Here is a 70,055-nt window from a genome sequence, read left to right as displayed (position 1 = left end):
AGTGTGAAAACAGCATTATGTCACACTTGAGATGATTTCCCCAAACCACTTTTCAGTGGTCTCCAAAGCCTGCCAGTTTTGAGTACCTGTGGCCTTGCCACTCAAAACATCACCTGGCAGATCTCAGTGTTGGCCTTGCCCATGGTAAGAATGGATGGCAAGTCCTGGAGGACTCAACAAGAATCTTAATTATATTGACTTTACACCAAAAAATCTTTCTGGTTCACCTTATCATGGACATTACACTATTAGATCTGAAATTCAGAAGTACCCAGTACTCTGGAACACCTATGGCCAGTATGCAGGAGGTAACCACAGAAGTCTACGACTGCAGAAGAAGTTCATACATTTGCCCATAGAAAATTTATAACTTGGTAACCAGTTCCAAGCATGTTGCTGAGACTAAGAGAGACTGAATCCTAATCATGAAACATCAAGTATGGGTTTAGAACTTCCCGTTATGAGTTAGATGCTGTAAGGCCAAAAAGCATAAGGTCAAGTGGGCACCACCAGGGTTAAGCAGGTGGTAGTGTGTGCAGCAGGTACCAAGCAAATCTAAGGGCATGTTTAAGTTACAAATGACTCCACACCCCCGTCATCCCGTACCTCTGCTGCACTGATACCTCTTGGCTCACCCCTGTGACCCCATAGAGAACCAGGCGACCCAGAGGGAAAAGCAAAGCCCTGGTTCATAGACGCGTTCATCCAATACATAACAATGAATTGTTAGTGGACTGGTACCATCCCATGAATCCTTAGAGGACACCCTAAAAGACAGAGGGAAAATTCTCCCAGTGGGCTATGTTCAATCAGTACATTTGGATCACTTATGAAATGAGAGGGTCCAAGAAGAGTATTCAGAATAGCATGCATCAGCAGATGAGTTGGCTGGCCGCTCAGGATCCTGGAAGCAGCATAATTAGAGACAAGGTGGTCTGAGGAAGAGGCCATGTAGAAGGACCTATAGGAATATACACAGCCTAAGTTGGTTTTCTTTTTTAATTACAGGACAGTGATTCATCACAGAAGAGATTCTCAGCAAGTGGACTGGATGACCTGTCTAGAAGTCAGCCAGCTGCAGTTCTCAGTACCCAAGTGCTTGCAAAATAGGGCAACGCGTTCTGTGGGTCCAGCATCAGGTGTGTGTGATGCAGCCCTGGAAGACCTCACCAGCACATCCCTGGCTTTCCCCACCTCTACGTCAGCATGTTTGCCTGACTCCATTTTTTAAGTACCACGGGAGCTTCCTCAGCCACAAACTAGAAACCGCAAGGGAGCTAATGCCCTTGAGGGTGCCCACCTCCCAGTCAATATGGGAGAGAGAATCACTGAGTGTCAACCACCGCACCATGTGGGAGTGTCACCAGGAGCACGCTATGCAGAACCATACAGAGGCTCCCCCGTGGCACTGAGCCCCCGATTCCCGTGATTGTGAACTCATTCTAACACAACCTTGACTTTCTCTTGCCCTCGTCCTGCTTTCCTCACTGTTCACCCATGCTTCCTGGAATCACCTGCCAGGTGAACTACCTGAGCCCGAATCCCTCGTCTCACGGTTGGCTCTCTGGGAAAGCCCAACTGAAATGTCTGATGCTTGTGGGCGTTATGGTCAGGTTGGAAATGAAGGTTTATGCCCCCTGCCACCAAATTCATGTTGAAGCACTAATGCCAATATGAAAGTCTTAGGAGGTGGGGCTTTTGGAAAGTAATTTGGTTTAAGTGAAGTCATACGGTAGACTCCATGATGGGATTAGTAACCTTAAGAGGAAAGAGACCTTCCCAAGTGGCTCAGTGGTAAAGAACCCATCTGCCAACGCAGGAGATGTGGGTTCCATCTCTGGGTTCGCAAGATCCCCTGGAAGAAGAAATGGCAACCCACGCCAGTATTCCTGCCTGGAAAGTTCCATGGACAAAGGACCCTGGTGGGATACAGTCTACAGGGTCACAGAGAGATGACTGAAGGGACTGCACACATACACACACACACACACACGAGGGAGGAGACCGGAGCTCCTTTGCTTTCTACCTTATTGAAACAAGACAGTCGTCTGTAAGCCAGGAGACCAGCCTCTCACCAGGAACCCAATTCTTGGCACGTTAACCTCGGGCTTCCCAGCCTCCTCACTCCTTCAGGCCCAGCAGTTCTATGGCTTTTCAACCTCCATGCCCATCCCAAGAGTGTATTTCAGCTACACTCCCCAGTGGTGTTTCCAGATTCACATCTCTGCTTCTCTGGGAGCAGTTTAGCTCTCAGTGCTGGCAGCTATGGAACAAGGGTGGAGGTCACACAGAGGGAGCATGTGGCCTCAGGCTGCCTGGCCCTGACCAGCGCTGTCATAGGCCTGTCCCCAGGTCCTTCCTGTTCCTCCCAGGCTGGTGCAGGAGGCTCCCCTTCAAAGTATGCATCTGAGATAGCAGATCCCTGGTCTCCCCATCAGCACACCAAAAGACAAAGAAAAACTTCTGCGTTCCCAGAAGGAACACCAGCGAAGCCAAGCGCGACAGGAGAAGAAAGATAACATTTTGAGAGGTAAGGGGGATGGTATTAACTACAGGGTGAGCAGTGTAATGTTTTGTAAAGATCTTATGAGTCCTTTTTTTTCCTGCTTGTTCTCTGTACATCTCTTTAGTAGGTCAAGACGACAGAGTCTGCCCTTACATTTCTGCCAGTAATGTGCTTGGAGTGCCCTTAGGCCATCAACGAAACAGCAAGTTGTTTGCTGAGTTCTTGGAATAAGCACTCGTCCCTCAGATTCCTAGCCAGGCCTGATGTATGGAATTTCCACCTGGGCACCTGGGGCTGGACTTTCAATCCTGGTTTTCATATCGGGAGAAATCTTCCTCCTAGAGAAAGCACCTGCCTGGCAAGTTGGACCATCAGCTTAGAAAATTCAGCTCAAACGGTAGAGAAACCTAGGAAGGAAGACAGGTTTTCCTGAAAACCTAGCAATTGAAAAATAGTTGTGGACTACTGGGCATGTTAACTGGTGTTTGATATATAACGTATATTTCAGTCAAAGCTTTAGACTCTGCTAGGATCATGACAGATAGCTGCTGCATATCTTTGAGTCATGAAGTTAGAATTTTATGCTTTACCCCTAATACCTTGAATACTCAAAATGTCAAAGATTTAGATGTCTAGTAAGACATGGCCAACTGCTACCTCACATTACTGTGACTTGTCATGCTAGGCTTTTTAAATTTGTAGGAAAAGACTAACTACTTGCTTCTTATATCCTTTGACAATTTCTGGTGCCTTTGCCAAGTTCAATTTTAAAATCATGTTTCCAAAATGAGATTTCTGGCTTAATGTTAACATTTTAAATAAGAATGTCTCATTAAAGATGATAATTTATACCCGAGGCCACGTGAAATGACATCATAAGGTGTTCACTATCTAAAGGATTCTGAGAAGAAATTTATTTACTTGCTTTAGCTTAGGAACCTGGGTCTGGGAGACCAGAGTCCAGGCTCTCCAGCAGGAATGGAATCAATTACGTTTCAAAATGTAGGTGAGCTTGGTGTAGGGTGAGGCAATTCAACACAGGATCAAGGTTCCTCTGAAGGAATATAAGGCAGAAAGCAAAGATGGTCAAGGCGGAGGACATTCCCCACTGATGTCCTCAAAACCCTAGTTTCCCACCTGGCAGCTGCCGGAGGGGTGTCCTTTGGCACCACCTGGTGGCCAGAGGGCATAACAACCGACTTAGGAGATGCCCGAGGAAGCTTGATAGATGCTGCGGCTGCTAAGTCGCTTCACTCGTGTCCGACTGTGTGTGACCCCATAGACGGCAGCCCACCAGGCTCCCCCGTCCCCGGGATTCTCCAGGCAAGAACACTGGAGTGGGTTGCCATTTCCTTCTCCAATGCGTGAAAGTGAAGTCACTCAGTCGTGTCCGACTCTTAGTGACCCCATGGACTGCAGCCCACCAGGCTCCTCCGCCCATGGGATTTTCCAGGCAGTAAGAGAATAAAGTCATTTCTATGGCTCATTCTTTTCCTCAGCAGTAGGAATAAAGGGTCAGAAAGAGGGGAGCACAGTGGCATTTATATTTTCCCTTCTGAGCCATGGAAAAGGATAGTCTAGTTTGGAAGCCCATAGCACAGCCCAAATTGACAAAGCTGACAGGCGCTTTCCAAGGATGGCTTCAGGGTAATTTTTTGATACTAAAAAATATACCCACATTACAAGAAGAGCAAAACTGAATGGCCTAACAAGCCAGGTAAAGTGGTGATTTTGCCAAATCCACTCACTGCGACTTGTCAGAAGTGATAAATTTCAGTCTATTATAGACAAAAAGATCCTTAAAGTCCTTGTTATATATAAGTCCACCAAAGGGCTTCCTGTAAATTAACTTTACTCTTCAGTCACAAAGCGATTTCAGACCAAAGAGATGGTAACTCCTTGGAGACTCTCTAGACTCGGAGGGGCACAAGCCCAGGGGTTATAAGGATGCCCCCACGTTCAGTGCCAGGGTGGAGAGGGCGAGCCACCAAGCAGTGCCCACCCTGCCCAGTCTGCATGGCCACGTGGGTGAGCACAGCTTGCTCTTGAGGCTGACCCTCAAAAGAGAGGACTTGGGACACCAACGTCTCAACCAGCAGGTGCCTGACAGTTGCATCATCAAAAAATGCCTCCATGGCTCACACAGCTGTTTCTGGAAACTTCTCTCACCAGGAAAGACAGGTGCAGCCAGATGACCACGTGGACTCCATCACTCCAGGTGGTGGAAGGCAGGACACCACCCCACCCAGGGTAGCTTCAGATCTTGTCTGCGTGCTTCACTTCAGTTCAAATTTTTTTAAAAAACTGAAGATTTGTTCCAACTCTGCCATCAGCACTGCTTCCCAACATGTGCTCACTATGTGTCTGTCACAATTCGTGATTCTCACAATATTTCAAACTCTTCATTACTGTATTTGGTATGGTGACCAGGGATGCCATGAATTGCACCACAGAGATGTGTTCCGATGGCTCCAACTGGCCATTTCATATCTCCCCCTTTTACTTTCTGCCTCTGTGTCCTGAGGATGAAATATTGAAGTTAGGCCAGTGAATAAGCTACAAAGTCCACTCAACAATCAAGTGAAAGGAGAGTTGCCCGTCTCACTTTATATCAAAAGCGAGAAATTACTAAGCTTAGTGAGGGAGGCACAACAAAAGCTAAGACAGGCTGAAAGGTAGCCCTCTTGTGCTGGACAGTCAAGTCGTGAACGCCAAGGGAGTTTTTGAAGGAAACGAAAGTGCTACTCCAGTGAACACACAAAGAAAGCTCAGCCTCATTGCTGACATGGAGAAAAAAGTTTTACTGGTCTTGCTAGAACAGACGAGCCACAACATTCCCTTAAGCCAAAGCCTAGTCCAGAACAAGGCCCTAACTCTTTGATGCAATGTCAGGGAGGTGAGGAAGTAGCAGAAATTTAAACAGGCAGAGTTCAGTTCAGGAGGTTTAAGTAAGTCGTCTCCTTAACTTCGAAGCCACAAGGGCTGATGTAGGACCTGCAGCAAGTTATCCCAAAGATCTAGCTCAGATCACTCGTGAATTGGCTACACCAAGCCAGTATTTTTAAATGCAGAAAAGCAGCCTCATGCTGGAGAATCTCATAGCTGAAGAGAAGTCAATACCTGGCTTCAAACTTTCAAAGGCCCAGTTGACTTGTTCGGGGCTCATCCAGCTGGGGACTTAAGTGGAAGCCAATGTTCACTTGCAATTTCAAATTCACAGGGCCCTTAATTATGCTAGATGGTGCCATTTACAGAGCACAGGCAGAGTCAAAGTCTGAGTGACAGCACATTCTGTTAACATGGTTTCCTGAGTATGTTTACTGTTGAGATCTACTGCTCAGGAAGAAATTCCAAGTATTATTGCCACTGACAATGCACCTGGCCACCCAAGAGCGCTCTGATGATGATGCAGTGCGACTGTGTTGTTACATATGCTTGTTAACATCTGTTCCGCTGCTGTGGATCGAGAAGTCATACTGACTTTCCCGTCTAAGTACACCTCATAAGGCTATAGCTGCCATAAATAGTGATTCCTCTGGATCTGGGCAAAGTAAATTGAAAACCTTCTGGAAAGGATTCACCATCCTACATGCCATGAAGAACAGTTGTCATTCACGGCAAGAGGTCAAAATAAACGTTCACAGGAGTTAGGAAGAAATCGATTCCAACCCTCATGGCTGGCTGAGGGCTTCAAAACTTCAGTAGAGAAGTAGCTAGAGAGGTGACAGAACCAGCAAGAGGACTCGAATGAGAGGTGGAGCCTGAAGACGCAACTAGATTGCTGCAGTCCTACGATAATTTAATGGATGAGCAGTTGCTTCTTATGGAGAGACAAGGTATCTAACCTGGTGAAGAACCTGTGAAGACTGTTGAAATGACAGGATTCGGAGAGTTCCAGCAACTTAGTCAAAAGCAGCAGTGGGGTTTGAGAGGACTGACTCACGATCTGAAAGTTCTGTGGGTAAAATGCCAGACAGTATTGCACACCACAGAGAAATCATGAAGGAAGAGTCAGTGGTCAAGCTCCGTTGTTCTGAGACATTACCATAGCTACTACCCCCAACTTTCAGCAACCACACTGGTAAGTTAACGGCCATCAACATTGAGGTGAGACCCTCCACCAGCAAGATTCCAACTCACTGAAGGTCCAGGTGGCTAGCAGCTTTCAGCAGTAAATTAATGTACATGTAGAAATGCTATTGCACACTTGACTATAAACTATCTGCATTGGGAAACAAAATTTGTGCAACACTGATATGCGCTTTTTTGTGGTCGGGAACTGAACCTGTAGTATCTCCAGGTAAGCCCGTCATGCACAGCACTAGCTCCCTTTCGGAATTTTTATAAGAACAAACTTAATAGCTGGTCAGTCCAAATAACTTCTAAGAGTGATAGAAGCTCTCTTCTATCTTGATTCAAGAATCAAGAATTCATTCTTGATTCTGAAAGATTAAGCCTTTAATATCTCTATTCTTATTCTTAGATCACTAAACAGACCTCTGCCTCCAAGTATTGAGGACAAGACCTCGCAAGATCTCCACAAATCAAAGGGTAAACATTATGGTGAACCACTCAAGGCTCAAAGCCTGCTGCCCAAGGGAAGTTGGGCACATTCCTAAGTGTCATAGGGCACAGCAGGAAATTGAGACAGAAACAAGAGGCTACTGAGATGCAACACGGTTTCTGTTCTGCCATCTGGTAAGGATGTTCAGTTCAGTCACGTCCGACTCTCTGCCACCCCATGAACCACAGCACACCAGGCCTCCCTGTCCATTACCAACTCCCAGAGTTTACGCAAACTCATGTCCATTGAGCTGGTGATGTCATCTAGCAGGGGGTCTTATTCCAAAAGGAACTTAGGACTTCAGGTCTTCCACCTAGAACCACCTCCAGAACCAATTCATTGTTTTGACAGTTCTTCAAAGTTCTAAACACAGGGTCACCATTTGACCCAGTCATTCTTGTTAAATAGAATTGAAAACATAGATTTAAGCAGTTTTATCTGTACCCTGATGTTCACTGCAACATTCACAAGAGCCAAGATGTGGAAACAGCTCTGTTATCCATCAACAGGTGAAGAGAAGTAAATTGCGGTATATCCAGGAAATGGATCCTTATTCAGACCCAAGAATTGAATTTCTGACACATTGTTACAACATGGACAGAATTTGAAGTTCTTCTAAATGAAATAAGCCATATAGAAGGACAAATGCTCTATGATCAAAGGGCAAAAACAGAATAAGCAAGTTACACTCAAGAAAGTAGACTAGAGGTTGTCAAGGGCTTCCTAGGTGGCGCTGGTGATAAAGAACCCACCTGCCAATGCAGGAAACGTAAGAGACGTGGGTTTAATCTCTGGGTCAGGAAGATCCCCCGGAAAAGGAAATGGCAACCCACTGTAGTATTCTTGCCTGGAAAATCCCACAGACAGAGGAGCCTGGTGGGCTATGGGGTCACACCGAGTTGGCCACGACTGAAGCAACTTAGCATACATGCAAGCCACACAAGGGCTAGGGAAGGGTCGGGGGTGAGAGCCCTTGCTTAGTTGTTGCAGAGTTTTTGTGGGGCGATTGACAGGTTACACTAACAATATTGTATGACCATCACTAGTGATTGCCAATTGTACACTTAGGATGTTTCAAAAGGCAAATTTTATGCTGTGTGCATTTTAACACAAAAGATGTCTTCAGGAAAAAAAACAGCTCATTTGCTTTAGGGGATGAGATGAAACAGCTAAGAGCTCAGCTTTTATAGACAATGTTTCTATCCTCCTTAAACTTCATACATTCAAGCCATAACCCTCAGTGTGATAGTATCTGGAGGTGGGGGCCAGGAGAGGTGTTCGGCTTTGATGAGATCATGAAGGTAGAGTCCCATCATGAAGCCAGTATCCTTTCAAGGAGAGGAAGAGACTGGAGTGCTTGCAGGCTGCTGTGTACAAGTGAGAGAAAGGGCTCTCAAACACCCAGTCTGCTAACACCTAAGATCCTGGACTTCCCAGCCTCCAGAACAAAGAAACAGAGGTCTTCTAGCCATCTGGTCTGTTTTGTTAGAACATAAAGAAGGGCATGAAAGCAGGCACTCCAGCCCTCCTCTTGCCCCAGAGCTCAGAGGCAGCTCCACTGTTTGGTAGGTTGAGAAAGGGGGCTGAGGAACACTTCATCCTCCCAGAGTCAGCATGCATGAGTTTATAGAGATCAAATACCCAGTTCAGTCCTGCCCAGCTCCTCCCTTCCCTGTGCGTTCAGTCCCTTTCACTCCTGTCCAGAGACAACGCTGTTATAGAGGAGTGAGAAGGCTGATCCAGGAAAACAGATCTTTCTCACTCTTGCTGAAGGCAGCCAATGAGCTGCAAAAAGCATCCTGCTCTGCAATCTAGAAGCTACCAGATTCAGAGACAGTAGAAACCAAGAGATAGCAATGGGAGATGCCACTTCCTGGGAGGACAGTCCTTTACAGCTTTTACTTAAAGCCTGAAGCGCTCCTTGCAGAATCCATTGTGAGATCCCTCCAGCAGTCCTGGACCACGTGCTGGGTGTTGTGAACACGTACTGAAAGAGCCTGAGGATGTAGCAAAGAATTGAGATGAATACAAAAGCCACAATTGAGTGAACTAAACTTCAATCCCAAATGAAGATCTTGCCTATATAGTAGCAGTCTTAATTTACCTTATTAGAAAAATAAAAAGGTCAACCATTCAGATGGCCAGTGGGTGAAGATTCATCAGCACCAAATCTGAGATCAAGGTTTGATAGGCCAAATTTTTTGAGAATTCATACATAACTTGCAGAAGTACTTATCTCTGAAGTGTCTTAAATCTTAAGAGCAGAGACCCTGAAGTGTTTGAGGTAAGAAAGGGGCTTGACAGTCTAGGTGGAGGGGGTCTTCTTGATCTGGATGTTGAAGCTGAAATGACCTTACCACCCAGCATTGAATTTCAAGCATGAAACCAAAAGCAGTGGATTCTCTCATCTATTCAGGAATTTTAGTCCAAGAGGATCACAGAAAGGTTTTCCATCGACCCACCTACAAAAATAGTTGACAGTTTAGCAGTTCCTCGAAACACTATAGAATTAGCATTTGGTGATGCCCCTTTGGACGTTCAAACTACCGTACACTCATTTCACATGCAAGCAAGGCTATGCACAAAATCCTTCAAGCTAGGTATCAGTAGTACATGAACCAAGAACTTCCATATGTACAAAAGTTGGGTTTCAAAGAGGCAGAGGAACCAAAAGTCAAATTGCCAACATTCATTGGATCGTGGAGAAAGCAAGGGAATTCCAGAAAAACATCTACTTCCCCTTCATTGACTGTGTGTAAATCCCCTTCGTTGACTGACTGTAAATCTCTCAGCATTTGGCTTGCGGGGCATCAGGCTAAGGATCCCAGTTTGGTGACCCTCAGGCATCAGGGCAGCATCCACATTTGACAGACGCTCTCCCTTATTCTCAGTAACTTGGACATCCTTCACCTCCACTTAAAGGGGCAACACTCCCTACAAGAAGTACCTGGACACGGGAAAGCTGAAGAAACGGAACCCTAAAGAAACGCAGCTCTTGCAGACAGTAAGCAAGCATTTCCGGCACACAGGACAGCCCCTGGGGTCCAGCAGGCAGGTCCTGCCCTGCCCGGCACATCTTTCACCTCCTCATGCAGTAGTGCAGGCTGTCCTGCCTGAGCAGCTCAGGTTTGGTGGCACCAATACCTGCTAGGAACTAAAGGAGTTAAAGGAGCCAAAGAAAGCTTGCTTGCCAGTTCTTGGTGAGCTCAAACGAGACAGCAGAGAGGACTGTGATCCTGAAGCAATAGGACCTACAGATCCCCCAAGCTGGATCACATCAGAGGCCACACCCAAGCACTCAACACCCTGGAGCTGGACATTCGTATACGTGAAGCTCCAAGGAAACTGCACGCTTGAGCCCCAGAAACACCCCTATAGTCAAACACCTTCCCTGCCCTCGGAGTTTCCCATCTGACAGAGACAATAACTGAGATGGTTCGGCTTTGACATCAGTTGACAGGCACCAGCAAGCCCTTAAGTTTCACCATCACAATATTCAAAAGCACAGTGGAGCACCGGCTCCGAGGAAGGCCCCAACATCCACAGGGCAGCCCCCCAGAAGTACCCCTCTGGATCCTGGCTGCAGTTCACACTGCCAGCCTCTCCCCCAGGTTTGCTTAGTATACAAGTCTGGCAAAGTTATATATACATACAATTCAGAATAGCTAAAACTAAGGTCATTTGGTACCATGCAAATGGCAACTAGGAGGCAGGGGCATTGAGAAGGACATGATCCAGGCTCCCAGGTTATGGCCTTGCATCCTGTTACCAGGCTCATCTCCCAAGGCAGGCATCCCTCGGCCTCCTGGTGTGTGGTCTTTTGTGGACGGTAGGAAATGACAGACCCACTTGGAACTGCCCGAGATGGTCTCCAAGCACAGCAAGCTGCTTTCCACGCCTCTCAGGAAAGAGGCTGACCCAGCCTGGACCACGAGGAGGAATGTCCCTTGTGAGGCCCCTGACATCTGCACATGCAGGGCCAACTTCCTGGGTTTAAAAAATCCTCCGAATCAGGAAGGTTCTTTGTCCTGCTCTGACTGCAAGCTCCAAGGTGCCTCGCACTTGTGAAGACATGTGGGAAGAATTCCACATCCACTTGAGTGACAGCCTCCCCCAAAACCACCTCCCAGTCACCCAGCACCCCCGCCCCTAAGTCGGGCCTGCCACACACCAGGGCACATCAGGCATTACCCAAAACTCAACTTTCTCATCCCCGATATTTTTTCTCAGCGACCCAGGAAGCCCATCGGACTGTAGCCTGTTCTAGGCCCCAGAGTGCAGCCATCAGAACTCAGCGGGCAGCGGGTTAGGATGCCCTCCTTTTGTGTGTTTAGAGGCTGAGCTGTATGTCCTTGGGGAGCTGAGCACCCAGCAGAGGACACTGCTTATCCTCTATCCCAGTGTGTGAACTGTGGATGTTGTCCTGGGATAAGGTTCCCAAATATATGCACGTGAGAAAATCAAGGATGGGAGAGGTCATTCCCAAGTCTTCTCCCCCATTTTCAGCTAGTTACTTTTGAAGTCAGCGGGGTCCTACCACACTCACTGATGACATCCCCTTCACTGTTTTAGGGGAAACACAACAACGCCAAGTCTCAACGAAGCAAACTCAGTACCGATTTGTTGAGTCTCGCCCACCCACCACACAAACCCCAGCCCCTGCACCTCATCCCCTGTGGGTGGCCTTTCCTAGCCCTCAGCACCACCCGCCAGGGCCCCTGGACCCACCTGCCTCAAGTCAGAACACTGTCATCCAGTTTCACAGGAGGATTAAAGTTTTTAAAATTAGATTATGTTCCCTGGCAGTTCCAGACGTGTTTTCTGGGTGAGGCCTGTGAGAGAACAACTTGATTTGAGTTCAAGTTCAGAGATTCGTCATTCCCGGGGGAGGGGGGACTTGGTACAGGATCTGCCTTGACACCTTTGGATTCCAGGCAGTCAGGATTGGATGGGTGTGGCGGGAGGGAGCCACTTGCAAAGGCCTTGCTGGGAGAAGCAGCCGGTGCCCTTCTCCCTGGTCCTAGCCAGTTGACCCTCCTCTCCCAGGATTCAGTCTGATCCTCCCTATCCATCCCTCCATTGTCCAGATTTAGGTGCTGCCAGGGGGAGGGGCTGGGGAGCCCACCTCATTTTGGGGAGGTCTCATGAGGCTGGACGACAAGAGCTAAAGCCATCTCTGCAGTTTGACCCTCACAACAGAGCTCTTGTGGCCATAAGACGGGAAAAAGGTCAATCTTCATCCCAAGAAGGGCAGTACTAAAGAATGTTCAAACTACAGGACAGTTGCACTCATCTCCCACACTAGTAAGGTCATGCTCAAAGATCCAGCAAGGCTCTTGTCTTTGAATTCCACAGCCAGGCCCCACCATTAGCCTATTGGTTCTTATCACTAGCCTAGAAGACCCTGCGTGACACAGGGTTCTGGAAGAGGCTTGGAACCTGTAAGGGACAAACAGCTGCTACTCTGACACACCCGAGTCAGCTCCCCAGGTACTCAGGGGACAAGAGTCAAGTCCTGGGCCAGGGAGGCCAAGATTTAAGGGTGGGGCCTTGAAGCTGCTAGATCTGCTCACCTGCTCTAGCAGAGAGCAGTCTGTGAAAGTCTGCAACACATCCCCACGCAGTTTCCTCTGGATGAATGGTAGCTCAACCCCTGGAGGGCTCTGTCAGAGCCCACTATGCCACACTCCTTCCATCCCACACTAAGTCCAAGTTTTCCCACTGAGCATGGCCCCAGCAAGAGGGGCCCAAGGCATCAGGGAAACCCATCCAGTACACAGCAGCTAGCTCGGCTCCTCCTGGGCCACAAGCTCTGATACCTTGTTCTTCTGCCACTGCCTGCTTTCAAGCCTCTTTAGACCCCTCTTTTTCCTTGAAAAAGTCTGCTCAAGTCCTGACCTCTACTTAGACTGAGGTTGCAAACATATGCCTCAAGTGAGTCAGATAAACCCCTTGTTTTAAACCCAGCTAAAGCCTCCCAACACCTCAGGACTGCAATCAAGGCCACGTTTGATACTCCAGCTGTTCCAAGTCCACACGGCCATACAGATTTAGTCTCACCATTAAGAGACTAAACTTCGGCCAACACCGGCACAGAGCCATCCCTTCTACACACACAGCCTGTGTCTACACCCAGGAGCATACAGAGCAGCGAGTGTGCCTTTCTCCAGACACCAGGAAACCCTCTTTTCCAGGTGAGATTAACTAAAATGATGCACTTGGCGGGAAGTTAACTGCGTACCAGTGCAGAGTCTGAGCCAAATTCTCCCCACCAAGCTCTAACCACTGCAAAAGGGGCTCATCTATATGCTATTAGTTCCTTCAGAGCACTGCCTTCTAGAAACCTCAAGAGAAACGTCGGGTTGTGGCATGTAGGAGAATCCCGGATTGGGCGAGCTTACAGGAGAAGTGTACTGCAGGGACTTTGTAGTCATGGATCCAACACAAGAGCTGGAGCCAGCAGCCAGGTCCTCAAGCAGGAGTCTGAGGATTTCCAGGCAAAAAAAAACTCCTAAAGCTGGCCTCAATTTGCATTCCGTAATCCCTAAAGTGACACTCCCAAGCCGCTTCCAAGTCTTTACAGATGTAAGAGGTAGAATTCAGACTCTTCCAGTGGTTAGACTTCCCCTCAGTTCCTCCACCGGTAATCCACTTATTTGCAGTTTGATTAAAAACCCTTGCCAGGGCAGAGTCCATCTCCAACACCAGGCCCTAGCAGTCCTACAGAGCCTAGGAGAATTGCCGTTTTAGCTGAGAAAAGCTGGCTCAACACTCAAAAAACTAAGATGATGGTATCCCGTCTCATCGCTTCATGCAAATAGGGGAAGAAGTGAAAATGGTGACAGATTTTATTTTCTTGGGCTCCAAATGCAGCTATGACATTAAGAGACGCTTGCTCCTTGGAAGGAAAGCTATAACAAACCTAGAGCAGAGTATTAAGCAAAGACGCTCTGCTGACAAAGGTCCAGCTATGAAAGCTGGAGTTTCTCCAGCCGTCATGTATGGATGTGAGAGCTGGACCAAAAAGGCCGATGAGTGCCGAAAAACTGATGCTTCCACATCGTGGTGCTGAAGACACTTGCGAGTCCCTTGGACTGCAAGATCACACCTGTCAGTCCTAAAGGAAATCAGTCCTGAATATTCATCGGAAGGGCTGATGCTGAAGCTGAAACTCCAATACTTTGGCCACCTGATGTGAAGAGCCAACTCACTGGAAAAGACCCTGATACTGGAAAAGATAGAGGGCAGGAGGAGAAGGGGACAACATACTACAGTCCATGGGGTCACAAAGTGTCAGACACGACTGGAAAACCACCCCCAAGCTGTTCTATCTACTCCTCCCCAGCAGCACAAGCTTACCACTGCAAAGCGTGCAGTCAGATCATCCATTTGATGGCCTAGCTTAAGTGACCAGATCACCCACCACACCCCAGTTGTCCAAGCTAAAAACCAAGCGTCACTGGGCTCCTTCCTTCACCCTTAACTCCCACTGCCTGCACAGCTCAAGTTTATCTACTCCCTGTTCCCACACACTGTAAGCTAAATTCAAAATTTACTGTAGCCTTAAGGCAGAGGACAATGAGTTAGCAATTTGTTAGCAGTAGCCACAGAGTGGACAATGGACCAACCTGGTGAATGTAGTGATAGTCCCCCATCCGGTGGACTTTTTTGGCATTTCTGAAACAGCCCTTCCCGAAGACTCACCCGGTCAACTCCCAGGTAAAATAAAAAATGTATTATAGAGGAAATATCTAGAGAACTCAAAAATGCCACCAGAACGTGTAGAGTCTGCTCCTCCAGGGGAAAGTGAAACACGGTGTATTTGTAATAGATGTTACATTGACCTGCAAGTTTTAAAAGCCTTAGTAAGACACGTACAAGAATTTCAAGTGAAGTGCAAAAGTAGTCGTTGATATTAACCCAAAAACATAGGTGTTTCAACATTCACTTATGTAACAAATTGGCCACCACAGGCATCAGTTTCTACAAAACTTCCCTGGTCAATCATGTGTTAAGGTCTTTTCTCCCAGAAGACATTCTCATGCCTTAGGAAAATAAGGAACCTCATATGCCCCATGTCTCTGTAGCACCTCCAGCTCCCTGGCACCCAACATGCCTTTCCTCCAAGTTATGCACTTCTAATAACTATGTGAGCAAGACTATGCTGCTTTCCCATGATGAACTCAAGGTTTTACAAAGGGATAGAAAACCTGGGGTGCACCAGCCCCCGGAATACTTTCCCATTTGTGTCTAACTTTTCAGAGCCCATCATTAACGCAATGGATCTTTCAACAAGCATGAGCCCATGAGTTGCCATAGGCCAAGATTTTGTTTTGAAATATTCAGATAGGTTTGCTTGATTCCACTCCCTCTCCCCCCAGTCAAGGGTTATAACTCAAGTATCAGTATTTTGGCACTGGATAGTGGAATGGTCGGGGGTGGGCAACCCGAGGGAGGGGAAATAAGTTTTGTGAACCAGTCCTAAACTACTGTGACACAAACTGACACCCATCCAATGGCTGACTCCACACGCACTCTGCCTGGGAGTAAGCACTTAAATTCCAAGTTCTAGACATTCCCAAGGGCACCACTTTAAACATTTCTCTCAATCCTAGCACTCTTAGAATTAAGTGACCTCTTCCCACTGGTTTCTAGTGGTTCTGTAACTGAGGATCACTTCAAACACCCACATCATGCCAGGCAGACACCAGGTGAGTGGTCAACATGCAGAAATCATGCTGCCTGACCTACATGGTCTCCATCCTACAGGAGAAAGTCTCTCAAAGGCCCACATTCTCTCCCCTGCATGTCATAGTCTCCACTGTGGCCAACACAGCATCCCCCAGTCTTGGGAATCTCAGAGACACACAGATGCACCAACCTCCTGAGAAACTTCCGCCTAAAGATACACAGGGCTTCAGTGGGATGGACATGCACAGAAGAGACTGAAAGCCTTGTTTGAAGTTATATCTAGTTGCCAACACCTCCCAGATGTATGTTACTGGTGCTGCCTGAAGCCATTAACTCTGGAGAGAGAGAAGCTCAGACTCTGAACACCAGCCTTACGCTCTGCAATCTCCCTTTGGATCTATTGACTTAAACTCTGCAGGGTTCATGTTGTCTGCGTACTTATTATCCAGTCCCAAAGCCATCTTTAAGGGACTGGAGCTCACCTGACCAGGAGCAAGGAGCCTGGGGCTCCTCCAGGTCCACAGTCAAGCCAGGGGCATCAAGAGAGCCACGTGCGGCCACTGTCATGGTCTTTGTAGACCAGAACCTGGGGACTGGAGTCAACGAGAAGAGGGACTCAGGGGACCCAAGTCTCAAGTGAACAAGGGTGTTTTATTTGTCAAAAATCAAAACCACAATGAGGTACCATTTCACGCCAGTCAGAATGGCTGCGAAACGTCAGGTTTTATATTTTTATACAGGCAGCTTCAGGCAGTTAAAAAATTGAGCAAAAACAAAGCCAAGCAAATAACAATCCTTAAAGGGCCAGAAAGCATTCTATGTCCTGAGTAAGAGGGGCATAACTGAGTAGACTACCTTTAAGTATAAAGGTCACTGAAAGGAATCCAAGGAGATGCCCTTTCACGTGATCTCAGTCCTGTGAACCGCGTGCAGCTCTGCTCGCTGTTTTCCAGGAACTGATAAGGAAGAGTGTGTCCTTGAGAAACGGCACAAAGAGGACATATTGGATCCCTTAAAGTTGAACGTCCCCTGACAGGCCACTACCACTCTCCATCTGCCCTTGGACACTGAAGTACTTCATATGACCACAACAGCCAGGCTGAGGAATTGAGCCACAAATCTCTGGGGAGCACAGGACGCTGAGTAGCCCCCAATATGACAAATGTCCTGGTGGCTATTTTAAGAGCTGCCATTTTAAGCTACAGTTGAGCATTTTCAAATGGGAGTCAGACTTGGGGATGGGCTGGAGAGCAACATTTATGATCATTGATACTTTTGTAGGACACCTGCCTGGTTGGGGGTTTCCCCCAAAGTCAAGTATTTCAGAACAGGTGGTAAACATTATGGTGTAAATGCTATTGTCAGTGAGTGTCAAACATCTTGCCACCTTCCCCTCCAAGGGGCTCAGAGGCTAGGGGTTGGGACTCTGGGCTTGGGAAAGGATGCTGATGACAGGTGAGATGGGCAGGTCCAGTCTTCTGTATGATGCAGGGTTGAATTGTGTTCCTCATGCCCCATACATCCAGGTCCTAGTACCTCAGGATAAGACCTTATTTGAAAATAGCACCATTGCAGGGGTCAAGACAACTTCATCTGGAATTGGGTGGGCCTTGATCTAGTGACTCTAGTATCCTGAGGGTGAAGAAGGTACGGACACTCAGGGATATTGCCATGTGAACATAAAGACAGAGATTGGGCAATGCTTCCACAAGGCAGCAATTAATTGCCAGCAGGCCCCAGAAGGGAGACAGGCACACAAGATTCTTCCTCATGCCCTTCAGGAGGAACCAACCCTGTCAATGCCCTGATCTCAGACATCCAGCCTCAAAACTGGACAATGTTTAAGCCACTTATCTTGAGACATCTTGCAAGGCCCAAGTCTCTGAAATTAGGCCGGCTCCTCACCTGGACCTTAAAAGGATCAGAATGCAGGCTGTTGTCTATGAAGTGATGACAGAAAAATACAAGGATAGGTCAGTAACGAGTGAAGAGGATATATCGTCCCTGAGCTATGTTTATTAGATCTAGTAACCTATGCAGTGATCAAGTTCTTAGAGGTACATCCATTGGGCATAACCTCAAAGGTTATGCCTTCTGTATGCAAAGTTCAACAGTTTTCAGGGAACTGCAAACCCCTACCCACTCCAGTGTTATTGCCTGGAGAATCCCAGGGATGGGGGAGCCTGGTGGGCTGCCATCTATGGGGTTGCACAGAGTCGGACACGACTGAAGCGACTTAGCAGCAGCAGCAAACCCCTACAGCACTCGTTGAGCTTCCCCGGTGACATAGCAGTAAAGAACCCGCCTGTAATGCAGGAAACTTTTCAGGAGACTTGAGGTTCAATCCCTGGGTTGGGAAGATCCCCTGGAGGAGTGTATGGGAACCCTGTCCAGTATTCTTCGCTGGAGAATTCCATGGACAGAGGAGCCTGGCAGGTTACAAGTCCATACAGTTGCAAAGAGTTGGAAACAACTGACAGCAACTGAGCACACACACACAGCACTCAAGTTATTCACCTGGCTGCAAAGCCCAGCACTCTGACACAGCCTGTGAAACATTTGTTTTCATCTGCGCAGCTTGAGGAGGGACCCAGTAACAAGCACACACTCAGAGGTTAAGGACTCACTTGTTCTTGCCTTAGAAGAACTTATATTCCAGAGATTAATATTCATACAAGGTTTATATAGGTAGGTTAGGGTTTTGAATTAAGCCTCTTTGACAAAGGCCTGGCAGACAAAGGCAGAGATCTTGCTGTGATGGCCCCGCCCTCAACAGGTCTCCCTGCTAGGAAGGCAGCCCAAGGGTACAGCCCCAGGTTTCCAGGACAGGAGGAGATAACCTGTAGCTAAGTTTGCCTCATGGGACTTTACCATCCCCGCCTCCCATTCATAGTTAAAATTTATTGTAGCCTTAATGCACAGAATATAATGACTTCAAGCAACTCCTGTTATCAGTAGCTAGAGAATGGGTAACTGACCATCCTGGTGAATGTAGGGTTAACCCCATCCCCGAAAAAATACACCTCATGGGAAATCCAGTAAAAAGAACCCGTAGGTAGAGGAAATTACCCACAGGACTAAAAATACCGCCAGAAAGTCTTCTCTTTCAAGGGAAAGCAGTGACCCCCATGGTGTATTTGTAATGGATGGTCTGTTCCTCTGCACAGAGGTGTCTGTGATCCTGCCTACCACACTAATGAAGTATTAGAATGTTTTAGTAAGATGTGCAAAGTTTCAAACAAAGGGCAAAAACAAGTTGCTGATATTTACATAAACACTGGTGTTTCAACAGTCACTGACATGAATTGTTGGTCACAGGCATTGGTTTCTACAAAAATCCCCCATCAACGTAATTGGGCTATAGATGGATGGGAAACTGAGAACAAGATCCATTAAATACCAACTTGCTTGTCCAAGTTGTAACTTGCCTTTATTAAGCTTCCTGTAACTGTTCTTGCAAATTGAATCCCCTCCAGGGGTCACTGGAGCCTAAGACTTATCACAAGATTCCTTTGACCATCCCCCTTATAGGCAACACCTGACATGGGTCAGTGAAGAGTTGCTCAAGTTGTTTTCAGGAACTTGCCCAGATCACTTGAGACCACTGACTATTCAGCTGGACCTGAGTGTGTGACCTTGTGGCATCACAAGAACGCTCTCAGATCACGTGAATGTTGCTACTTTCTGAACATGCGTCCCATGAACCATGTCAACTCACAGATTTTCCTTTCTACCTCCAATTACCTTTCTCCTGAACCTTCTACCATCATCTGCTCTTCACCCACAAGTATCCCAAGCCCCTCAACCTTCGGGGAGGGAGCCAGATTTGAAGTTTGTTCACCCCTCACACTTGGGGGCCTCCTGAATAAGCTTTGCCTCTTCTGCAAAGCTCAGCATCTCACTGGACAACAGAGGCAGACTTGACCCAGCCTGAACTCAATTTTCTGGCGATTTGGAAGCGAGGGCCTGCTTGTGGAGCAGATTAACAGGTGATGGCAGTAAAGCTGGCTTAAGGCAGGAGGCAGGTGCTGCTTGAGTGTGGCTTACATGAGCTTGTTTACAAGCTGCAAAGGACCCAGGAAAGAAAGACTCCTAGAGGGCAGGGGGCAGTTACTCTACTGCATGCGACATTCCTACAGCTTCTTCCAAGAGGTGGGCTAGTCCAACCCTGAGCTCCTGGAGGGGGTAAGTGCCTGCCCCGCACCCCCTGCCCCGTTCTTCATTCCTGCACCTGGCACAGAGCCCTCTTGCAGGGGCCCAGGGCAGAACAGGAAGCAGATCCCTTCCTTGGGAGCCTGGACATGAGAACACTAGGGTTGAAAGTGGGCAAGCAGGAGTTCGGAACAGCCGTCCAATTGCTCCTCTCTCCCCAAAGCCGCAAACAGGCTACCTCCTGTACAGATCCAATTTAGGGAAGAGACAAGGGCTGCCACCTTCTCTGGTGGCTCAGTGGTAAGGAATCTGCCTGCCAATGCAAGAGATGTGGGTTCGATCCCTGGGTCGGGAAGACCACTTGGAAAAGGAAATGGTAACCCACTCCAGTATTCTTGTCTGGGAAACCTCACAGAGTGGCCTGGGGGGGCCATGGGGTCACAAAGACTGACAACTCAGCACACACGCACATAGAATTTAAGAGTTCAATTGAGTGCGTGTGCTACCCTATCTCTGCCTTAGTCAGACACTGTGGAGTTGGGCTAGCGAGAGGAAGTGGCCACAGCCTTTCAGGTTGCTTTTTTTAAATCAGGGCTCTTCTAGACCTGACTACCACTTGCACGCTCGTGTGCAACAAGGGCTGAGGTCAAGCATGCCCAGGGTGAAGTGGAACCTTGTAGGGCTGTTGGGGCCACTATGAGGAAAGCAGGAGCGACTCCCATCTTGAAGCTTATCTCTCTTAAGGACAGGATGTGAACTGGGCCTGAACTCTGCCCAACAATGAGGAAAGCGATGCTAACAAAAACCAGGTCTCCTGGAGACTTCCCTCCCTATCGATGGCAAATGGAGACTGTAGTTGAGGTCAGGCTGCTCCTGTGAGATTTAACCATGGAGACATCCCCATGATGTATAATCATTATTCCCCCATAACCTTAATTGTTTGTTCTCCTAGCACCTGCTTGTTGTAAAACTCAAGTCATAAGACAAAGGAGGTTGCTAACATGTAACCAGTCACATAGCAAGGGGTATAAAAGTCTCAAACATCAGGGTCCTTGTTGGGAACCGATTCCCCTTGGACCTGCTGGCATCATGAACTGTACTCCAATGTCTTGAGTGTCCTCCGAAGTGTGTTTCACGACTCTAGATTCCACAACAGGGCCACACGTTAAGCCTTTTTTTTTTTTCTTACTACAAATCAGCTGGCAGAACTGAAGGGGAGAGGGCCTCCTCATACACATACCTGGAGCCAAATGAACGGTTTCTCTCCAAGTTACCCAACTCAGGTAATTGCAACCAGTTTCCCCCAAAGCCAGCCTAGGGGTTTTTCCTGAAGAAAGTTTGAAGGAGTATGCCCCAAAGGGTGTGTTTTTAAGAGATGCTGTTTTACACACTTTGGAATTCAATGTGGATTCAGGTGATGCTCTCGTGACTCACCTCCAGAGGGCAGATCGGCAGCTTCCCTTAGCTTATCTGGTGGGCCCTTTGTTAAATATTGCAAAAACTGTTGGCAGGGCAGGCAAATTGGATTAACCCAGCAGGCACAGCATCGTATGTTAAATGCTGTTTATGTACAGTTTGGGCTTCCCAGATGGATCAGTGGTCAAGAGTCAGCCTGCTGATGCAGGAGACGGAGGTTTGATCCCTGGGTCAGGAAGATCCCCGGGAGGGGGAAACAGCAACCCACTCTAGTACTCTTTGCCTGGAGAATCCCATGGACAGAGGAGCTGGGCTGGCAAGAGTGAGGGGCTGTGGTCTGGCGGGTTACCCAGTCTGAGCAAGGCTCTTCGGAGCTGACTGCCACTTGTTAAGAAAGGGGTCGTCTCTCCCATTATCTGCAGTTGGAAGTCTCCCCAGGCAGAGGTATGGGTGTTCCTAAGAAAGTACTTCCAACCACTATTCCCATATCACAGGGATTTGCTCCCAAGTGGTAAAAAAAATTTAGTTGAATGAACTTTCACCTTAAAATTGTGAGGTATCAGGAAAGGCCTGGAAACAGGTGCAGAAACCCCAAGGCAGGCTCTGAGCCAGCGGGCAGAGCTGGAAGAACCGGGGTGAGAGCAGTTTGAGAGCCAGGCTGGGCCTGGGCACCCTAGGGCCTGGAGAGGTTGTTGCTCTCTACGGAGAGAAAAAAGACTGGACAGGGAGGCGACAGAATATTAACCAGAGATTCGGGCATCCAAGAGTCTAGGTGAAGAATGTGGCGGTTGTGGGTGGGTAGATGAGTTTTCTGGCCAGTATAGCCAGAGATGGGGCCGCTGATCACTGCAGGAAGGGACAGCACGGAGGAGCCGTCTTGTGCAATGGGAGAAGGTGAGGTTGCCTGGTCTCAGCTGGCATTAGGTCCAGTCCTAGTAGGTGTCTCTGGGACACTCCCGAGGTGCCAGGGAGGCTGTTTCAGAAATGAGGGGGTCAGAAGTGGCTGGGCGACACAGCAGTCACAGACTGGGGTACAGTTGTGTTTGAGGGTCCCCACCGGAGACTAAGAGTACATTGACACTTGTATTAAAGGTGTGGGTGAGGAGTGGGAGAGCCCAAGGTGGGTTAGTAACAGCTAGTCACAGCTGATACCAACTCAAGGATGGCTGATCCCTTACAGCTGAGATAAACCAAGCTAGGATCACCCCAGGGAAACAGCACCCCTTGTCCCTCTTCCTTCCAACCCCTGAAACTCCCTGACAAGTCATGTTTTCTGTGACCTGATTTTTATAGCAAAGGCCAGCATCCCTAACCCCCAGCCAAACTCAAGTCCCCATACCAACCTAACTTCCTCCTAAGCTATAGAGTCTAGCTTCCTGCAGGGGTTGGAACTTAGCTTTAAGTTTGCTGTATGGTCTCATTTATCAGAGTCTAAGAAGGTTTTACCCCCATGCATAAGGGTTATCTGCTTTCAAAGGGCTTAAGGTTAATGCTTTAGTTTTAGAGTCAGTCCTTCCGTTACACAGATGCCTGAGGGGTGAAAAGTTAGCACACCTGATCTTAATCCCAGTCCCAATTCTCAGATGATTACAGCCCTCACCTGTAGACCACTCCTTTTCCCTTTGTTCTGGCAACATCTCTAGGGTGGTTCAGTTCACAAGACTACCTTCACAGATACTTTCTCAATTGAGGACTGCACATGGGGTCTGGGGTCAGCCATTTGAGTACCCTGTGCCAGGGACACACTCCAGATAACAGGGATATCAAGAAGGTATTTGTCGAGGATGGAAGGTTTCGATTCAGTCAGGTGGTCAGGGTAGGGGGTTTTCCCTGAATAAAGAACATGCATTTAAGTACTTTTGAGTAATTCCAGGTAGCCAACAGAGGTTACAGAAGCCCTGGAGGCAAGAGCAAGGCTGGGGCATTCGTGGAATACCCAGGAAGCTGAGGTGCTGCAGAAAACAAACAAGAGGGAGCAGAGCTGAAAGTGGAGAGTAAGATAGTCTCATGGAAACCTGAGACCTAGCGCATAGGGCTCAGTAGGCCATTTTATGACTTATAGCTTGAACTTTTGAGATCGAGCACCTACAGGTTTGAGAGTAAGGAACAGATTTCATTTTCAGTTTTAAAACAGGCTGCAGCCTGAAGAGCAGAGGTGAAGGTGGGGCAGGGTAGGAGCAGATACCTAGAGACCAGATAGGACACACCTGTGTTCACACAGGTGCGCCTTCAAGGCTCTGCAGGACTACTCAGTAAAGACTCATGGACCTGGATGCAATTCAAAAATAGAGCCAACCCAGGTACAACGTCCCCTGCAACTCCGGAAGATTTCCCAAGAGAGCCAGAGGCAAGGATAGCATGGCCCCCAGGAGGTCGCACAGGCCTGGCCGAGGAACACACTGACCACCTCGCTCTGGAAGCTTCCACCGTGAGCAATTCCTTATAATCAGTACATCGATTCCTATGTCTGACGCCAAGATCTTTATTATGTTTTTTCTATTTTTCTATGTTGAAAATTTTTAAAGCTTCAAATGAGTAAAGGTTAAGCATAAAAAATTTTCCCGAAAGTCAAGGATCACCCTGAGGTTTTTGAGTTTACGTTTAACCCTCCTCTACCCTCGTCCCCGCAAACCCCGAGGCAGTACCGAACTTGCTTTTCCCCTAGCAACGAGGCGCTGCTTCAGCCTTACAAGTGGAAGTTCCCCCTTCTGCTTTCATTAGGAAATAAGCACTATTTTTTTTTTTTTTTTAAGAACCTACATCCCTCCCCCACTTCTGCTCTTGGGTTCCTAGTTTCCTAAAAAGTTTTTGAGAGAGCTCGGGCCCTGCAAAGCACATCCCTAAAACTCCTCCTACAGCTACTTTTTGCGAGGAAGGGCGACTACCAGTTAAACATGCTTTGAAGGAGAAAGCAAGAAAAAGAACTCTTCTGTGTTTGCAAAACCCAAGCAGGACGCCCACTGGGCTGAAAAGCTGGCAGCTCGGTAAACGCCCGCCACACAAACACAAGCCTTATCCTGGAGCTCCGGTGATTTCACCGCCCGCAAAAGTTCAGCAAAAAAAAAAAAAAAAATCAACTTCCTTAGCCCACCCTTCCCCACCACTACCCGAGCCACCCAACGTTCTCCCGCCGGCTCCCAGGCACATTCTGACCAGCCGCGCTCGCCACGCCGCCTTTTCATGCGGTCCCGGTTCTACGTCACTTCCGGAGGCGGGGCTCATTGGGCGGGGCCGTGCAGGGAGCGGGGAGGGGCCCGAACCAGGAGGGGGAGGGGCGCGGCGGCGGCCAGGTCCGCGCAGGCTCGCCTGAGCCGCAGCCGCCGAGCCGAGCACTTGACTATATATGGTCAAAGCTGGGGGGCGAGCCGCGCACGCGGGGCCGCGCTTCCGGGTTCGGCGCGTCCGCAGCGGCTGCGCGCAGGGCAGGGCGCGAGCCGGCCTCTGAGACCCGGCCTCGGACCGCCCCCTCCGCCCCTCTCCGCGCCCTGCACGCCCGGCGCCGCCTTTCGGCCCCTGTCCCCGGGCTCGGCCTCGGCCAGGTCTGATTCGCGGCGCGCGCGGCCCCTGCAGGCTCTCTGGCGAGCGCGGCGCGGTAACAAGTGGGCAAGGATGCCGTACGAGATCAGTAAGTGCCGCGGCCCGGTGCGCCCCCCGCCCCAGGGGTGGGCGCCCGCCCTGCCTGTCTGCCTGGCCCCTTCGGCCATCGGCCGGGTGCGGGCGGTCCGGCGAGGTCCGCGGGGCGCAGGGGAGGGGTGCGGGAGCCGGCTGGTGAGCGCCCCGCCGCCCTCCCGGGGGCGCCGGGCTGGCCGGCGAGGGAAGGCGAGGAGAGCGCCCCAAAGTTGGCGATGCGGTCGGGGCCCCGCAGAAGCCTCCGCATCTCCCTGCAGGGCCTGGTTAAGGGAGCGCGCGGACCAGGAAGTCGCACCCGTCCCCTGCGCTCCTTCAAAGTGGCGGCCGCCCCTCCGGGTTGGAGGCAACAGGTGACCGGCAGAGACCGGTCCAGGGCCGCCCCCCTCCCCCGCCTTCTCCTTTTTTCTCTCCCCTTTTCCCTCCCCTCCGCCCTCAGCCCGGCGCGGGGCTGGCCCTCAGGTGCCTGGCTGCGTTTGTGTCTCTGCAGAGAAGGTGTTCGCCAGCCTCCCCCAGGTGGAGAGGGGTGTCTCCAAGATTGTCGGCGGCGACCCCAAGGGCAACAGTTTTCTTTACACCAACGGCAAGTGCGTCATCCTGAGGAACATAGACGTGAGTACCTCGCCCCCCGCTCCCCCGGCCGCCGCCCGGGCGCCGGTTCTTTCCCTGACCACCCGCCCAGCTTTGGGGTGAATCCTTCCCCTTGCACCCTCTCCCCTCCTGCCCAGCGGCCTGGGGCGAGGACGCCACGCCCCCCTCAGCCTCGGGGACCACACCTCAGAAACCCAGGGAGACAGTTACAGATTGATCCAGACCCAGTTCTCTTTCTCCGTGGGGGAAGCCGAGGCTCAGATTTAGTTCCCTTCAAGTGAAGGGCTTCTGGGTTTGAGAGATTGGCCCTTGACCCTTGGGGTGCTTGGTGACTCGGCCTCTCTGAGCCCCGGTTTACTCATCTGTAAAATGGAAATGACTTGGGGCTCCCCGGCTTGCCCTGCTGGCCTGGGCCCCCCTGAGGGAGACCCTGCATGCCGAGCGGACACCCATACTCATGGCACACCCAGGGTGCCCCAGTGTGGCAGGAGCGGGCTCACACCCAGGTCTCTACCCTTCCGGCCTGGTCTTCCCTTTCGCGGGGTCTGAACTCCACTGCAAAATAAGGAACCAGTTTATCCCCATGAATCATGCACAGGCCTCCTGTACCCAGGCTGAGAAGGCTTCTAGAGCCCATTCCTTGGGAAATCCTCGAAAAATTCCGTTACTTCTCTGTAATTATCGAAATGACCCGGTGTACTTGTCAGGCTCCCCACTGCTGAGATTACACACTGAAATCTTTTCTGCCTGCCTGGACTGAGTAGGGGGTGGGGGGTGGAAGCCAGAGGTATCTACATGACCATTCCCTAGTGTCTGGGGGTGGGGAGGGTTCTCCTGAGCTTTCTGGGTGGGGCTTGTACACAGTCTGTAGGTGGATGGCTTTGATTGGCAATGCCCCCTCAAGGGGTGTCAGCTTTAATTCAGGGTATGTGGGTGGTTACCCCTGGGGCACTGGAACTGTCCCTTTGGAGACAGCCTTGCTTCTGAACCTCAGAGCTGGCTGAAGCAGTGCAGGAGCTCTGTGGTCTTGGTTTCCTTGGTCTGTTTGAGTTCTGAGATGCTGCTGGCTCTGCCTCCGCACCCCTCTCCCCGCCCCCCCCCCACCCCCAAAACAGTCTGCTGGGAGACAGAGCTCCATTTGGCAGTTTCTGCCCTGCCCAGGATGGCTTGGCCCCTCACTTGAAGGGGTGGGTGGGTGTGAATGTGCTTTGAAGGTGCGAACAGCTCCTCTGCTAGACACAGATTCCTCGAAAGCTGATCCCAACTCACTCAGAACTGGGGAAAACATGGCCAAGAACTTAGATCATAAAGATCCGGAGGTCTCCAGAGAGCTTCTGAGATATTGAGAAAAGAAAAGTTTAGATGACTTGAGCAGCAATGGTCCGCTCAAGTAGATAGATATTGATAGGTCCTGAGTAGATAGATACTGTAGTTTGTCAAATAAAATGAGTAAAGGCATTCTCAGGGATACAGGGCAGCAGAATGAATGCTTGGGTTTGCCCCTGACAAGGCACGCACACGTCCCTGCAGGCTATACTCACTTCCAGATGGGAGCCTGCCCATGAAGACCTACTGTGTGTCTGGTGCCATGAAAGGTTCTTAACCTGCAGCTTCTCCTTTAAACCGCATCTTCCCCACCTCCCTGCTCCACCTGCCCAGGGGACCCACTGCTCAGAACTGGGGTCCAGCTCAGCGAGATGAAGGCAGCCAGTAAATGGAGCCACTTCCAATGGAGACGCTGTTTACAGTCACGGACAAGCACCCTCTTGCAGGGGCATTCCCTAACTTATGGAACCTATTCTGTTTTCTGCTTGCTTATTCTTCTGAGCTTTTTTTTTTTTAAATAATATTTATTTATTTTTGGCTGCGACAGGTCTTAGTTGCAGCACACGGGTTTCTCTAGTTGAGGCACCTGGCTTAGTCGTTGCAACATGAGGGCTTAGTTGCCCCGTGGCTGGTGGGAATCCCAGCTCCCCAACCAGGGATCAAACCCGCATCCCCCACATTGCAAGATGGATTCCCAATCACTAGACCACCAGGGAAGTCCCTCTTCTGAGCTTTTCGTCCTTAGCCGTACCGCCTCGAGTTTACCATTCTCTTTGGAGGGCGCGTCTGCTTACCTGTCCCATGTTTGTGAGTGTCTTCAGGGCCAGGACAGCACCGGGGTGCCGATGTGTTCTTCCCACCCTGTTCGGGAAGCCCCATCAGGCATTTAGGCTTTTGTTTAATGGGAGCAGACCATTGCTGCTCAAGTCAAGGTGGAAACAATTTTTGTTAGGGCGGAGTATTCCTGGGGAAAAAAAAGACACTACTCATGAATATTGAAATAGAGAGTGTTTTCTGGTTGGAATACAGGCTCAGAGTCCAGAAGAGACACGAAAGGGAGGAGGGGACCAGATCGGGAACGTCCAACAGAACATCTGATGGGCGGCTTATACTGAACACGCCCGCCCATAGTTGGGTTTCCCACACATTCATCCCCAGAATGGTGACCGCCACTCCGCCAGCGGTTCTGGCCCCAGCCTTGGACTTCCCCTTTCCACACCATATTTAGTTCTCTAGTGAGTCCTATTGCCTCTGCATTCAAAGACTTCCGAATCTGACGGATTTTTCACTGCTTCCACCCTCATCGTGCTATCTCGCCTGGACTGCAGAAACCAAAGGCCAAACTGGCCTTTCTCCCTGGCCCTCCTCCAGCCCGCCCTCAGCACTGCTGCTGGACCGGTTATTAAAACATGGGGTCGAGCTGTTCTTTGCTCTCCCATCCGAGACCAATGGTGCCCCGTCGTCCAGCCTTGCATCCCCGACCTCTCCTTACTGCCACCTTCCCCCCGCTGGGGCTCCAGGCCCCCAGATTCCACACCCCTCCCTGGAGCTTGCTTCGTGTGGGTCTCCAGACTTGGGCCTTGCTGTGTCCCTTGTCTGCGCATTCTTGCCTCAAATAGCAGCATGACTCGCTGCCCATTTGCTGTGGCAGCTTGGCCTCCTAAGTGGCCCTCCCATCCTGGCCTTCCGGGAGCCAGACGGCGAGTAGCCACTCCCACCTGCCGTGTCCCGGCCTAGCACAGTGCCTGGCACGTAGTCCGGTGCTCAGTAAGTCTCTTCTTGATTGAAAGGCGGGCTGTGTGGCGGAGATGCAGCCACAGAGGTTTTACTGTATGGAAGTAAGAAAGGCTCCCCTGGTGGCTCAGACGGTAAAGAATCTGCCTGCCGTGCAGGAGATGCAGGTTGGATCCCTGGGTAGGGAAGATCCCCTGGAAAAGGAAATGGCAACCCACTTCGGTATTCTTGCCAGGAGAACTCCATGGACAAAGAAGCCCTGAGAGCTACAGAGTTGGACACGACTGAGTGGCAGATACCACCTTTATTCCCGCCAAGCAGGCGTCAGGCCCTTGCTAGCCTTCCACTTGGAGCCACAGCTGTCACGCACTTTGCTGCCTTCAAAGTTGCTTTGTGAACCCAGCATCACGGCGCTTCTCAAGCTGGTGGCAGAGAGCGTTTCTCATCTGTTTTTCTCTCAACACATTTGATTGCCACACCTAGGAGAGGAGAGGAAATTCTCTGCAGGGTTAAAAGCAGGCAGTGAGATGGCCATCCAGAAAGGAAGATTCCAGAAGGAGGGAGCCTAATAAACTCATACTTCGAGGCCCTGTTGCCCCCCGCCTGCAGTGTAGTTAAAAGGTTCCCCGCCCGCCGTCCCCCCCCCCCCGCCAGCCCCCGCCCAGTGGCTGTGAAGGAGCCTCATCACCTTCTAAACCGCCTGGGATCACTTCCCTGTAAACTGGCTCTGGCAAGTGAGTGCCCGCTGCCAGTAGTAGCCAGCAGGGCTGCTACACAGGCAGGTTTGGGGCCTGCTTTTAAAGCTCTGCAGCCCCTACATTCCAGAGCTAGAATGTACTATGTGTGTGTGTAGTAGTTGCTCAGTCGCGTCTGACTCTGCGACCCCATGGACTGTGGCCCGCCAGGCTCCTCTGTCTATGAAGATTCTCCAGGCAAGGATACTGGAGCGGGTTGCCATTTCCTTCTCCAGGGGATCTTCCCACTGTATATATACACACATGCACATATGTGGGGGAAAATGATTTATATGAAGTTAAATTCCAGGGGGTGTAGTGTTTGGAGCAGTCTGGTGTTTCTGTGCTTCCAAGCACGGGCTCTGTGGGCTCCTTGTCAGCAGGGCAGGGCCCAGCTGGCGTGTGTGCCACGTGCTTAGTTGTGTCCAACTCTGTTGTGACCCATGGAGTGGGTTCCATGCCCTCTGCCAGGGGATCTTCCCAACCCAGGGATCGAACCCGCATCTGCATGCCTCCTGCATCGACAGGTGGGTTCTTTACCACTTGGGCCACCTGGAAAGCCCTGGAGGCCAGCTTAGGGGATGTTGAACTTGAGCGCTGAGTTTCCCACGGGGTGACCTGCCGGTCAGCGTGCAGATGGACCACCTAGGGCGTCCCCTTCAGGTGGGGGTGGGGTGTGTACACGAAGGGACAGATGGCCAGAGGAGGACCGACCTCGTCCCTTCTGTCCCATGACGCATGCCTCGAGTCCCTGCCCCCTGCCCAGGACGACTGCATGTTCTATGGGCAGCGCAGAGACGGTGCCCCTGCCTGTGTGGAGCTCACTGCCTCGGGTGGGACTGAAACGGGCCGCCTGATGACAAAAGGAGGTGGCGTGTTTGATTGCCACCTGGACAGAAGGCCAGCAGGCAGCACAGACATGGGGTCAGGCCAGGAGAGCGCTGGGGTCCTGTGGTCTGGCCTTTTAATGAGCAAGGATGCTGGGCTCAGAGAAGGCTCCAGAGCTGTTGGGGAGCCCAAAGGGTGGGGACGTGTTCCACTGGCTTCTGGGCTAATGATCTTCAGGTGCCTGGGCTCTGATGTCAGTGTCCACCCATTGCCAGTCGTCTTGACTATATGAACCCCCCACACCCTGAGTGGCAGCTGGCTCGGGGTCACTTCCACTTCTCTCCCACCCTCCTTGCCCCCTCCACTTCCTGTGCTTGAGCCTGACTTGATCCTGTTATAGGTGTATATAAGCACCTGCTGTGTAGCGGAGCCCAGGCCTGGCTCTGGACACTCCCCTGCAAAGGCCTGTCCTCACAGAGCTCAGTCTCCAGGGAAACCGACACTCAGGACTGATGCCGAGAGGAAGAAACATGCCAGGAGGTGTCATCCCAGGGGACCTTGAGCAGCTGGGGCCCTGGGAAGGGACCAGTCAGGTGGAGCGGGGTTGGCGAGAGAGTCCTGCACAGGTTGTGGACGCTTGTGGCAGGAGCCCTGGGGTGGGGGGAGTTACAGGCAGGCAGGAGAGGGTGCTGGGAGTCAGGCCGCCCCACCGCAGCCTGGCCCTGCCCCGAGGCCACCAGAACCACGAAAAGGTTCAACAGATGAACCATGTAGTCAAGTCAGTGGAGAGACTGTTCTGCAGCTAAGGTATGAAGCAGGTGTGTGCATGCTCGGTGCGTCCCACTCTTTGTGACCCCACTGACTGTAGCCCCCTAGGCTCCCCTGTGCGTGGAATTTTCCAGGCAAGAATACTGGAGCAGGTTGCCATTCTGCTTTCTCGTGGGATCTTCCCCACCCAAGGATTGAACCCACGTCTCCCACGTCTCCTGCATTGGCAGGCAGATTCTTTACCACTTCACCACCTGGGAAATCCACGTGAGGCAGGAGGGAGGCCAATTAGGAAGCTGCTCGAAGATGAAGGCATCGTCAGCTGCTGCATCCAGTCCTCAGCCCTGACGTTTCCCACACACGTTCCCTCTCTTGCCAAGCCTGGCCCGTAGCCATGGTGCCCAAGGTTAAATCAGTGGCTCTCAGTTGAGAGGCAGTTTTGTCCCCACCCCACACTGTTGAGGGGTATTTGGCAATATCTGAAGACATTTTTGTGCTACTGGTATCTAGTGGGCAGAGGCCAGGGGTTGCCAAACATCCCACAATGCACAGGACTGTCTTGCAACAAAGAGTTCCCCAGCCCAAAATGTCAGCAGGGGCGAGCAAAGAACCCCAGTAGGTAACATTCTAACTCACCAGGTTAGCGCTTTAAAGAAGCGTGTCCTCAGCGTTTTGGGAACAAGAGGAAAGGGCCAGCTGTGTCACAGAGCCTCAGGGAAGGTTTCTGGAGCAAGGGCACTTTTGAGTTGGGTTTTGGAGGGTGGGTAAGAGTTTTCCAGGAAGGGGGATTGAGACAGCAGAGATGAGGGGAGTCTGGACAGGGAGTGCAGGCGCATGGAGGTTGGAAGAAGCTGAGCTCGTGTCCTTGGCACTGTTGCGGACTCACTGGGGCCTTTGGGTGTCTGTCTTACCCTTTGTTGTCGTGTGCTTGCTCAGTTGTGTCTGACTCTGCGACCCCATGGACTGTAGCCCACCAGGCTCCTCTCCCCATGGGATTCTCCAGGCAAGAATACTGCAGTGGGTTGCCATTCCCTTCTCCAGGGGATCTTCCCGACCCTGGGACCAAACCCGCGTCTCCTGCATTGGCAGGCGGGTTCTTTACCATCTGAGCCACCATTTCTTGCCCTTGGCAGGGAGGCAAAGAAACGGTTGCAGCAGAGCGGCAGCCCTGTCCCTGGTTACACTGTGGGGGCTGACCCTGGCCCCCAAAGCCTGCCCTCCTGACTCCTCCTAAGGCCCTGGGCAGGCAGAGGGAAAGGGGGACAGGAAGGGAGGGGGTGTCATGCTGGGCCCAGCAGGGAATGGTATGCCCACTCTCACGTGGGCACCCCCGCCCCTGGGGCCCCTGTTCTAGGGCTTGGTTTGCTTCAGGGTGGGGGCTGGGCAGGAGCCAGAAGGAAGATTGTGGGCGTGGCCACTCCTGCCCGCCTCCAGCCTCCATTCGGGCTCTACACTTTCTGGCGGGTAGCTGGGTAGCTGTCACCACCGCTACAAACCTCTGTTCCCTGAGTTAGGAGTCAGGCTGACAGTGACTCCAGACGTAGGTAATGGAGTAGAACCAAGGGGAGCAAGGCCGCTCGGCTGAGTTCAGGTCCCAGTCCCCCCACTTACTTGGGCACATCCCTCCAAGTCTCTCTGCCCCACTTCTTTGCCTGTAAAATGAGTCCTAAGGTTACCCATAGGTACTGTGAGGTTTCAAAGAGAATCAACTGAAGGGTCACCCGGGCTGTCTGAGAGTAGTCATCAGCATACGATGGTTGTGTTTTCAAAAATGGCTGCTGGGGACTGGCATGCCCCAGTCTTTTCGGCGGGTGGGGGGGCGGTGGTCAGAAGTTGCAGTGGTGAATCAGACCTGGCCTCTGCCCTCTGGGGGGGTCCACTTGGTGAGCTTTGCAGGTGTAAGAATGACATGTGTCCAAGGTAGCAAATAATAAGGGCGGGAGGATAGGGAAGGTAGTGTATAGGCTTTCTGGGCTGGGAGAGATCATTTCTACCTTGGAGCATCAGGGAAGGCTTCCTGGAGGAGGCTGGGAGCCTTTGCCCGAGCATTAGAAGGTAATTCGGAGAAGGTCATCTAGGAAGTAGGGAAGGTATTCCAGCCTGCAGCACTGGAGGAGGGTGAGGGCAGAATGGGAAATGGACTTTGGACTGTGGCTTAGGGCTGCTTCCTCTGGGTGAGAGAAGGAGGCTTCAAGGTCAAGCAGGGCAGGCTGGCTGAACCCTGGACTGAGCCTTTGGGTTCAGTTCTTCAGGTCTGGAAGCAGAGAGGTTTGTGGAGCTGCTTGGCGGTCATTGAGTTGGGTGCCCCGTGAGCAGAGGGCCCCGCAGGTCACATTCGCCATGCAGGTCCGGTTTCTAGGGCCTGCTTTTAGGAACTGGGTGTGTCTAGAAAGCCAGCGCTCTGGAAACTTAATCCTCCCAAAGGTCACTTTGCCTGGAGTTTGGAGGAGGCCGCCACGGGCCATCAGCAGCTCCAGAGGAGCAGGGCTGTGTCCCACGGCTTCACTGATGTGGCGACACGTCCATAGGATTCCAGGCGCGCCGTGGCAAAACTGCATGCCCTGTGGCTGGGGCCACCCCTTAACCTTACCTGTGAAGTGCCGCGGTGACCTCTGGCCTCAGAGGACACAGGAATGTGAAGGCTCCTTTGGGGGCGGGGGGTGCTTTAGGGATTCTCCCTTCCATGTGTGGAAAGGTATGGGGGGAGAATGCTTCATTTGCTGGGCTGGGGCGGGGCCTCCACGCACAGGTGGGAAGTGGGAACGGTCCAGGGGCCTCTGAATGTGTGATCAGAGTCCGGACACAGAGCCTGGTGGGTTGGTGAAAGGCAGAGGGGTCAGTTCAGATGTTGTCACGGTATTGTCCTGGTCCCAGGAGGGGCAGGAAAAACTGGAATCTGGCCAGGGTGGGAAGATGAGTTGGATGGACTTGGGACAAGCCTAGGATCACAGGGCAGGGCAGGGTTGAACAGCAGGTCAGGGCCAGGGCTGGGACAGGCCTGGGGTCAGAGGTGGAAGGGTGCGAAGGGATGCACCAAAGATGGAGGGTTGGGGGCAGGGCTGGGATGCACCTGGGGACCCAGCGAGATGACAGGAGGTTTTCGCAGGCTCAGCCCACATCCGCTAGGCACCCACGGGCCTCAAATGCCGAGGCTTCCTTCTGGTTTCTGCCTGAAGCCCCTGTCCCCTGATGGGGCGGTGGGGGGAGGAGGGCAGGAAGGAAGTCCCAGGGGAGGGGCGCCCCAGCCCCACAGGGCTGGGTTTACCATGAGCCTGGCCTCTGGGGCCAGGGAGGCGTCCCCTTTGGCCGGGGAGCTGAGGGCGGGGTTCTGCTGCTGACTCGGAGTGTTCTGTTTGTTGTGTTCAGCCTGGAGAGCTCGCCCCCAGTTGTGTCGGGAATGTGGACGGGGGCGCCGGGAGAGCTCGCTCGGGCTGACCCGAGGTTTCACTCGCCCCAGCCGCTTTAGGGGAAGTATCTGTAGGGGCAGGACTGCCTCCCAGGGCCGCTGTTTAACTCACCTTCCACTTCTCCACACGCCACCCCCTCCCCGCTCCCCTTTAAGGGCAAGGCCAGGCTGGGCATCACTGTGGGCATGAGTCCCCCTGGGGGGGTGGTCTCCCACCTGTTGTGCCCACATGCAGGGCTGAGAGCCCTCGGTCAGCCTCGGAACACGGGCCTTGAAGCTACCTGGCCACAGACCGCTTTCGCCAGCTTCTCTATGAGGGAAGTTGTCCTCATTAGAACGTTCCAGTCCAGAGGGCTAACCTGGGCAGGAACAGGTTGGGTTCTGACTGACGTTTACTGGATCCTACACATCATCGTTTTATTGCAGGGTAATCTAAGGACAATAAAATCCTTCCGTTTCAAAAGCACAACTAGAGTTTTGACAAATTAAATATCATCCCATCACCCCCGCCACCAGCTGTCCAGTCACCCCCCTGGGCCTCTCCATGGGCCTCTCCACCCTGCCCCCCACCCCCCAGCCCCTGGAAGCTCCATCAGCGACTGGCTTTCTGTGGCCTGTGGGCTGGCCTTTCCTGGACTTTGATCAGAACAGACTCCTGCTGCTCGTTCTCCTTTGCGTCGGCTTTGTCACTCAGCGTGAGGCTTTCGAGGCTCCTCCCGTGGTTGAGGGGCCTCCGCAGTTTGTAGCCTTTTGTTGCCGGGTAGTGGTCCCTTGGGCGGACAGCCCTTTGCTTCTCCAGGCACCTGGGGGTGGACTTTCGGGTTGGTTGGTTCCCACTTAGGGGCTGTCGTGAACTTTCATGTGTATCTTTTTGTGAGCACGCACTTTTCTTTCTCTTGGGGTTTTTGCATAAATGTTGTGTTTAACTTTATAAATAACCAGCTCAACTCTTCCAGCTGTATTATTTTACATTCTCCCCAGCAGTATATAAACATTCCAGACTGTACCCCACCCATCCTTGCCAACATTTGGTCACTTCAGTCTTAATTCTCTTGACTCTCCTGGGTATAGGGTGGTTTCTCACTATAGTTCTGATTTGCGTTTCCCAAAAGGCTAAGGGCATCGAGCACCTTTGCACGGGTTAATTTGCCATTCAGAATATCTTCAGATGGTTGAAGTCTCTCTGATTTCACTTTTTGCATATGTTTATTCTGCATCAGATTAACGTATGAACCACATATGTTAAGTACCTACTCTATCATGTGACACCAAGTCCTAGGGGTAAAGGACTGTGTAAACTTTTACCCCCCACCAAAAAAAAATAATTGAGCATCTGTCGTTTGCTAACGGCTGTGATGGCTAAAGGAGATAATGCACATGGAGCAGCTCAAAGAGGAGTTGGAGGAGAGGGATAAGGGGGCCAGGGACCGTGGTGTGTGTCGGGTTAAATGATTCGCAGGCATAGGAGAGAGAGGGGCTGTCACAGCAGGCTTCACGCAGATGGCTCTTCAGGCCTGATAAGTGGGTGTTAGCAGGCAGGGAGAGGTGTTGCTGGCGAGGGCACAGCATTTACGGAGACCAGGGGGCTTGTAGGAATGGTAGGAGGGAGGTTGCCGGAGCTGGGACTTAGCAGGACGCTTCTCTGGACTGTCAGGTGAGAGGGCGGGCGATCCTGTGGCTAGGAAGCTGAGAAGAGTCCGGGCCTCTGGCCTTGTTGAAGGGCGTTAAGGAGATGGGGAGGGGGAGACTATGAGGTGGTTAGAAGAGGTGGGAGTGGTTGGGGGGCAGGTCAGATGTGCCCGCAGCAGCCTCCCTGGGACCCGATGTGTTCACAGCCTGTAGCTGCTCCTTTCACAAGGCACTTGGCTCTGCAGTGCGTGTCGGCGGGTGTCGGGGATTAGATACCTGGCTCTCTCTGCCCTCCTGGGAGGACGCTGGGCTCTGATGACAGAGCATCTGAGCTCAGGGCCTTAGGTTTGCTGAGGCCCCTGGGCCGTGTGTGTCCGGGAGTGCCCTGATTGACTTTGATAAATTGTACGTTTAAGCCTGATGATTGAGTCCGGAGAGCTGCTCCTGGTCTCCGACGCTGGCCCAGTTCTCACTGCAGAGTCCAGCCAGCCTTGGATTTGAGCCACGAAAGGGAGTTTCCCAAATCGAGGGATTTGACCAAGGAGGGGCCCCCCAGCTGCCTGCCCACTTCTGTGTTCCTGCTCCTCCAGGCCAGAGGCTCCGGTTTGGGTCAGACCCCACCTGGCAGCCTGGGGAGAGCTGGTTCGGAACAGGGGAGACCCGCTCTGGGGAGCTAGACTCAGGGAAGGCGGCAGCCCCTTACAAGTGGGAGAAAGAGTCGTAGATTTTTTTTTCCTAAGGAAACTTTTATGTCCCATGTGTATTTCGAAAATACGTACTTGTTCGGCAAGTACCGAAAGAAAGCAAATCACCTCGCATCTCATAAGAGTTAAATTGCCTAGAATTCTTGTCACCCAGGCAGGTAAGTGTACTTCTGGGATTTTCCTTACGGAGGTTTTGACGTCTGTATTTGTGTATGTCGGTGGGTCATTTTCCCACCCAACTCCATTAATCCAGAGAGTGGAAAGCAAGTTTGCCCACTTCTGGGTTGCCTGTGTTCATTCTGGTCTCCTCCCGCAGAATCCGGCCATTGCGGACATCTACACGGAGCACGCCCACCAGGTGGTGGTGGCCAAGTACGCGCCCAGCGGCTTCTACATCGCCTCCGGAGGTACCTGTCCATCCGCATGCGTGGCTTCTGGCTGCACGTGGTGTGGCCCACCCCTCCCCCGCCCTCCCCACCCCGCCCCGAGTCCTGGGTCCCTGGCTTGGGCAGGTTGGGGAGGTGGGTGAGGGAGGAAGGTCCAGGAGGATGGAGATGGTAGGTGGGCTGACATGGGAAGTGTAAGCCACCGAGAACTCCCTTTCCAGAAGTGTAGCTGGCAGTGTTCCAGCTGGTTCCAACTCGGAGGTCAGCGGGATGCTCACGAGCCATTAGGGCAGCTGTGTTGTGATGTATCAAAGCCCATTGAGAGTGTGTGTGTGTGTGAGTGAGTGTGTGTGACTGTGTGTGTGTGTGTTTCTGACTTGTAGCTTTGCCTCGTGTGTGTGTGTTTCTGTGTTTGTGAGTGTGTGTGTATTTCTGTGTGTGTGTGTTTGTGAGTGTGTGTGTGTGTTTCTGTGTGTGTGTGTTTCTGACTTGTAGCTTTGCCTCGTGTGTGTGTGTGTTTGTGTGTGTGTTTCTGTGTTTGTGAGTGTGTGTGTGTTTGTGTGTGTGTGTGTTTCTGACTTGTAGCTTTGCCTCGTGTGTGTGTGTGTGTTTCTGTGTGTGTGTGTGTTTCTGTGTTGGTGAGTGTGTGTGTGTTTGTGTGTGTGTGTTTCTGACTTGTAGCTTTGCCTCGTGTGTGTGTGTGTTTCTGTGTTTGTGAGTGTGTGTGTTTCTGTGTGTGTGTGTTTGTGAGTGTGTGTGTGTGTTTCTGTGTGTGTGTGTGTTTCTGACTTGTAGCTTTGCCTCGTGTGTGTGTGTGTTTCTGTGTGTGTGTGTGTGTGTGTTTCTGACTTGTAGCTTTGCCTCGTGTGTGTGTGTTTGTGTGTGTGTTTCTGTGTTTGTGTGTGTGTTTCTGTGTGTGTGTGTGTGTTTCTGACTTGTAGCTTTGCCTCGTGTGTGTGTGTGTTTCTGTGTGTGAGTGTGTGTTTGTGTGTGTGTGTGTGTGTTTCTGCGTGTGAGTGCGTGTTTCTGTGTGTGTGTGTTTCTGTGTTTGTGAGTGTGTGTGTGTTCCTGACTTGTGGCTTTGCCTCACGTAGCCTTTCTCTGCTGCCCTTTCCCTGTACCGAGCACAACTCTGGCCTCAGGCAGGCACTCGTTCTGTTTGGCGGTTGAGGTCTTGGCTCCCTCCAGCTGGACTTCTGTGTGGCTCGGTGGGAGGCTGGGCGAGAGGAGGGACATGAGATGCCCGTGGTGAAGGAGGCTCTGTTCACCCCGACGCTGTCTGGTCTACAGCTGAGAAGGAGGGCACACAAGGTAGACTGGCTGCCCCCGCGTCTCCCATCCATTCATCGGTTTGTACACTCAGCAGGTGTTGACGGGCAGCCTTGCCTGCGTCCAGCCGGGTCTCAGGCCCCAGGAAGGGTGATGAGCTGATGTGGGCCTTGTCAGATCCCCCCCGGAGAGGGATGGAAATGAGCAAATTGCTGAACAGATGAATGGCCAGCGGAGAAGGGCAGGGATCGTACATACCGGTGTACGGTGTACATACCGGTTGCCCCTTCATAGCTGTGTTGTCGTTGTCTAGTCGCTCTGTCGTGTCTATCTCTGCAGCCCCATGGACTGTAGCCCGCCAGGCTTCTCTGTCCATGGGATTTGGATTTCCCAGGCAAGAGTACTGGAGTGGGTTGGCATTTCCTTCTCCAGGGGATCTTCCCAACCCAGGGAACGAACCCGAGTCTCCTTTACCACTGAGCCGCCAGGGAAGTCCTCCTACCTATGCAAGCCTTCCTTAAAATAACTCACCTTCCTGGGCCTTAATTTAAGTGCCTTGTCTGTAAACCGGAGCTTTTGTTCCTGCCAGGTTGGTTTGGGGAGGACCCCGGGCAGCAGTGCGTGTGCGATGCCCGGGGTGCCCTGGTAGGCACCGTAGGGGACCGGGTGTCTGTCCCTGAAACTCCGGGGTGAGAGGCGTGCTCGCTGACGGCTGATGCCAGCTGTCCAGGGTTGTGTGTGTGGGGCTCAGCCAGGAGCTGGCACGAAGTGGGCCCTTAATGATTTTTATGTTTAGACCTACTCTTGATTCCATCTGTAAAACTTGCTCTAATTTATACCCTATGATTTACTCTAGCCCTGTGATTCCCAACCCCCCCAGCCCCGCTGGCCCTGCTTTGCTTGCCAGCACAATGCCTCTTCATTTAAAGCCCGGGATTTGGCCCTGGTGCCTATTAAAATGTGTCTTCTCGGGAGAGGAGTATGGTTGGCGCAGCTCAGCGGCCTGGTGCTGGGAGCCGCGGCCCAGCTGCTGAATCACTCACGAGCCAGGCCTGCCCTGCGGTCCCCGGGCAGGTCACTGAACCAGCAGGAAGCACGGTCCTCGCCTGCTGGTGCAGAGACCGTTGCAAAGGACAGTCCGCAGAAGTACAGGCTCCATCTCACGTTTTCCCTCCCTTGCAGGCTCCCGGGTTTGATGGGGAAGTGAGCGGGGTGGGGCTGTGAGCCCGCAGGCTGTGGGCGGTGTGTTTTATGTTTCTAGCAAGCTGGTCCTTTGAATGGAGCAAAGACCAGGAAACATTTACTGCACGGAGATTAGAGCTCTGGGCTAAAGATAGTGTTGTGTGTAGAGTATGGAGCTGGAGAGGTGCCGTGCTCTCTGGCTAAAGTGGGTTACCCAGCACCTGGTATGTCCAGGGTGGGGTTGGGGGTCCCAGGACCTCGGGAATCCTGCGGTCACTCCCAGACAGGGCTCCAGCCTCAGATCTGTGAGTCTGTAGATCCCCGTAAGTTTGGCTGGTCCACATTCAGGTAAAGGATCGAACTTTCCGGAAGGCCTGGGTGAGGAGCCCAGGCCCCCAGCCCCTAAACCAGACAGCAGTGTATGCCTTTGGGGACCCTCTCTCCTGGCTGGTGGTCCTCAGGGTAGAGCCATTCCAGGGCCTGATTTACCTTTCTAGGGGATCTTCCCAGGCTGCTGGGGCTGCATAGGGGTCTCCACCCCTGACACTGCAGTGATGCTGGTGTGAGCCCCACACCAAAGTGGGGGGCACAGGCTCACCATGAACAGATCCTGTTTCTTTTTTGGAAGCAGCTTATTGTCTGGGGAGAGACCCTCTCCGGATGGTGGAAGGAGGCCTTGTGGAGGAAGGGAGCCCTTCCCCCTGGCCCTGTCTGCCCCGTGCACTGTGGCCTCTGCTCTGTGGCCCTGTGAGTGCAGCACGTGGACGAGTGTGTGTGTGTGCAAGCAGGTGCCTAGTCTGTGCTGTACCCCGTGGCCTAGTGCAGGGGCCTGGTCCCCAGGGGTACCCGGTTAGGGCTGCCCTCAGCCGATGGGGCCACGCCTGTTCTCTAACCCCTCCATCTGTTTCCAGCACAAGCGCTCCTGAAAAGAATTAAATGTACCAGCAGGGCCCATCAGAGGAGGCTGATGGTCCAGGTCGGGGTCGGGGGGCAGGTGGTGGAGAAGAATTGTGATGCCAGGCCTGTTAAGGGGAGAGTGAGCTGAGGGCAGGGCAGGCAGACCCCCTCTGAGCCTGGGGAGGGGGAGAGCGGTTCTGCTGTCTTGGGGGCCGGGGGTGGGGCTGTTTCTGCCATGTGCTGCAGACGCTGCTGTGTTCTCCATGACTCCGTGTAGCGCCCTGGGCTGGCCTGAGCGCGGGGACTACACGGCCTGGTGCGTGTGTGAATGTGAGCACACGTACACGTGAGCACGGGCGTTGGTGCATGGGTCCTTCCTGCACACGCAGTACACCTTTCCCTTCTCCGGCCTCTGCCCCTTTCTTGCCTTTCCCTGCTGGCCCGTTCGTTCAGCCAAGGGGCCTAACTCACTCGAGTCAGCTTCTGAGCTCGCCTCGGGCAGCGTGCCAGGCCGTCCGGCTGGACCAGTCCAGAGACCAGGGTCCCCTCATCCGTGCCATTCACAGGGAGGCCTGTGTCCCCTCCCAGCTGTCCCACGGCCAGACAGGAGCCCCGGGTGTGCGCCCTCAGAGGCGGGGTCCCCAGTGGCCTCTGCAGAGCCTTAGGCAATCCGCTGACCCACTAAAGACTAACTCGTCTAGACTGCAGCGGACTGGGGGCTGGTCTGAGACTTGCACGTGTCGACTCGCTTTGTTGGCACAACAGCCCTCTGGTGGCTGGTTGTCCCCCCTCGGGTGTAGTCGTAGGGGGCGTTTTAGACCCACAGAGCCACAAGGGGCAGGGCTCGCGTCTGCAGCAGACACTTAGCCTCGAGTGGACCCAAACAGGAGACAGGAGCTGTTCCCCTGGGCCTCACATTCAGTGAAGCAGCCAGGGGTCCTGGAAGCAGGGTGAACAGAGCTGCTGGGCGGAGGGGACTTCCCTTGCCACCCCACCCCCACCCCCACCCCTGACCCACGTGGGGCTGAGCTCCTAGCCTTGAGAGTTCCTGTAAAACACTCCACCTTTCCTGCTCCTTTGGGAAGGGGTGTGTCAGGGTTGGTGCTGGGAGCTGGGTGTCAGGGTGGTGACGGGCAGGGAGGGGGTGATGCTTTATCACTGATCAGCCACAAGTGCTGCCGTGAGAAACCAGCTTGGCGTCAGGTTCTGCCTGGAGTGTCATCCCTCCCAGCGCCGACCTGTGTGTCTCCCAGGAGGCTCTCAGCCACCGGTGCTGGCGGGGTGCCTGGCTCTACGAGCAGAGCCTGCAGGGCACAGGGGCACCTCTCGTTTCCACTGTTCAGTGCAGCACCCACACCCGAGAGACAGTGTCACTAGGATTTTCCTGTTTTGCAAATGAGGATCCTTAGCTCCTAAATGTTAAAGGTAGTTGCCCCAAGCCTGTGTGCCAGTTAGACCCCCTTCAAGGAAAGGAATACAGTCATAAATCAGACTGCTTCCGGGGTTCAGGGGGTGCCACCGTGCGTCCCTGGGCTTCCTGACAGCCTATGCAGGGCCCATGATCCCCGGGGAAACACGGAGATCCTGTGCTGGTCCTCACAGGCAGCGGGTTCTGAGTGATGGCGTCTGAGTGCTGCTTACCTGATGGATGCCCATGCCTCCTTCCAGCCCCGCCCGCGCCTCCTTCCAGCCCCGCCCAGGCCAGCCCACCAGCCTGGGGACGGTGGGCAGCATCACATGGCATGCCCAGAGCCCACTCGGCCCTTGGCCCCGAGGTGAGCGTGGCCCTCACCACCCTGTTGTGCCCGCAGACGTGTCTGGGAAGCTGAGGATCTGGGACACCACGCAGAAGGAGCACCTGCTGAAGTATGAGTACCAGCCCTTCGCTGGGAAGATCAAGGACATTGCTTGGACGGAAGACAGTAAGAGGATCGCCGTGGTCGGGGAAGGAAGGGAGAAGTGAGTCTGGCCTCTGCCCCGTCCCCCTCTCCCCGTCTGTGTCCCTTGCTTGGCTTTCTCTCCTGGGCACCCCGGTGGGAGGGCTGCGGTGACATCCGTACGGCTCGGACTGGGGGTGGCGGGGTGTGTGATGAGTCCTGTGGGTGCCGGGCCTTTGATGCAGGGCTGGCTTTAGCAGTGCACGTCCAAAAACCACGTGTCACCACAGGGAGCACCCCCCACCCCCACCTCTGGGTTTGTCTCTGGGCCCAGGCACCTCCTTTGACCCGGCATCCTCGGCCCTTCGCCTCCTGAAACCCGTGCTATCCTGCACACGTTCTAGATACAGGGAGACAGAGCAGGTCAAACCATGGGGCTCCTTAGAGTGTTTACTGGGGTTCCTCCCTGAAGCTTCCCCACCGCCACACCTGCCGAGGGGGGAGGCTGGATGTGATCGCCAGGTGGGCACACCCCACATGGCTTTCCTAGGGAGGAGGGACACTGGGCAGGTGGCCCTGGGCGGCTGCTTGCCCTCACAGGGCCGCTGACCAGCAGGGTCAGGACCTTGCTCTAGGTGTCTGGCTCCAGGCGCAGGCAGGGTTCTGTCCTCAGCCCCGCTGCTGCTGTCCAGCACTTTGAACTTGTCTCCATTTCCCTTACTCAGGCTTTCTTTTAACGGGTATCTTGATAGGTATTCATCCTTCCATTATCTCTTACGTCATCCCTGTTCTTAATTCCTTCTTCACTGAGTCATAGCTCGTAGTGCAAACAGCACATTTTCATAGACTGCCGACTGCCCGCTGACTGCATGGCGGCGTCTCATTTCGAGCAGGGGCCGGGGCCTGGTATGTTTCCTGGTTCCCACCACCAACCACCACCCCCCATCACTTCCCCCACCCCCTCATTAAAACGGCTGTGAGACTGGTGAACCAGGCCTGAGCCATTGGCCTGGCTGGTGCTTCTGAGGCGTCTTCACGTGGGGGGCTCCTTGAGTCTGTGCTGTAAGACACGGTCACCTGGTCCCTTCCCGAGGGCCCTCGGGGCCGCTCCCACTAGCTCTCCCGCATTTCAGATGAAGCCAGGGTGCTGGTGTGTTGGTTCTTTCGGGGAGTACGTGTGATGCGTGATCATGAGCGGGGCTGCCCCCCCGCCGGCATCCCTACCCCTGGTCGCTAGCGACACAGCTGCCCGTCCCAGTGACCTGGCAAGGCCTGACCTTTCTCTCCTGTGGCTCCTCTCGTTGGTGAAGGTTCGGAGCTGTCTTCCTGTGGGACAGCGGCTCCTCCGTGGGTGAGATCACGGGCCACAACAAAGTCATCAACAGCGTGGACATCAAGCAGAGCCGGCCGTACCGCCTGGTGACTGGCAGTGATGACAACTGTGCTGCATTCTTTGAGGGGCCACCGTTCAAGTTCAAGTTCACGATCAGCGTAAGTGAGCGTCTTTGGAGGGTAGTTTTAGGGGGAGCTTTGTGGCTTATGCGTGAAGCCAGCGGAATCTAGACCTGTTAGATGCTGGTGGCAGAAGGTCATGCGTGCACAGAGTTCATGCCAGGTTCGCTGGGTCATGGTTCCAGCACTCGGGGGTGGGCGGGGAGCAGGTGTACCCTGGGACTGTGTGTGTACTGGGCGGGGGGCACATCTCTGACCAGGCGAGTATCCTGGCCCGAAGACGCCCTGTTAGGGGAGCCCAGGCCCGAGGCAGCCTGCCCTCTGGTTGTGCCAGTGTGAGGCCCACTGAGCCACCAGTGTGGCATAGGACGTGAGCTCCAGGGATGTCTGGGTCTGTTCCCTCCGGCGCCTCCTGGGAGATGGATGAGGGCAGGGTCACACCGGTAAGGTGGCACGTGGTGAGCAGAGTTGGGTGCTCTGCCTGTAGGGCGTGCTCTAAACGCTGAGTGGAACCACACAGCCTTCTGTAGGAACGACTGCAGGGCCTCGGTCCCCGAGGCTTTGCACGTGGGCCTGACCCTCCCTCAGCCTCACTTCATCCATCTGCAAGGTGGGCGTGGGACACGGGCGTGAGAGCATTTTAGCCATGGGGTTGGGCTGCGCGCAGTGCCCTCCCCAGGCCCAGAGCGGCCCCAAGGCTCGTTTCCCACCCCAGGGGTCTGAGTATAGAAGGAAGGGCACCTGGCTGCGGACAGCCCACCGGTGAGTCTCACGGACCACCCACGGGCAGTCGTGGTTCCAGACCTGCTCTCCCAGCGACTCGTGTGAAAACACTGCAAGGCCGCCAGCCCTGGTGTAGAGGTGGACATGACCTCGCTGAGCTGCAGAGTGGAGGACACTCAGCCCTTTACTGCTGGCTGTGTTCCCTGGAGGCGGCCGAGCTGGGCTTGGCCAAGGTCCAGGGACGTGTCCAGAATGTTAGTGGCTCGCTGAGGAGTCTGTAAACTCTGATGATGACGCGGTGAGTCATGAAGAGCGGGCAGGGCGTGGCCCGACGGTGGTGAGGGTTCTTGGCGGGCCCCTGGGGCGTCCCGGGGACAGGATCCAGGCCGTGGGCAGCATTTCTGGACATGGGTCTCGGCCCGGCTACAGAGGGGCTTCTCCAGGTTCCCTGTTGGTGGTGAAGCGGGGTCAGTTTTATCCCAGGGCCCCTGAGGAGGGTCTCTGGCTGGCTGCCTGGGAGGCACAGTGGGCACGGCTCCTCTGCCCTTCGGGGTGGGCAACCTGGAGTCCCTCCCAACACCCCCAGCACCTCCCAGAGGCTGGCCCCCGGGGCTGCTGGTCGTGGTGGGGTGGTGTTCAAGGTCATGTTTCCTGAGCAGGATAAGGTGCTCTGGAGCACGGATGAGTCATGCTGAGTCAAGTAGCCGGGCTTCCTGCGCGGTGCCCAGCGGAGGAAGGAGGGGAGGTTTCCGTGGCAACCAGAGGCTTTCCCAGCTCATCCCTGTGGAGCTAGCCCGCCCAGCTCCCCACGCCCCGCACACTCGTTGTGTTTGTTTTTACTTGGCTGAGCTGTGGGTGGACAGGGCTTCTTTCCAACCACCCCCACCGCGCCCCCCGCAACCCACCCAAGGATTTAGTTGCTCTTTGCAGACGTGGGTTAGACCCAGCAGCTCAGTGGCGGCGGGGGGTAAGTGGACCCAGGATTCTTTCCAGACTTGACCCGAGCCTGTGCTCCTCACCCCTGCCAGTCTTCCTTCTGTAGTATGTATGTGTCCGTTCCACTGTACATGTGCCTGATGAAATGATCGCTCACCTGGGGACCTGGCTGAAGGTTCTTCCCCTTTCCATGCTCCTTTCTCATCTGGGAGTACCACCCTCGCCCCGTGGCCCCGGCCAACATCTGTCTCCAGGGTGGGCACACAGCTTGTCCCCAGGTCTTCTGTGTAAGGACCTAGCAGGGATCAGAAGGGGCTGCGGACCAAGGATGGGGTCCTGGGTGGCAGCCCAGCACCGCAGCTGGCCAGCTCTACAGCCGGCGGGCTGGCCCTGCCCCTGAGCACCCCCTGGTAACAGGGTGAGGAAAGCCCTCGTTCATGTTCCCCAGGGCTGGGGCGAAAGGAGAGGCGCTGGTGGACACGTGAGTGTCCATGAGCAGCTAGCTGTTGGGCTTCTGCTGGAGAAGATTCTGAGAGGCTCAGTTGGCCTTGAACAGAAAGGATAGGAGGACGCTCGGGGTCCCTCACGCCCTCCTAAAATGCCTCCTAAGGGGCTGACAGCAAGGTCAGCTTGTGACTCCTCCGTGTGTACCTGGCCTCGACCCTCATGGCCCCAGAGTAAATCTGTAACGTGAGGGCTGCCCATTGGTCCACGTTCCAGCTCCTGCCATCTTCCTCTTGGCCATGTTTAGGGCTGTGGGGTAAGGGGTGGGTGTGAGGAGCCCAGAGGGGTCAAGTTCAAGTTGCTGCCTCAAAAAGGAGTAACTGGTGTTCAGATCAACTCCCAGGAGGCTTGGACCCGGGTGGAAGGAAAGCAGCGTTACAGAACACGTTGGGTGGCCACGCGTCACCTTGCCGGCCTGAGCGCAGGGGTCCTGTTGTTTTTCCTTCTTGTTCAGAGTTTGTTTAAACCACCTCCTCCTGTTGGCAGAGCAAGAGTGGAGACAAAGCTGAGTCATGCCCAACTGTAGCCAGACGGTCCAGGTTCCCGCCCGGCCCGCCATCCTTGTTTGTCTGAACCTGAAATGGGCTGAGAGGCTGCAGGGCACCAGGTGGAGGTGCTGCAATTCCAATTCCCCCTGAAATTGACCCCAGCCCACCTGGGGAAGTGACATCAGAGTCCAGGGGACCGGCTGTGGGACAGAGGCCGTGGGCAGCAGTGTCCTGTGCCCAGGGCTTTAGATTCCCCTTTGAGGCCCTCCGGGTGGCCTGAAAAGAGGACAGGTGGCCCTTGCCCATCCCTGCCTCTCCTATGGGGTCTTCTTCCTGCTGAGGGCATCCCTGGGCTAGGTGCATCTGGATGTGGGGTCACAGGCCCACTAAGCATCTCTAGCTCACCTGTGTGTCTGCACCTGGCCACCTGTGGCCTTGGTGAGTTTCCATGCTTCTCCAGCCTCTACTTCCTCCTCCGTCGGGTGGGCAGGTGGGCACTCCTGGAGCAGACACCTCTGTGACTGTGTCCATGGTCCATTCCATAGTATGTGTGCCTGATGAAATGATGGCTCAGAGCAGGAAGCGTTGGGGGCCTTCTTTGCCCCAGGCCCGCTTGTCATCACAGAGACTGTGGCTGTGTGATCTGGGACTGGAAACTGCCCGTGTCTCCCCAGGCCTCTGAGAGCAGAGCACACCCTGGCTGAGGAGGGGATGCCTGGCTTCCCCTTCGCCCAGGTGGGCTGCATAGTCTGGCACCTGAGTGTCTCACACATCACCCCGTGGGAGGAGCTGCCCTTCCTTCTAGAGCCTCCGTCTACTGCGATGCAAGTATCACCTTCTTAGACACATAAATTTTGCGCTTGAATGTGTGAGGTTTCCGGGCTGTTGTGATGTCCTGTGTCCTTAGGACAGGGCAGGAAACAGCTTTGCATTCAAGTGTGTCTCAGGTGCCTGCTCTGCACTGGCCCTGGCCTGGGCACACAGGTGACCTGAGGTGTCCTTAACCACCACACCCTCATGCCAGCTTTTCAGAAAGCTGTGTACGTGTCCATGGGGGTCATGCCGGAAGGTCAGTGGGGCAGGGGGTGACCCAGCCAAGCTCTGCGGATGGTCAGTAGCCTAAGGAGGGTTCGAAGGAGCCTTTTGATTCTCCCATCAGGTCCAGTGGTCACTCTGGGCAGGTCTGCAGGGCGACTGGAGAGGCAGGGGAGAAACGTGGCGCTGCCCCTCCAGGCACTTGACAGAGGGTCCTGACCTTGCAGAGGAAGAGAGAGCCAGGTTTGGGAGGGGCGGTGGGCTGAAGGGGGCAAGGTAGCCTTCCAGATCAGGATGGACACCCACTCCTGGGGTGCTGACCACGGAGGCATCTGCTGCCCTCAGGGAGTGTGGGGGCACTGGGCCCAGGAATCTGAGCTGTTTGGTTCCTTTGCAAGCCTGTGACATGGGATCAGGAGCAGATGATCCAGGGTTTCAATGTGCAGGTAGGAGTCCCCCGGCAGGACCCCACCAAGGCCGGTGAAGCCAGGGCGGGCTCTGGGGACACCCGAGCTGATGGGCTGGTCAGTTCAGTGGAGCCCAGGGGCTCTGTGTCCCTGTCAGTGACTGGACTCAGTGCATTACCTAATTACTGCTGGTGGCTCCCGTCTCGGGTTTCTCAGTCGTGGCGGGGAGGGGTGATGGGGAGCAGCAGTGATGGGGGGATAACGATGGGTACGATGACAGTGGGGGAGGTGATGATGGGGCACAGGTAGTAGCAGGGTGGGCGGGGGGAATTGTGGGGAGCTTCTCGGGAGGGTCCATTGGCACTGCCCCAGTCAGAGCTCTGGCTTGGCCGCGCCTGAGGCTGGGCAGCCCGCACCCCCGGGACCTGCAGGACGTTACCGCCCCTCCAGGACCTTAGAGGGTCCGGGGCCCCCGAGCCCAGCTCCGTCTTCTGAACCCTCCATGATGTTTCCCCCAGCCCGTTGGTCCTTTGTCCTCTGGCCTCCTCTCCCCGTGAAACTGGCTATTTTTAGCCACTCCCTTTTTTTTTGGTTAATGGTCTGCTCACTGTTCCTCCCTTTAAATTGGCTATTTTCAGGAGCAGACATCAGTCTTCCACTCATCTGGGCTCTTGGCTCCAGTGGCAGGAAAAGCTGACGGGGAGACTTTCTAAAGCCACAGCGCCTGGTCCCCGGGCGGAGGGATGTCTGCCCTGTCCAGTTTGACTCCTGCCCGGCAGCCTGCCTGGTTCAGGGGTGGGATGACAGACAGATCCACGTCTGTGACGTCCCTGTAGGGCCAGGGGTGTTGAGGGTGGCAGGCAGGGGGGAGGCCTGGTGACTGTGCTGACCTCTGAGCTGGGTGTGTGAGGGGTTAGTCCTGTTGTCCCAAGGAACCACGGTACCCGGAGTTGAACGAGCTGGCATTGCAGGGTGACCCAGGGTCCCACTGGCTCATAGCGTGTTCCTCACTCCCCCCAGCATAGTCCCTACTTTGGCCCCATGATCTGCTCCACCACGGGGCACTCTTGGCATGCCGGGTCAGTCACAGGGACCCAGGGGGGCTGGCCTACCCCCGTCCCTTGACCATCTCACCACCCAGGAACCCAGAACAGCAGGGCAGGGTCAGCCAGTAGAGGTGCGGACGAGAGGACCAGACTTGTGGGCAGGCGTGCAGAGCAGCTGTTGGGTCGTTTTTCCTGACCTCGTGCAGGAGGAGCCGCTTCTGCCTGTCCATCCTCCCATCCCCATGGGGTGGTTCTGGGAGGACTGAGAGATGCCCTCCCAGCACTCGTCCTGAACTACCCCAGGAACAGAGTCCGGGAGCCCTCGCCACCCAGCAGGCTACCTCGCAGCCCTGGGGACAGCAGGCCGCTGGCCATGGGCCTGGGGAGTTAAGGATCTGAACCCCGGGCTCCCCGCTCAACCAGCCAGCCAGCCTGCCTGCCTCCTGTCCAGGGCCGAGAGCCAGAGCTCTGCACGGGAAACCGGAGACCTGGGTTCCCAGAACCTGGGCCGCTTGGAGCCTGGTTGTCCCCTGGGGAAAGAAGGGTACCCGAGGCTCCCAAGGGGGTCTCAAGGTGGTGGGGTGACAGAGCCGCGGTCGTGGGGAAGGGCAGTCAGAGGGCCCAGTTTGGAAAGTTCGTTCATTTTAATGGATCGTGAGGCCGCTGGGAGACGGCCGTTCTCCAACTAGCTCAGAACGCAAGCCTGAGAGCCGGAAAGGTTGGCCTGAGAAGCAGGATAAGTGGACGTGATAAACAAAAAAGGCAACACAGGCCATCCTGGGGAGGGGGGTGCGTAACCCTGTCTCTGCCCCCATCTTCATGTTGAGTCAGTTCCTAGGCAGGTTGATAAGTCCAGGGGTCCCCAAAGAGAAGAGGGGTCTGGAATTCTCAAGGAGGAGAAACGGACAAACTTTTTTCCCCTCTACATTCCTTAGCATTATATAACAATAATGTATCCTGCTTGAGGACAGTTTCTGGAAAAAAAACCTGGCTAATCCTGTTATCTTAAAATGTAAATTATGGGAGTGGGTCTAGTCACAACCTCCAGACATTCTTTTGATTCACTGTAATAACTGATTAAAAGTATATACCTCCATTGCTAACACTAGTGAGGGGGTACTCTTTCTGACCCCCTTCTGATGTTGATGTCAGAAGCTTTGTCTGTCTCTTTTATACTTTAATAAAACTCTATTACACAAAAGCTCTGAGCGATCAAGCCTCATCTCTGGCCCGGATTGAATTCTTCTCCGGAGGCCAAGAATCCCGGCATCTTTTGTGGTTCAGCAACAACTTTCAACGTGGTCCCCCAGTGTCTGCTCTGAGTCCAGAATTCCCTCCCCCCACGAGGACCCCCGTGGTGTTGGGTCAGGGCCTACCCACCCTCAGGGGCGTCATCTTACCTTGACTACACACATAAAGACCCTGTTTCCAGTGAGGTCACATTCACAGGTCCTGGGATTTGAAGTCATCTCTTCAGGACAAGTCAACCCATAAACTTTATACACAAACACGTGCAGCTCCTTCCAACCCAGCAGCTCAGGCTTTAAAACTGTCGGTGGTTTACCTTGGTAGGGGCTGGGATTTGCATTGAGTCAAATTGCTTTTCCTGCAGTTGGGGCGTCTGTGGCCACGGGGGCAGGTGACCCGTGCACCTTTAGGAGAACTGACGACACTTGTTGCTTCATGCGTGCTGGCACGGGGCAGGCTTCAGATTGATGGCTTGTGGGGTTTTCAGAGGATCACTTTCTGATGCAGACCCTTATTGACCCAGGAAAGAACGACTTCATTTACTCCTTTAGGTAATGGAATCACCGCTGGAAGTCACATCTCCTCAGACTCTTATTGCCAGGAAGGTCATCGCCGCTGTTTAATTTCTTTGAAACCTCAGTTCATTCAGCAAATGCCCAGATGAGCGTCTGCTGTGTGCTGGGCCCCGGGCCAGGCTCCGAGGACTCAGGAACGAGGCCTTACAGTTCCAGCCTCACTAAGCATAGGGGTTCTGAGCTTGAGCGGACTTAAGAGCCGGAGGGAGGGCGGCGTTTCTGTCTGCAGAGGTTGGGGAGTGTGTATGTCACAACAGGGAGGCCTGGCAGGCAGAGATGGGCCCTGCCGAGGCTGGGGGCTGAGCCAGACTTCTTGGCGTGTCCGCTCAGGGCTCCTGCCAAGCTCAGAGGGCTCCCGTGGACTGGCATTCGCATGCATGGTGGTCGTGGGCCTCAGAGCTCGTAGAGAGCTTTCCTGAACTGCCTGTCCCTGGTTAACCGTCCCTTTTCCTACAGGACCACGGCCGCTTCGTCAACTGCGTGCGATTCTCTCCCGACGGCAACAGATTTGCCACGGCCAGCGCCGACGGCCAGGTAAGGTCCAGGACCAGGGAGGTGGGGAGTGGGGAGCATTCGTTCATCTCTTAGGCCTCTGGTTGTTCAAAACAGACAGACTCAGTGAAGCTGGTCTCAACGGGCAGCTCCCTCCCTCCTCCTCCCAGGATGCGACTCAGTTTGAGACTGTGTCCTCAAAGCATGATAGCCCCATCTCTCTGTCAGTCTCCTTTAAAAGGCACTCCAAATTCATCCAGTTTTGATGAATTCCTTTAGAGTCACAGTTGCCAACCCTTTTGATGGTGGAGCGGGGATGAGTGGGAGGAGCTCAGTCAATGTGCTGACGGCCGGGCATACACACCTACACAGGATCCGTGTGTTCATACACACGTACGTGATTCACATGTTTGTATTTCCTGAAAGATCTTCATCTATGATGGGAAGACAGGAGAGAAAGTGTGTGCGCTGGGAGGAAGCAAGGCTCATGACGGCGGCATTTACGCTGTGAGTATAGGCCCGTGTTCATGGCTTGCTCTGTGCTTATGGTGGGGCCTGTCTGCGTTTGTCATCATCCATATGCGGGTTGAAGTTGGAAGCTTGAGATGAGGGGTCAGGAGTGGGGGCACTGGCAGAGACCTTCAAGGTCACGCGGGACAGGGTGCCGTAGCCCACAGAGGCCTGTGGCCGGGATGCTCGTCCTGTCCTTGCCCTGAGTGTTCCACCACCTCCCAGGCTGTCATCCCTGCTCAGGCACCGGGGCTGTGGACACAGCTCCGGTGTCTGAGTCTCTTCCCCCCCGGTGGAATGCTCTGACCCGTGACCACCATTTGTTGGAGTAGATCAGCTGGAGTCCTGATAGCACCCACTTGCTCTCTGCTTCCGGAGACAAAACCTCGAAAATCTGGGACGTCAACGTGAACTCTGTCGTCAACACGTTTACCATGGGCTCCAACGTCCTGGACCAGCAGCTGGGCTGCTTGTGGCAGAAGGACCACCTCCTCAGCATCTCCCTGTCTGGCTACATCAACTACCTGGACAAAAACAACCCCAGCAAACCCCTGCGGGTCATCAAGGTAAGGCCGGGCCACGGAGCAGCTTGGCCTGCAAGGGCTGGCCGGAGGGGAGGTGGGTGTCCTGCCGGAGAAGGGGCAGCTGAGGCGAGGTGGAGGTCCAGTGGAACGGCAGGACATGGGTTGCTTTGGGGATGTGAGTTTAGCAGAGATGAGAAGCCAGGCGCTGAGATCCCCTTGAGCTGTTATGAAAGCCCTGGCCCCTGCTCTCGGGGCTCCTTTGTCCCAAGGGGCTCAGCCTTCCTCGGTTAGGAGCCCACCAGCTGTGTCCCCCACATCAGGCAGGATGAGGAAGATGCTGAGCCTTGAGACAAGGCATGTGGCGGAGTGTGGCCGCAGTTGTGGGGAGCCTAGCTGGCCTTGGAGCTGGGCTGGGATGGTGTGCAGGGTGTGAATGTGAGAATCAGTGGGGAGGCACTTGTCCCGTGTGGTTAGGGCAGGGTGGGCACCAGCCAGTGGTGGGGAGTGGGCACTTGGAAGCGGACATGGACTTGGAGAAGCCTGTGGAACCCTGAGGGGCAGAGGCCCGAGGTGTGGGCAGCAGGGAGCGATACTGGAGGGCATTGGGGAAGACCCCCCTTCCCTGCCTCCCATCCTCGTCTCATCGGGACGGCTCACCCAGGCCAGCTGGCCACCAGCATCTGCCCTGAGTGTCCCGTCCAGGTGGGGCCGTGCCTTCTCCCTCCCTCAGCCCTGGAGATGGTGGCATCTCAGGAAATCGCAGCCAGACTGGGAACTCCTGTGTCTCAGGGCCCCGCTCTGACCCCCTTGCTGCCCACGGGCTTGCTTCTGCTGCGGGGTCGGGTGCTCAGGGTTGCCCTCACCTGCCCTGGCAGCCCTGGGTGAGCCATGCTTTCAAGGGAGGGGCCTCCACAGCAAGGCTTCAAGCGGCTCCCTGTCCTGCGGCTGAGCCCTGGGGCCACACGTCAGCACCTCCTCACGCCCTGCTCGCTCAGCTGCTTTCGGGCCACGCAGACAGGCTCTGGGACACGCCTGGGCCCCGCGGCCTGGGTGTAGACCAGGCTGGGATTATTCCCCGGGGGCCCAATCCCTCCCTCAGGCTGTGGGTTGCCAGCTGCCTGACCCTGCAGTGTGTGTGCACCCCACAGTCTGTGAGCTGGTGGCTTTCATGGGCTCATGGCTTTCCTGATGACCGTGCCCGTGAGGCAGGGGCCAGGCCAGGCCATCTGCCTCCTTAGGCCTTGTGTAGCTAGCTTGTGAATCCCGAGGGGTGTTTGGTGCCAACATCAGGCTGCGGGTGAGCCCAGGAACTGGGCTGGAGTTAAATCAGCTCTTCTCAACCCTAGTGCACGTTCAGGTCATCTGGACATTTCCATAAAGGGCTTGATGCCTGGCCAGCCCCGTCGGGGTGCCGTCAGAGACCGTAGGAAGCTCTGAGGGCTCGGTACTTTTAAGGCGCACCCAGGTGATCCTGTGGCTCGAGCTGGAGCTGCATCAGAATCGAATCACCTGAGCAGGCCCGCTTGTCACAGCGTTCGTCTGTGGGGCGCGGGAGAGCCCCAGTGCTCACAGGCTCCTGGCAAGGCTGCTTGCTGCCCCAGATGGGGCGGGCCAAGTCCCAATGCATCCCGTTGCTCACAGGTTCTGTCTGGGTTCCCAGGCTGCGTGGGGCAAGACTCCCGGTAAGGCCTGGTGGGTCGCTGCCCTGTGGAAAGGACTCAGGGGTCCTGAGAACTGTGTGTTCCTTTCTCTGATGAAACATGTCTTGTGGTGGCAGCAGTCAGTGATGCTCAGAGGGCTCTGGCTGCATCTGAGGAGGGGAAAGAGCTGTGATTAAACCCCATCTCTTAGATTTCCATCCCAGGAGCAGTTAGTTCAGTTCAGTTCAATCGCTCGGTCATGACCAACTCTGCGACCCCGTGGACCATAGCACGTCAGGCTTCCCTGTCCATCACCACCAACTCCTGGAGTTTACTTAAACTCGAGTCCATCGAGTCAGTGATGCCATCCAACCATCTCATCCTCTGTCATCCCCTTCTCCTCCCACCTTTAATCTTTCCCAGCATCAGGGTCTTTTCCAATGAGTCAGTTCTTTGCATCAGGTTGCCAAATATTGGAGTTTCAGTTTCAGCATCAGTTCTTCCAATGAATATTCAGGACTTATTTCCTTTAAGATTGACTGGTTGGATCTCCTTGCAGTCCATGGGACTCTCAGGAGTCTTCTCCAACATTACTGTTCAAAAGCATCAATTCTTCGGTGCTCAGCTTTCTTTATAGTCCAAGTCTCACATCCATACATGACTACTGGAAAAACCAAAGCTTTGACTAGACAGACCTTTGTTGGCAAAGTAATGTCTCTGCTTTATAGTACACACATCATATCATGGCAACAGTCAGCGATGCTCAGAGGGCCCCGGCTACATCTGAGGAGGGGAAAGAGCTGTGATTAAACCCCATCTCTTAGGGTTTTTCCATCTCAGAAGCAGTTAGAAAGGGAGGTAAAATGCCCTCCTTCAAAGCAGTCATCTGGTTGTACACGAGTGTTCTGGGCCCCTTTGTTGCTGATCAAGGAGGGATCACAGCCCTGGGACCGCCCTGGCTGTGGGATCACAGCCCTGGTGAGAGTAGGGAACTCAGGAGAGAAGAATCCTCACGAGCCAGGGACAGAGCTAGAGCTGTGAGCTGGGTCTCTGGGTGGAGACTCTCTGGGCCGTCCAGTGGCTTTGGGGTTCTGCTTCTGCGAGAGTTAGGCCTTTAGTACTGCTCCTTCACCTTCGTGGAGACCCAGTGCTGGGTCGGGGCTTGTCCTCCATGGCTGGGGACGGGGGACGGCTGCCTGGGTCAGTCTGCACAGACCCAGGCGCTCTGCTGGGGCTCCCGCTAGACCCCCGTCCTCCACGCAGGTCGGGGTTAAGTGCCTGGGTGGAGAGGGACCCAGGTATCAAGGGGTGGTCAGCAGGAGGCAGCTGACCCAGGCCGGCGGGCGGTGTTTCAGGCCCACGAGGGCCGTGGCCTCTCCCTGGGGCTTAGCCGGCGGTGAGCGTTTGACAGTCACTGGCTGGACACAGGCATGTCCTCAGCTCACCCCACCCATCTGTCTCCTCTGCAGGGTCACAGCAAATCCATCCAGTGCCTGACGGTGCATAAAAACGGCGGCAAGTCTTACATCTACTCCGGGAGCCACGACGGACACATTAATATCCTTTGACTCACAGTGCTGGCTCCGCAGGCCCTGGCAGGAGAGGCGGGAGTTTCCTGTTCCCACAGAGCCAGAGGCCAGGCTGGACAGGTGGTGGCCACAGGGCTCCTCTGCCTCGTCCTGGCCACCGAGAGGTGGCCCGGTCCACACTCGGGCCCTCCAGCTCCGGGTCACAGCCTTGACCTGATGGGTCACTCGCTGTGTGCGGCCATGAGGGCCTGTTTGCTGAACTTCCCTGTTTGTGACCTGGTCCTGGCCTCACCCCTCACGAGCAGCAGAATCCATGTGCATTAGGATCCAGAAGGACTTAGAGCCTGTTGGGGGGAGTCCCCTTGTCTTAAAAATGGGAAAAGCGAAGCTCAGACACCTTGAGTGGCTTCTGCTCGGCGACAGCAGAGCTGGGCAGAGCCCATGCCCTGTCCCCCGGTGCGGGGCTTTGGGGTCCCCCCGAGACGTTCTTGGCAGCCCTTCCAACCCTCCCGCTCCAGGATGGCCAGTGATGTCCGCAGGGCCTGGCTCGGCGAGGCATCGTGGCTGCGTGCGAGGCCTGCCCTTGTGCAGCCCAGCCCCTGCCCCTGGAGGGGCTTCCCAGGCCCCGCGCTTCCCCCACCTCCGTGGTGCTCCTTGTCTACAGGGTTCCCTCCTGGGAACAGTTCCCCGTAGCCCCAAGGGAGGAGGGCAGAGGTCCCCCTCTGCCCCCTCAAAACAGAAGGAAAAGAGGGTACAACCAGGGTCCTGCCCCATGTCCCCCAACTCCGGGCACCACCCCATCCTCCCTGCTCGTCCCCGGCCAGCCCTGGTGTCCACTCACCATGATGTTGACCTCTTGGGGGATCCACAGCAGAGGCGGGGTGGGGGGCTCCCATCCTGAGACCTGTGAGCTGCAGAAATTGCCCTCAGCTTCCTGGGGAACTGTCCTCAGTGCAAACAAAAATGCTTCTTTGTTGATGTAAAAGGAGAGTCTCATAACTTAAAAACAGCTCACACTCGGGCACCCCGAGCGGACGGTCAGCCTGGGACCGGTTGCCAAATGGCACCTGGGCAGCCATCAGCCAGTCCTCGGGGCATAGGCTGCCTCCCACTGAAGGTGCTGGGCTGGACAGCAGGCAAAAGGGAGCGAGGGGGTCAGGGGGTATCGGCCCGGGTACGTGGGGTCCCCACAGGGCTTCCTTCTGAGCTCCCTCGGACAGAGGCGCCACTCCATTGTGGCAGGACAGTGCCGCCCTGCGACCTGCCTAGTTCTCATTCTAGAGATGGGTGGACTCTCCCACTGCGTGCTCTCTTGCTGGTTGATCACAACGTCCGCTTCCTGAAATTTGGAGCTGAATGTGCACGAAGAAGTTCACTCGGCCCGGTGCCCACTGTCCCTTCCCTAATGTGCTGCCCGGGAGAGGGGACGGGCCATGGCCTCCCCAGGGTAGGGCATGCACCGCATCCTAAGCCAGGCTCTTCCTTAACCCCCCCGCCCCACATTACTGGGATTCTGAGACGGGGGAGAACGACTCCTTTGCTGGGAAGGGCCACACGAACCAGGTTTCCAGGATGACCGTGGACGAGCACGGGCAGCTGGTGAGCTGCAGCATGGACGACACGGTGCGGTACACCAACCTCACGCTGCGGGACTACAGGTGAGAGCTGCCCGGGGCTGGACGCGCCCCCCTGCCCCTCAGCCCATCGGTGGTGGAGTCGCCCTCGGGAGGCCCATGCTGCTGCTACCAAGCCTGGGCTGACCAGCGCACCCAGGGCAGAGCCACGGGCTGGTCACCCTGCCGCAGGGGCCCTTTCACCCAGCCGGGGAGGCACCACGTTTGGCTCAGTTCCTGTGGCGTTTTCCTCAGTTTACCGTTTGTTAAGAAGTGGTTTGTGTGTGCAGATTTTTCTGGGATGTGTCTTTGTAGTTTGAACCAAAAGTGCTAAGCCCCTCGGTCGTGTCCGACTCTGCAACCCCGTGGACTGGAGCCCGCCAGGCTCCTGTGTCCATGGATTCTCCAGGCGAGAATACTGGGTTGCCATGTCTTTCTCCATTAACCAAAAGTAAAGGTGACAGTTTTCACCCATCCCGTTAAAAGTGCCAGTTACATATATATATATATTTGTTTGTTTGTTTAATTACATTGAGGAGGAGACTGGTCATGGCCGTGGAAGGCTGGGAAAGTGAAAGTGCTAGTCACTCAGTCGTGTCCGACTCTGTGCGACCCTATAGACTGTAGCCCACCAGGCTCCTCCGTCCATGGGAATTCTGCAGGCAAGAATACTGGAGTGGGTTGCCATGCCCTCCTCCAGGGGAATCTTCCCGACCCAGGGGTTGAACCTGGGTCTCCCACATTGCAGGCAGATTCTTCATCATCCAAGCCAGATTCTTCGGGAGGTCAGGACCAGAACTAAATTCTGTCTGAACCCAGGGAGTGCCAGCCAGGGTCTCTGGCCGGCGCACATGGGGCCCGACCCAGGACAGGGCAGCAGGGGGGCGGCCCTCGGCGCAGATGCGGGACGTGCCGCCTTCACCTCCTCTCACTGCCCCCACCCCTCGTCCCAGCCCCCCATCTCGACTCTCTCCTAGAGTCGGGGAGTCTTTCCTTCCTCCCTCCCATGTCTGTTTAGCAGAGGCTCCTTCGGCCACGATCGGGCGGAATTCCCACCTGTCCCCAAGCAGCTGTGGTCCTCACTGAGTGAGTGTCTATGCCTGCCCTGCACCCCTGGAGACTAACACATCCTTCTCTCCACAGCGGACAGGGAGTCGTGAAACTGGACGTCCAGCCGAAGTGCTTGGCCGTCGGCCCCGGGGGCTACACCGTGGTCGTGTGCATTGGCCAGGTACGGCTCCCACCCGGGTCTGACCAGAAGGTCCAGACACACTGCGCAGTGTCTGGTCCCCACGTCCCTCCACAGCCGTTCTCCCCTTCTTTACTGAGAGCTCTGCTGCGTGTGCTGAGGGCCTCCCACGTGTTCACTGAATCCTCAGCAGCCCCATCAGTTAGGCCGGCATCATCCCCACCTCACGGGTGGGGACACTGAGGCACAGAGGCTAAGCTGCCCCAGGGCTGCGTCCGGCAAAGGGCAAAGCTGGGATTTGAACCCGGGCAGCCTGGTCAGAGCCCACACTGGAGGGCCAGATGCCCTGCACAGGGTGGTCCCTCGCCCCTGCCGCCCACAAGAGGCACAGCCAGTGTGGCTCAGTCCACTCATTGCAGATCCCAGCCCTGCAGCACTTGGCTGTGTGGCTTTGGGCGTTTTCCTCACCCTCTCTGAGCTTTAGTTTTCTCGTCCCTTGCAGCTCACAGGGCGGGTTACAAGGAAGTACACAGCAGGCTGTTGGTACTGCCTCCGCGAGCGAGGAGGCTGAGAGTGGCCGTGCCTCCCTCCCCGAGGCCCTGTGATGGTGGAGGGTGGCACCCGGGCCTCCGCGGGGTCTGCTCTTCCAGCCCCGGCAGCCTGGGTTCTCATTCAGGGCGGTGAAGGTCTGTCTACATGCCATTTCTTAAAATTTCCGGAACACACCGCCCTTGACTGAGACCCAGGCCTGACCCACTTTATCCAGGACACTGCTCTGCAGCAGACGCCGTCTGTCGCCAGGGCTGGGCGTCCCAGCGTGCAAGGTGGAGGAGGCAGGTGCAACAGAGCCCCTGTTGGCACGAGCAACAGACCCGCTCCGGAGAGTCTTTCGGATCCGCTGCCCCTCCTCCGTCCTGGGAGCTTAATTGCTTTGGGGAGTGTGGAATCCTATGTGTCCTAGATAACACAGCCCTCCCGCCAAGCAATTACAGCAGACAGCGGGGTGGCCAGTGAGGGTGCACGAGGAATTGAGGACTGGGAGCGCCGTAGCGAGTGTGGGAAAGACTGGACGTGGCCTTTCTAGAAGGTCACACCGGGAGAGCTCACAGGTTCTGGGAAGAGCCGCCCGAGGCTCTGCTTAGAAGGGGCTGGTGGGTACAGGGTCTAGTCCTGGGTTCCCAGGAGTCCATGGCCCATGCGATCAGGTGTGATGACTGCCCTGTTGTATTCTGCTGTTCCCCTGCTTCTCTCGGGCATCCTGACCAGAACTCCCCACAGCCAGTCGTAGGGTCCACAGACCATGCTGGAGGGGCCCACGATTCTCGGTCAGGGAGCAGCCACATTCAGGTCTCACCTCGGAGACTTGAACCGGAGTCTGGACAAAGGCTCTCCGTCTCTCTGTCGGGGGTGCCGGGCAGTAGGGGTGCTTCCTGAGTCAGGCTGACGACTCGGGTGAATGTTTGTCCAGGTGAGTTTTCCGTAGCAGATTTTAAGGTGGGTGCTGCCGCCCATCGCCTGGGCTTCTTCACCTCCCCCACCCCACAGCAGAGCCCACAACAAACCCCAAGGATGGCGGAGGGGGGCTACCTGCCCCTGGGACCGCTGGTGGCTTGAGCCGGGATCAGATGGGGTCAAGCCAGAGCTATCACAGGTGGAGGCCACGCTGTTGGGACAGTCCAGTGAATTAGAACCAGGAGGGGTAGCAAGAGGTGGGTGGGGATGGGGACAAAGGAGGGTCACCATATCGGGGGGCCCTGGGCCGTGTGCAGAGGGTGGAAGATGCAGCATGGTGGCCAGGGCAAGGCTTTGAAGTCGTGCAGCCCATATGTGAGTCCCTACTTGGCTCTGAGAGCTGCAGGGCTTGCACCTCGTTTGCTCCTATATTGACAGGAGGTGACCCTGCCACCCCAGGGACCTGCAGGGTGCGTGGCTCAGGTAGGCTCCAGCGGCTGGTTTTGTTTGCTTTTTATGAGGCACTTCGTTTACTCTGAGCCGTGAATTCCATCCTCAGGCTGTCTAGGCACCGCTGGGTTTTTAACCCTGGGAGCCCAAGGCTCAGGACAGTTCATGAGCCGCATGTGTCCATCCCCTGCCCCTCCACCCCTGCCAACCCCCATCCCGGGCAGCAGGTGGCTGAGCCAGGATCAAGTCCTGTCTGTGTCGGCAGAGCCCTTCTGTAGGGCCTGCACCCCTGGGTGCTGAGCCCCGCCCGCCAACTCTGTCCTGCCCTGGCAAACACGGGGGAACTGAGGCAGGAGCTGGCCAGGGTGGGACGAGGGGGCGGGGTGTGCCGTGGGTGCCTCCAGGCCGCTTAGCCATGAGCCATCTGTGTCCTGTCCTCCCCTCCCTGCCAGGGCTGGGGACAGATAGATGGCCTCCACAGACCCGCACTCCCAGCACTGCTGTCTGCCCGCTGGAGTCAGCCCCCAGGGGCCCGGTTTCCCCTCTGTTAGTTGGGGGTTGGGGGGGGGGCCACCAGCACTGTCCCCAAGCTCTGGGGACTCACCAGTGACGTTGCTAGCAGTTTCATACACCACGGGTGGAGGTTGCAAAGGATGTTTCTTTGGACAGACCTGAAAGGCCAGGACTTAGAAGTCCAGCCGGTCCCGTTCATTTCTGGTGTCAGATTAGAGGCTCGTCGCTTCCACGTGCTGTGTCTTCTTGAACCCAGGACAGTCTGCTTAGCAGAGCTCTGTCATTACGCCCGCTGGTGTGTAGTTGGAGGAATTCAAGTTCAAAAGCAGCAGATGGCTTACCCAGACGTCCGGGTGGGGGGTAGGGACAGCACCATTGCTGCTGATGAGGGAGTAACACTGCGGGGCCCTCGGGTGGTCCCACTTAGTGCGGCTGAAGCCCTGTCCTGGCGCCCCGCGCTGTCCTGCCCCCGACCCCCGGACGGCCTGGGCCATCTGTCCCGGGCCTCTGCTCTAACCGCACTGTCTGTGTGTTTCCCAGATCGTTCTGCTGAAGGACCAGAGGAAGTGCTTCAGCATCGACAACCCCGGCTATGAGCCCGAAGTAGTGGCCGTGCACCCGGGTGGTGAGACAGTGGCCGTCGGGGGCGCGGTAAGGCCCTGTCCCCACACCCTCTGCCCTAGGGTCTTTGAGTGATTTGGGGGAGGGTGGTCAGGGCTGTGTGGGTGCCAGGCTACCTCCTGCCACCCAAGTGAGAATCTCCCTGGGCTGCCCCCTTCCCCCCCAGGAGACCAGGGTCCCAGCAGTGAGCAGGCTGTGCTAGGGGCACAGGGCAAGGAAGGCCTCAGCCTGGGTGTCGGTCCTGGGGGCAGGTGGGAGAGCCTTGTGGGCACAGGGAGGGGACAGGGGAGCCTTCACACCCGTGCAGTGCAGCGCCCGCCAGAGGGCTTCAGTTTCCCCGAGTCTGACTTCCCGTCGTCCACTCTTTCCCCTCACCTCCTGGCCCCTGCAGAGAAGTGCTGGGACCGCACAAGGATGGGGCATTTGCTAGGACAGAGGCTGGACAGAACAGGGAGAGAAGCCTGGTGCCCGAGGGGATCTGCCGGGCCGGGGAGGGGCATGGGGTACAGGGCACGGGACAGATGGTGAGGCTCAGTGCACAGTCAGGTTGGACAAGGGGCCCTCGCTGGAGACTTAACGCCTGTACAGGTGCTTCTCAGAGCTCGGCCTGTGGACAGTTGATTGGAACATACTGGAAATTTTATAAAAGGGGCAGTCTCGTGAGCACCCAAACACCCAGATCACAGTTAGGGTTGGGGAGGCTGGGATCCGCAGTTTGATGTGATTTTAAGATAATTAAACCTCTTTTCATGTAATTCTGCCCACTATGCTAAGCCAGACACCAGAGCTGCTGCTGGGTTGTAGGACATGTCCTCTGGCACCTGGGGACGAAGGGGTAGTTATTCTGGCACCTGAGCTGGCATGTGGCCAAGCCGGGCATGAGTCGGTGGGGAGGAAAAGCACTACTTCTTACGGATACTCGGGCCCCTCCCTCTAGGAGGATGGGCTTCAGGAGAGTCAGGGGTGGGGTGGGGGCAGGGAGGGCACAAGTGTTTGTGGGCACAGGCGCCCATGTCAGGGGAGTGACCCGCTGCCCCTCTGTCCTCCTGCAGGATGGGAACGTCCGCCTCTACTCCATCCTGGGCACCACGCTGAAGGACGAGGGCAAGCTCCTGGAGGCCAAGGGCCCCGTGACCGACCTGGCGTTTTCCCACGACGGCGCCTTCCTCGCTGTGTGTGACGCCAGCAAAGTGGTCACGGTCTTCAGCATTGCTGACGGCTACTCGGTGAGTGGGCGGGCCGCCTGCCCTGGCCCCACACCAGGCAGCACAGATGGCAGGAGGGGTTCACAGCCTCTCTCCCTGGTCATCACTGATGGGGCGGGTGCACAGGACACGCAGTTTTGCTGCTCCCGGAGCGTGAATGACGTGGGCCAAGGAGACTTCCCCTGCCGTCCAGCAGTTTGTGGGCTCGTAGCAAAGTTGCCAGAAAGCTAGGGGCCTGAGTAGGGGCCAGGCTGCTGTGAAATCGGGCTGGTAGGTTCACCTCGGCAGTATTGCCCAGTGACTTCTGGGACCTTCTCTGTCAAAGGGCTTAGGCTAGGTTTTTTTTTTTTTTCTTGGATATCATTGCCACTTAAAGTCCTGTCAAGTGTGAGTGCTGGTCGTCCAGATGTGGCCTTGCACTCGGGGTGGGGGGGGGGTCCCTGGGCAGTGGATGGGTGAAAGAGGACCCCATTGCCAGGACCCCGGAAGCTCATCCGGCCCTGGCTTGGGAGGCGTGAGAAAGCCTTAGACCCGTTTCACAAGAGACTGCACTCCAGAGGGCTCTGGTCAGCCTCTGGGTATGAGGGAGCTGGTGTGATTGGACCACAGGGCAGATGGGAGGAGGGGTCCCTCCAGTCCCCCCCACCAAGCCAACCTCCCCCCCACCCCCAACTTCCAACCCTTAGGACAGCTTTGAAATTTATAGCAGAGTCCAAAGAATTTGCCCCCTAGATTCTACCATTAACCATTTTACTGTGTCACATTACCCATCTAGTAATCTAATTTTTTAGTGCATTTAAGTGTATATTTTGCCATTAAGTATATCAGCCCACATATTGACTAGAGTTTACTGGTTTCTTAGTTTTGGCTGTAAAATTTACATATAATGAAGAATGAATGAGAACCTAAGTATATACTCATGCTTTGCTTCTGACTGCGACCCACACCTCCGTCAACATGAAGAACATTCCACCTCCTAGGAGGTTCCTTCCACCTGAGTAGCACATTTATCAAATCCTGCATTTATCACATCTTAAGTGATTTCATTTGCATATAACAAGTTTACAGCATGCTGAGTAACCTGCAGCGTAGACTCAACAAAAAATGAAAGAGGCAAACTTGAAAATCATGGTTAATCTAGGAATTAAGAACAAGGTGGAATACTCGAAGTAAAAGCATTAGTTTAGTTAGAGAGCATTAACACTCTGTTCACATTGACCCGTTTGGTAAGACAGCGGCTCGAGGCTGGCACATGCTGTAGACACGTGCTCCTGTGGACAGATGTCTGCCTGCAGAGCACACCACCCAACTCGGTCTCCAGGGCAGTGGCACATGTCTGGGGGGCAGCCACTTCCTCCGTCCATACACGCATAGGGCCTGGTCCATGCCAATAGGACGTTCTCGTGCTTTCTATTCCTACTTTTCTGACTGTCCCCTCCCTAGGGCAGAGAGCTCTGCAGGCAGGTGGGCACATGTGGCCCATTGACACATGCTAGGAGGACAGCCCCAGAGTCCCAGGATCCTGGGAGGGGTGCAGCAGCCGCTGCTTGATCTTGGGCTGCTCCTGTCTGTGCCTTTGAGCAGTGGGCACCCTGGGCATGTTATGAGGGGTCGGTGAGTTGGTGAGAAGCCTGACCTTAGGTGAGATGATGCCCACTCACTCTGGCCTGGACCCTGACCTGCCACCTATTTTCAATTCACATCCAGGAGAACAACGTTTTCTATGGACACCACGCAAAGATCGTCTGCCTGGCCTGGTCTCCGGACAACGAGCATTTTGCCTCGGGTGGCATGGACATGATGGTGTATGTGTGGACCCTGAGTGACCCTGAGACCAGGGTCAAGATCCAAGGTGATGCTCCCACCCACCTCGGCTCCCTGAGCAGCTCCGGAGAGGCGTCCCCAGGGCCCGAGGGTCCCTTCTGTGCTTTTAGGGAGGTGGCCCCCTCGGGAGGCCTGGCCATCCAGCAAACATCTCTGTTGGTCCAGGCAGACATGCAGAGGACACCGTGTGCCCAGCATCCATCCAGCAACCATGTCCATCCAGGGTGGATCTCAGTTCTCCTGTCCCCATGTCCCCACCTTCCACCACCTCATGTGGGCTCTGGTCCCTTTCCATTCAGTCCCTACCCCACAGGGAGCCTTTTATGTTGAATATAAATGGGATCCTCTACTATTCAAAAAAGTTGTGTCGGGTGGGGGAGGGGTCCCCACCTGTGTCAGGCCCCACCCTCACCCCCCATCAAGAGCTCTTTCTCAGGTGGTGGGGGAAGGGCACCAGTGGGCTGTCCTCAGGTGTGCAGGCAGGTGCACTCCTTGGTTCAGAATGGGGGTGGGGAGCAGAGCAGACTTAGATGGGCCATCCTGGTCTCCACGGGAAGCAGTGCTGGTTTTGTAGGAAGACTCAAGTTCAAGATGCAGCAAGGAGCTCTCAGAGTAGAGGGTGGGAAGTCCAGTCCTTGGACTGGACTTGGGGGGCGGGGGGGGGGGGGGGGGGGGGCGGGTCGCAGGTCACTGAATGTGCACTGGCCTGAGGTCAGGCTGTTGTGTGCAGGGTTCCCCAGCTTGTGTTACCAACCTTTTTTATTCACTGTGGTCTTGGTCCTACCAGAATTAACACTGTGTCCTGTCTGTGTGTTGTCTGTATATTGTTGCCTTAGGCACAGAAAGACAGACTTGTACCCCTGTGGGGAGGGGCAATTCTGCCCCCCCCCCACCCCCCCCCCGGTTGTCAGGACTCTGCTGGTACCAGGAAGCTGCAGCCAGGGGTGGCTGGCTGCTAATCCCCGAGTGTCAGGGGTCCCAGCGCGGGTAGGGGTGCTGAGGAGCCCGGCCACTGCCCCTCCCATCACCCAGACTCTCCCCCGCTGAGAAGAGGGCAAGGGGGTCTGGTTGAGCAGGAGGATCGTGTTGGGTTTCTGCCGTGACCCCTGCAGGTAATCTCAGCCCAGGGTGTCCCCGTGGCCGCGGAGTTCAAAAGCCGCCGCCTCTTTTCTCCCCAGATGCGCACCGGCTCCACCATGTGAGCAGCTTGGCCTGGCTGGATGAGCACACGCTGGTCACGACCTCGCACGACGCCTCTGTCAAAGAGTGGACAATCGCCTACTGAGGAGCCCCCCTCACACCAACTCGAGACCGAATCAGGGACGTGGGGTGAACGCAGCTCCGCCTCTGTCACTCCTCTCTGCCCCGCCCCTGCCCCGCCTCCCAAGGGAGGGGCCTCACCTCGTGCCCACCCTCGGCCCCGCCCCCTGGAGGGAGGGGGCCCACCGCCCACCTGCCAGCTCGCTGGGCCATCCTGTCTGTCCCAAGTTCTGAAAGCTTTAGACCCTGACCGTTTGCACATGGGAAATTAAGCGGGCACCTTCAACCACGTGTGGCGCCTGACTCAGACCCACCGCTTGCTGCGCAGAACATTCCAGAGGCAGAGCCTCCAAAGCACACAGACCCTCCCGTGGCTCCCGGGGGGCTTGCAGCCCCTCGCGCTCCCCACCTGCGGGTCCTTCTGGTTTCTGTACCTTCGAGAAGAGGGGCCGGCAGGGCCGATGCTGTGGAGCAGGTGGCGCTGGTTTCAGGCTGACGGGCGCACACGGAACTCCACGTTTCACTGTCAGTTTCTGTGCTTGGTTTTGAGAATGGAATTGTGGGGGTTGGTTTTTGTTTTTCTTCCAGTGTATCTTAATCCATGCCTGTCCGTGTTTACTGCGCTGCCTCCAGGCCTTCAGATCCTCTGCTAGCGGGACGGGAGGCATCCTGCTCACCAGTTCACTCTTGTGCTTTGATGTTTTTTCCTGTCTTTCTATCCTCTGCCCTCGAGAGAACAGATTAATTTAAAAGGCAAATATGGAGTCACTGTAAACTAACTTGTCCTCATTTACACCTTCCTTTTCTTTACCAGTGCGGAAATTAAAATAAGTATATAAAGCACGGTGATTTGGAGTCTCTGCGTTTGTCGGAATCACTGGTAAAATGCTGGCTGAGAGCGGGCCCTCCCCTTGCACTTGTGAAAATACTTTGAGCGCTTTAAGAGATTAGACAGAGAAATAATTAAATATCTTTTCTCTTCACTGTGGGATGCTGACTTTGTGTAATGGGGACACGTGGAGCGGGGGCTGGAAAGCTACATGGGACCCCATGACCTGGGTATCTCACTGGCATGCAGCCTCAGGGGATGGTTCGGGAAGGCATGGAACCTCAGGATCCCCTCCTGCCCCAACTGCCCAATACTGTGTGTCTTGGACCACCTCGCTTTTCTGCACCTGAATTTGTCTGTATACTGAAAGCGTCGGACAGGTTGAGCTCAGTCCTGCCTGACGCTCAAGTTCTGTGGCAGTTCATGACCTTTCTGGTACTGCCTTGAGAAGTAAAAAATAGTATGCATTCCGATGTTGAAAAAAACTAAATTCCCAAGCATTTAAATTAGTAATGGAAAGACTATCTTACTCTTGGCTAGAAGACAGCATCATAAAGACGTCTATAAATTTACAGGCCCAGTAAAAAATTTCCCCTTCTGTTCTCATTGCTTCTACAGTTCATGTATAAAAAGGAGCTAAAAGTGGAAGAGAAATGTTAGTCTATAATAACTGAAGTGAGGGTCACCAGAGGACACAAGTACAGGACTGCTTTGTTCCGGTGTGAGTTTGGACTGGGGCCTTCACATCAGTGGGGAAGTGACTATTAAGTAAGCTGGGTAAAACTGGCTAACAGTCTGAAAAAAGGACTTCTTGCCATGTCACCAGATCCAGACCTAAGGTCTAAAAGTAGATCCAAGTTTTGGATTTTAAACAGCAGTTTTAAGAGTGCTGGAAGAAAACATGCAATCTCATATGGTACACACAAGCCTGAGTGTTCCTTAGAATGACGGAAATAATGGTCAAGGAGAGAAGACTGGTACTGCATGAAGGTGGGGGGAACACCGTAAAATGTTAAATTATGGTAAATGGCATCCATATTTTCAGCATATGCTAGGCAAAAGCATGTCTGTTTGACATTTGGTGTGGTTTTTTAAATGGAAATTTTATGTCCACACGTGGGAAAGTTTTCCAAATATATGACCAAAAACAGAATGCATACAGACTACGGACATTAAGACACCAGGCTGAGAATTTAAAACAAGGCTTTCGGGTGTAGAAGGCCAAGAAGAGGGAGGGAGTGAGGAGGGTGTTTACCAGCCAGCCTTGGGGCTACCTCCCTCACTGAGTCCCTTCACTCATAAAACTAGAACATTTTACAGCAGAACTTGACTACACCCAATATCCAACTCGTTTCAAGGAAGGAGGTGTTTGTATTCAGAGACCTTCACAAGAAAATTGAATGTGGAAATAAGCCACTTCCATTATCTTTGGAGAGAAGCTGGGTGTAGGTAGCCTTTGTGAGCTTACAGTGAGCATAGGATCTGTGCTCACAGCCTAAGCTGCCCTCAGGGCTCCACAAAGGGCAGGAGTGATAACTGCCCAGTGTCGTTTCTTGCAAACCAGCTCTGGTCATCTGGGAAGGTTATAAGGATCCCAGGACCTTGCTGAGCTGCCCAGGACTGTGTAGTTGTTGTTCAGTCACTAAGTCATGCCCAACTCTTTCTGACCCCATGGACTGCAACACGTCAGTCTCCTCTGCCCCTCATTGTCTCCCGGAGTTTGCTCAAACTCCTGTCCATTGAGTTGGTGATGCCATCCAACCATCTCATTCTCTGTTGGCCCCTTCTCCTGCCCTCAATCTTTCCCAGCATCAAAGTCTTTTCCACTTAGCCGGCTCTTCACATCAGGTGGCCAAAGTATTGGAGTTTCAGCTTCAGCATCAGTCCTAATTCAGGGTTCCAATTCAGGGTTGCTTTCCTTTAGGACTGACTAGTTTGATCTTGTAGTCCAAGGGCCCCTCAAGAGTTTTCATCAGCACAATTCAAAACATCAGTTCTTCAGTGCTCAGCCTTCGTGGTCCGACTCTCACATCTGTACATGACTACTGGAAAAACCATAACTTTGAGTGTACGGACCTTTGTTGGTATAGTGATGTCTCTGCTTTTTAATATGCTGTCTAGGTTTGTCACACCTTTTCTTCCAAGGAGCAAGCGTTTTTTAATTTCACAGCTTCAGTCACCATCTGCAGTGTATTTGGAGACCAAGAAAATAAAATCTGAAACTTTGACTTGATCCAAAATTGATCAGCAGTGGCTGGCAAGGACCCACAGCTGGAGGGAGCAGCACGCACCCTATTGCTCAGCTGCCAGCTCAGGGCTGAGCACAGACTTGCACTGGCCCTAGAGGGGTGAGGTGGGGAGAGAGCTGGACTAAGCGACGGGATTCTATCCCAGTTCTGAGGGGCTTGACATTGTGACCGTTGGGCAAGTCAGCATCTTCTCCAAGCCTTCCTCTCAGTTGGTAGGCTGAAGTTCAACTAGAAGAATGCTGGCTTCTATGAGACTCTTTGGGAGCATTGCCCCTCTTAAACGACTATGTAGATAATTGAAAAATGCATCTGTGTGCGTGTGAGAATGTGCTACACGTATGAGAATGTGCTGGAATGGAGTTCCTTGCTACAAAAGATTGTTTTTCCATGTTTACTGCTGACCACTGATCACTGCAGTGACATCACTGTATTGATCACCAAACCAGCCCACAGTGGTATGAAAACCACTCTCAGTGGTTCCTGTACTGGAATCAAGAATTACTGGGAGAAGTGTTGGGTCTTGGGTCCTGTCCTATATGAATGTGCCCAGTGTGGGTGCAGCCCTGAGCCTGTTAAAACTTCACATCGCCTGCCTGGACTTCTGAGTCCCAGCTGCCCCCTTGGAATATAAACCAGAGCAGTGACTTGTAGTCTCTTGACACTCTTGAAAATTACTACAGACCCCCAAAGAGCTTTTGCTTGTATGAGCTTTATCTATCAACAAAACTATCTATCTAATTTTATCTATCGATACTGGATTAGAAATGGAAAACCAAGGGGGAAATGGTTACTGATGTATGAATCTAGTATTAGCAATTATAAACCCATTCCATGTTAGTACATCTTTAAGAAAAATAATTATATTTTCCAAAACCTACAAATAAAAATAGTAGAAGAATGACATTGCTTTGTATCAGTACTTTGGAAAATTTCTGTAATGTCTGGCTTCTCCAATCTACAAAATACATCTTTTAGTTGAAATTTATAAAGAAAATGTGGCCATGCACTGATACACACCTGGAAAAGGGACAATTATTTGAATAGTGTTTTTAGAGAATTGCAAATATTCATCTTTGACACTATACCAAACTCAAGAAGTAGAAACTTCTTCAAGGTTAACTGCAAGATGGAATCGAAACCATTATAAACTTTATGTACTCTGTTATATTAAAATTCACTCAATGCATCTTTGATCTATGCATAGTTTTATATCATTCTTTGACTATTTGAAAAATACTGGTTCATTAATTTATGCAGATCTTTCCAATGTTAACATTTTATACAATATCAAAAAAATCACATTTGTTCAGCTCCTCACCTCACCAGCCTCATCAGAAACATCATTAACTATTGAGAAGGAAGCTCTTGGGCTCCTGGAACTTAAGAACTCCAGGTGATTATTCCAGGTCCTTGGGTGTTCCTTGGAGCCCTTCCACAGCCTGTCTTGTTGTCCT

The 70,055-nt window shown here is 54.1% G+C and overlaps 1 protein-coding gene across 1 annotated transcript; it reads left to right on the top strand.

The window, feature by feature from the left end:
• The first annotated feature begins 24,623 nt into the window (after window positions 1-24,623).
• WDR1 (WD repeat domain 1) lies at window positions 24,624-66,506 on the top strand. The gene is made up of 15 exons (XM_027545039.1): window positions 24,624-24,954; window positions 25,447-25,568; window positions 36,993-37,083; window positions 42,222-42,369; window positions 43,598-43,778; window positions 51,158-51,235; window positions 51,620-51,700; window positions 52,036-52,269; window positions 55,337-55,424; window positions 56,898-57,054; window positions 58,153-58,240; window positions 61,154-61,264; window positions 62,287-62,460; window positions 64,147-64,291; window positions 65,442-66,506. Exons 1-15 carry the CDS (start codon window positions 24,939-24,941, stop codon window positions 65,546-65,548), a joined length of 1,821 nt encoding a protein of 606 aa, XP_027400840.1. The 5' UTR covers window positions 24,624-24,938; the 3' UTR covers window positions 65,549-66,506.
• Window positions 66,507-70,055: the final 3,549 nt, after the last annotated feature.

This window comes from Bos indicus x Bos taurus, chromosome 6, assembly GCF_003369695.1.
Source record: "Bos indicus x Bos taurus breed Angus x Brahman F1 hybrid chromosome 6, Bos_hybrid_MaternalHap_v2.0, whole genome shotgun sequence".
NCBI lineage: Eukaryota > Metazoa > Chordata > Mammalia > Artiodactyla > Bovidae > Bos > Bos indicus x Bos taurus.
This window is presented reverse-complemented; position numbering and strand designations above follow the sequence as displayed.

What these genes read in the sequence shown, in the direction of transcription:
- WDR1 (XM_027545039.1), top strand. An exon ending in CTTCTACATCGCCTCCGGAG is followed by an intron (nt 37,084 to 42,221) that starts GTACCTGTCCAT and finishes TTGTGCCCGCAG; the next exon opens with ACGTGTCTGGGAAGCTGAGG. An exon ending in CGGCCAGCGCCGACGGCCAG is followed by an intron (nt 51,236 to 51,619) that starts GTAAGGTCCAGG and finishes ATTTCCTGAAAG; the next exon opens with ATCTTCATCTATGATGGGAA.